Consider the following 72,089-nt stretch of genomic DNA (forward strand, 5'->3'; position numbering starts at 1 on the left):
AAAAAAATGTAATTATAAGTATTGAATGCTTCTTTTTGTAACTTCATAGGGTTGTAAAAGCGTTGACCGTGCGCACATTTTTAGAATGAAGCGCGGTACTCCGGTCAACGCTTTTACACCCCAATGAAGTTTATACAATACGAAGCAGTCAATTCTTAAATAAATACATTGTATGTTTGTTTCATTATGATACGCTATTTTGATTGGCTTATAACAATCTCGCTTCCTTTTGAAATCAACATTCATTACACAATGAAATGTAACATTATATGCTGACACCAGGTCCTACAATAAAGTGCACAGGTGAATTATTAAAGAAAAACTTGATATAGGAATCGCGTTTTCATAATCCTAGCTAAATGATGTTATTATAAGTATTGAATGCTTCTTTTTGTAATAACAAGACTACCAGCAGTTAACTGACATGCCAGCACCAGACCTCAATTAAACTGAAAGATTATTTCTTCATCATATGAATATTAGGCAAAATCCCTCCTCTGATTTCGTTATACTACATATGTGTACATATGTGCGACGAAAGCACGCCTAGAATTCGAGATATAACGGGATGAGAGTAGGAATGTCTTATTCAAGTGACCTTCGGTTGCCAAACAGTCAATTTAGGCTGCCGTTAGCGTCAAATTGGTTGAAATTTTACCGTGATTCGTCAAAATATCCCGTGAATCGTTAAAGGTCCACCAAAAAAATATCATTTATTATTGTTATTTATGGGGGACATAATTTTACAGTTTTCGGATTAGTCAAATCTGTCGACTTTTTTATTGTCTTAAAAAAAGTGTACATTTGTCATGCCGATCAAAATTACCGTTAACGTCATTTCGAAACAAAATACCGTTATGAACCGTGGTTGTGAAGGTCTGTGGACGGATGGTAATGGTCAGTAATGATTTCAGTATTTTGTGACTGTCTTTTACCAGACTCGGCCTGACCAAAAGGAAGTTATATGATCTTGTATAACCTCGCGGTGACCTGACATATAATACAATACTTTCTCACTGATTACTCTTGTATCATATGTTTTTGTTGTCTTTCATGAAATTTTTAGATCATTAAATCTCATCTAACAAGATCTTAGCTCATGACATATTTATTCAAACAAGAGAAAACAACCTATGGACAAGTAATATGAAGAAATGTATCAAAGATCTGGGTTTCTCGTATTTAACATCTTTTAATGTACCTATGAATGCTCAAATAAAACAACGAATTCATGACCAAATATTACAAGAACAGAATTCATATATTACAGAATCATCAAAATTATCTTTTTTTTTTTTACATTTTTGCTTTTCAAATAAACGTGCACAACATGTTGACAAATTGAATGTGTTGAAAAATAGGGCACCTTTGGCAAAACTAAGGCTAAGTGCACACAATCTTGAAATTGAAAGAGGCAGATACATGGCGATGTAAGTTAACAGAGAAGAAAGGTTGTGCAAATTATGTCTTAATTAAAATACAGAAGACGAAAAACATGTGATCTTGCACTGTACAAAATATGAATCACAAAGAAATGTTCTTGTATCAAAATTGTCCAATTCTAAAAATTATGACAAACAATCCAAAACTGAGGATGAATATAAAATCAAACTACTACTTAATAGCAAGTGTAGAAAAACACTTAGATTAATATCATCTTTTATTAATCAATCATTTGAATTAAGGAAAAATGTCCTTATAAATGAGTAATATGAACAATTTAAAGCTACAACATGATATAATATACTTATGTCACTCAGTAGCCTATTCTAAATTAACCTATATATATTGATATATTTATAACTGCACATTTCATTATGCCTGTGTACCTGCCAGTTGTGTCACAGGGGCTTGTTTAGTGGGTCAGACGAGGTTTTACTGAACAAGCCCCTGTGGTTGTGTAGTGTCGGATGATAATCGGTACAATGCCTGAGGTGCAGGGATTTAGATGAGGTATTAGATGAAAGGCGAACCAGTTCATGATTGAAAATACTGTATTTGTCCCAGATATCAAGTTAATTATGCCATAGATCTGGGAACCGTATATATCTCCTGCATAGATGTAATACCCATCTATGATTTTGCCTTACCTAACAATTTTATAATTTCCCGGGGTTATAGTAACAAAAATAATGACCAATCAAAAATGTACTTTTGACATTTCCGGTTAAAATAACACGTGATAAAATTCCCGCAAATTCAAAAACCCAAAACAAAACAGTCGCTGTCAGAGCTACATTGCAAGGATTTTAATAGTATTTCTATTAAAATCCTTGATGGATTTTAGAGAGAAAATATTCAAGAGAACTTTATGACACAGAATACAAGTGAAACTTAATTCTTAATGCAATAAGCAGGTAATTACTTTCCATAGGTGGAGACAAGACACTTTTTTTGCCCTCAACTTTTTTCTAAATTATAATTTTAATATATCAGTGACCGCTGTGGATAATAAACTCATAGCTAGTTGTTGTGAAACTGAAATGGTATTTGGTTAAACCTCGATATTTAATAATGATTTCTCATGAAATCTCATCCCTTAAGTATTATTTCTGTTTGCCCAATTTGTGTAAAGGTATGACAGACCTAGTAAAGCACATTTTAGTCTTGTTTAATTTATTAATCAACGTTTTCGGTAGAGTTTACTGTGTTGACACATTTTCCGCCAAACCGTAGTTCCATGTTTAGTGCAAGAGTTGTCGTTCTTTTCACAACAAAGAAGTTATTTCTGAAATACGGGATTTATTTCCGGGTGTGCTTATTGAAATATTGTTATTATGGAATAAAACTATTTATTGTATATAATTAATGGTCATGCATATTTGTCAGTGTAACGATCGCGTAAACGAGATCCGCGAAATGTAAGTAATTACGGGAAATAGTCCAAGATAATGACATCTTGGTTACAAACGTAAACAACTTGGTAAGTTGAAATTTAACTGTCCCAGAGATCGGATGTTTTTCGTTCTCCTAACCTATTTATTTCACGTTTGGCATTGTGAATTGATTTAAGAAGTAAAGTTAAGCTATTTTAGCATTTATTTACACATCTTCAGATATTAATTGTGTAAAGAGACGGTGAATTCCGTTACACATTTTATTTGACGGTGACGTTTTTGCCGTGAAGCAATTTTAGCCCAACCCTGGCCTAAGTTTGGAATTATTCATTTTATATTATTGAAACGTATATTTATTGCTATTGTTATTTTTGTCTAAACACTGATATTATGCAGGTTCTTTGACTTGGTTTAAATTGTGTGAATTATATATTGACTTTGAAGAATTGAAATTAATATTCTGCATAATAAATTATTTTATTTAGAACTCTTTGTTAATTTGCAGCCTTGTCTACTATTCCGCTCGGTAGGTACATTTTTACAACATAGTTTTAAACTAGCTAATGAATTGATAGTAAATTGCATATTCAAGCTTTATGTTGAATATAATGTTCGTATAATACAGAAAAAAGAGAAAATTAAATTTCAGAAGACAAAAAATAACGGATTTCGGGTAAAAACGGTGGAGGGCATGAAAAATAAATTGTCCTGCACCAAGGTGATTGTGCTGCTTTCTTGTTGAACAGTATTAGTAATGTTCTGTTAACAAATGTAATCAAAAAGGTATGGCTTGATAAGCTGTGGATAGGCCATAAGATCTGCCTTTTAGTTTATACAAGGATTTGTAAGACTACTATACAAATCCTAGGTTTATCTTGTTGGAAACAAGCTCCCTTTATGGTGATAGTGTCAATGTATATATTTATTCCACCTAAAAAAAGTTCTAGTTGAAGCTTTGTTATAAACATTGTCATAATACCAGAGACATACATGACATATATGTATATGAGACAATATCTGAAAAAGTCGATTTTTTGGCAATGAGAAAAAACAAAAATTTTAGACCCGGTATTTTAATAGCACGAATCGAAGAACACACATTGTAGATCTAGGAACTGTTGTCTGTAATTCAAACAATTGTTTAATAAGAAAACAATGGCTATTTTAAAAATGGTAAAAAAAAAATCCAGTTCTTTCCTGTTACCAAAGTGAACCAATTTTAAAAAGTTTCTAATGGGAATAAGGAATAAGTTTAAGACATTATTTGTGGTTTACTAGTATATCCTGCAATAGTTTATCAAATGCCAATTATTGATTTTAGCATTTGCAATACAAAAGGTTTAGAAATATACTTAAATATAGTCAAATATGTCGGTAACATGAAAGAGTCTTGCGTAACAGGACAACGGTAACAGGATAGAGTTGGTAACAGAAAGGATTTTTCTGCTTTATTTTAAAGTTTAAGAAAAATACATCATTATAGATTGGTCACAATTGGAAGATAACAGCAAACAATGTCACTTATCCTTTGAAACTGTATTTGCAAGATGAAAAATCTGCCTAGGTAATGAAAAATTCTAAAATAAATTCCTTGCTGTTACTATCTACTATACTAGAATTGCACAATGTTCTCTGCTGTTATCAAAGGGAAAAACCCTGTTTATTTATTCAATATACTGTGTATTATTTTGAAATTTATTTGATAAGGTGGTGATAACATAAATTAAATGAAATGGTTGGCATATAGTAGATAAACTTTTTGATTCTTTAGTGAAATTGTCATTAGCATCCTTCCTGTTACTGATGATGGTTATGCTGTTACTTTTTATCTGGTAACATGACAGAACGTAACAGAAAGGAATTACGCGATAGTTTTTGTCCTTTTTATCACATTAAATGTAAGTGTATTTCCTGTAACATATAACATTTAAAAAGATGACATAAAAACACACCTAATGTTGTGGTGCACACTTAAAATTATTCTCAGAAAGTGTAAAAAAAGGCTATAACAGGATAGAACACCATAAAGTATTTTCTATAAATTCGTACCTTGGATGGGCTTGAATTTTCAAACCTGGCCGCCTTTCCATCTATTTCTTTGTACTAATGCATTCAGAAAATGATGCTCTTCAAAATACATAATGGGAAAATAACTCTTGGTCTTGTAAACGTTTCCACGGGTAAAAAAGACCTAGTGGTAACAGGAGGGAAATCACCCCTGGGGACAAATTTGTTTTCTCTTAAAATTTGCAAAATTTTATTACATGCTCTAGTTATAATATAAAAAGACAAATTAGGGGCAAGTTTATTATATAATTTATCATATATGTGAGAATCGGACGCCTGTTTAATAAATTTGGATATTATTTGAATGATTTAGTTTTCCAAAAAACACAGGGGACAACATGATTTTAGGGGGGGTTGAACATTTAAATTACAATATTTTATTGGAAGAAATATAAGAATGAGTGTTTAATTGTCAGGGGTTGGTGCATTATATAATTTAGTTTATACTGAAACTTGAAATTTTCAAAAAAGATGGTTGAATAAAAAAATTATTGCTGGTGAAGTTGGGAACATGGAAAATCGACTTTTTCAGATATTGTCTCATATAAGATGTCTCTGATAATACCTATACCTGTTGGAAAAATATTATATGCACTTATAATTATAATATAAATATATACTGTAATATTTATTCCTGTGGAAATAATATTTCTGATATTTTTTCCATTTCAAACTTTTATTATGAAGAAACTTCTATTGCGTGACAATGGGGTAATTTTATTCCTCTATAGAAGTGTTATCAATCTAATACAGTTGTTATCATCATAGTGTGTCTGGAAAGTAATTTATCTTCATTTATCTTATCATTTGTTATCAATATAAAAACCTTTTGAACCAGTCTCATTAAAAATGAGGGGGGAAATGACAAAAAAAAAAGATTAAAAGAATGTAAAACAAACTGAAACTATACAGTCCCAGTGATTTCTGTTTTGAATTCTTTTCAAAAGATATTATATATATATATGCATATAGTTTTTTGTATGTTAAATCCTGTTAATAAAAATGCTAAAACTTTTAAAATTATTTCTTGATTTTATTGCCCTGTTGGATTTACAATCTTCAATTAACATACAATCTAAAATTACTGAAGAAAAACTATTTTAACTTGGTTGAAAATTGACCAAAAAATTTAGTTTGTGCTCATTTATTTTGAATTCACTCATACATTGTAAGCAAATGATACTGCTAAAAAGAAGAACCATTTAAAATGTTTTTTTCCTTTGTAAAATGTAAATTCAGATAAAAAAAAAAGAAATATTTACAGAAACATATTTATTCATAAAGTGTAATTACTTGTAGCAAAACTTCACCACAAAACATAAATTTAAACATGTAATCATGGTAATCATGGAACTTAATCTCTGTTTAGATCTAATTCATTGTACATGTACATGTAGATATGTTATCTGAAGCGCTTTCCTTTAAATACATGTACATTTAACCGACCATCATTAGGAATGCTCAAAATCAAGCATAAACATGTACATGTATAAGTTCAGAACCACACAAAGACCTATATGAACAATAAGAAATCTATGTACCCATGGCACTTTACTTGTTGACTCTAGGATGGTCTCTAGGCTAATGAACTACATTTGTACATGTGCATGTATGTGCCACACTTATGTCCTGTATACAGTGTATACAAGGCAGATTTTACAGTATTGTGTTCTGTCTCCTACTTTCATGTTGCTAACGTGACGGAGACAAAAATAAGTAACGTTAGCGACATTTGGACATGTAACATGAGCAACAACATCTTTAAAAGTTCAAATGTATGCACACAGTGATGTTTAATATATGCCTGAAGTAATAAAATTGTACAGTCTGGTTTAGAATTTCTAAATATACAGAATGTCATTTGCAGGTGTACTTTATATCAAATGAATACACATGAAACCAATTCGTAATAGTAACATTAGCAACATCTACTATCATGACATTACGTTTTGTTGCGAACGTCTTTTTGATGGACGGAATACATTTAAGGTCCTCTTGTAACGATATTACATACAACTAACCTTCTTTGCTACCCCATCATGTGAAGGAACTGACTCCAAATCTAATCCTGCAAAGGGCGATATCGTAACTCCTATACAGGAGAGTTACAGATCTAAATATATGTTGCTCACGTGACACTGATTTGGACGGAAACCTCAAGTAGTAACGTTCGCAAAAAATAAAACAGCCAATGATATTGATTCCTCAAGTCCTTTGACCCCCTTACGTCATCCAAATTTAATATGATTGCTATTTTCAATTATTTATAAAACCCGGGATAAAAATAACTACAATTGCCTGTCTGAGAACCAACAAGAAAATTGCGATCGTGACATACCACAATGGACGGAAAAGACGTGACGTTAGCAACAATATTATTAAATTACCTTTTTTAGCCTTTACCAATAAAAATCTGCCTTAAAGTTATGATTAAAACACAAAAGAAGACTTTTTATTAAAATATAAGTCCATGTGATAAGGCTCAACTTATAAATAATACTTCAAAATTCCACTCCAAATAAGCTGGATGTCAGTAAAGTAGGTCATGATGTCTATTCCATGTCCAATATTTTGAAATTGAAAACCCTCTAATTCTAACAAAAAACACAATCACAGAGTAATTTTTATTTTTATTTACTCAGAAAGACACATTTTATTCAATAACATAATGCATTACTCCATTACACAGTCTGTTTCACAGTTTCAGCAATTGCTTTTTTGATGGATACAAAAAACAATAATTCCTTCTTATTGTAAAATCTGCCACAAGTATTCCATTTCTTGAATTTATTATTTTTAGCAATGGCACAATTCAGCTTTGAAAACATGGTGACAGAACTGACAAAATTAGATGGCCCTATACAGAATGGTCCACTCATGAGGTGGCAGAGAAAGGCAGCAGAATCAGGACTCAAGTTATCTGTACCCCTTGATAAAGGTAAATTATAGTAAGAGTTGTGTCCTCCTGAGGTGTGATGATGTATGAATGTTTTGAAATGGGATAACATTAACTTCATGTAAACTGGTTTTAGTGGGTACTAGACAAATTGGCCTATTTTTAAAGTCCTAGGATTCTCTATTCAGACTACTGAAAAGAAAAGTGATAATGATCAGAAAAAAAAGGTTTTCTTTTTATTAACTAAATATCAGTAAATCAGATAGACTTTAAGGCTCTCAGGATAATTTCCATTAAATTATAAATAATTTCAGAGCATTTAAGAAGTTTTATGTTTGTAGATTTTTATGGTCAAGTAGTGTATAATATTGAGTTACTGATGATCTAGTTTTATTTCTGACCACAAACTTTTCTTAGAATTTCTGTTATTCTGCTGGAGGGACCATTGGTGTCATCCTGACACATATGATTTTAAAGGTCTTTAATTTAATAAGTTCAAAATTGGAAATACATGTAAAATTGTTAAATTATTATTTACTGTAGGTGGACAATCACCAAGACGACCAAAATCAGCACGAACTCCAGGAAAGACTCCAAAAACACCAAGTACAGCAAAAACACCACACAAAACGCCTGGAAAACAGGGAAAAGCTCCATCAAAAACACCAAGCAAAACCCCAGGAAAGACGCAAGCTCCACAAAATGATAGGTTATTTTAAACCATTTTCTAACAAATTGAAAATAGCTCTACAACAAATATTTATTGTTAATTGTTTAGAAATAAGACATTAAAACCTTGAAATCTGGTAGCATCACAGGAAAACATGAAATATATTTGCTTACTTACCAACTCTTACACTTTTCAATGGTTCAATTAATACAAGCTTTTGCTGTCAACTGTTTGTCTAAGATGCTAAAAGGCTGGGGAAATGATTTTCAATATGTAAGTGGATGAACAACTCGTACCAGACAAACTGGTTGAGTCTTTGACAGAATATACAGACTCAAGACACTCAACAGATATTGTAATATTATAATTGATAGATAAAATTAAGCTACAGTTTTGTGTGAGATACTCAAGAATCCTAGCCATTTACTGAAAGTCCAATAAGGATGACAGCTGTCCATTGACATTGTTCAGAATTGTATTTTACCTCTAATATGTCCTTTTTGGTTAATTTGTAATTTATGTTGTATTTGTTGCATTCTTGCCAATGTTCAATCCACATCTATTGTTTTTGACTCAAGGTTCTTTCAAAGACTCGACAGATATTGTGACATTATATTTTAAAGTGATAAATAAAATTCAGCTATAGTTTTGACTTATTGCTTCCAACAGATTTATTCCCAGTAGATCAACAACAGATATAGATCTTGGCCACTTTGCTTTGATGAATGAAAATTCTGAAAATGCAGATCCTGAGCCTAATAATGCTCAATACCAACAGCATCTGAATGAAGCTCTTAACAAGGGACAGAACCCACACAACACTAAGATTTTATCTTTCAAGAACAAAGCTCCAGATGCACCAGAAGGTTTGTAAATGTAAAAAAGAAGATGTGGCATGATTGCCAATGAGACAACTCTTCACAAGAAACCAATTCAAATGACAAGAATTTAACAATTTAAAGTTCTATAGGTCACCGTACGACCTTCAACAATGTGCAAAGCCCATACAGCATAGTCAGCTATAAAAGGCCCTGAAAAGACAATGTAAAACAATTCAAAAGAGAAAACTAACAGCCTAATTTATGTACCAAAAATGAACAAAAACAAATATGTAACACATAAACAAATGACAACCACTGAATTACAGGCTCCTGACTTGGGACAGGCACATACATACAGAATGAATTGAACATGTCAGTGGGACACCAACCTTCACCTTAACCTGGTACAGTTGTGAAACAGTACAATACAAGAAAGAACATTTCTCACCAGATGGCCAAAAATACAAATACTACAAACACAAGTGGATATGGCTGGGCACTTGCACATAACTTGAAATTTTAGATATTAAGCTGGTATTGTTTTTTAGGTCATAACTAACAGAATATTTCAGTTCTGTTCTTGATTACAACCAGTTGTCACAATACTATGTACATGATGTAATAAAAACATTTTTTTTTTTTTTTATCATTCCTAGTAAAAATTTCTCTTTTATTATCTTCCTGAAAACTTGTCCGTAGTATGCCAACAATTTTGGGAAAAGCAATTACTCCAGTTGTATATGTAGGAAGTGGATGAATACATGTTGTATTTCTTGTAATATATTAACATGAAATTTGTTTTATTTGAATATTACTTCTATTAATGATAATTTTTGTTTTACTTATTTTTAAGGATATTGTAACAATCTCAAAGTGTTATACAGTTGTGCTGGTAAATCTACAGCTCCCAAAGGAACTACACAGAGACAAATTCCTCAGCAACCAGAGAGAATCCTTGATGCCCCTGAACTCTTTGATGATTACTGTAAGTACTATTTGAAAGGAGAAAAAAACTACAAAAATACAAAAGAAAAGATTTACATTGAGTATTCTTTACATTTTTAAAACAAACATATTATAGGGGCTTTAGGCTAAGTAAAAATAATGTGTTATTCCAGTTACCTGACATACCCTAGAATTATTTTTTTTCATTTCTGAAAAAATAATTTTCAAACACAGAGTTTTGAGGAGTGTGAATCAAAATAATTAAATTCATAGATTTATGTCTGAATCAGAATTTCCATCAGAAGTATATGTTATGGCTAAAATGCAACAAAATTAACAAAAAACGTAAATGATCGCTTTTATTTGCAACTAAACACTTGTAAAATGGAGGACTTCCGGTAGAACATGTATAACACCATAAACAATTTTGGTAAACACACAATTTTTTCCTGATTTTGACAATCCAAAATAAAAATTTAGAAAAAAAATATTATAAAATTTGCCAACCTACCGACCCAATTTTTAAAAAAAAGTATGTAACTGGAACCACACATATATTTTTATTTGGCCTAAGATTGAAGTTTATTCTCAATAAACTAGTTATCAGTCTTATACTGTAAGCCGAGTGACTTTCCCCTCTAAAAGATAAAAGTGATATGAAATTAAAATCTTTATGAATATTTTGGATATTCTTGTAAATAAGAAAGAATAGAAAGTGAGTTTATCCATCTACCAAATATCCACAGCAATGAATGCACTCTTTTCACATCTTATATTATCTGTGTACATTGTAGATTTGAATCTTTTGGATTGGTCCTGTTGTAACTTATTATCTGTTGCTCTGGGCGGAGGTGTTTATATCTGGAATTCTGCTGATGGATCGATTATACAGTTGATGGAATTACAGACCCCTGATGACTATGTATCTTCTGTAAACTGGGTGAAGGAAGGAGGAAATTTTCTAGGTATTGGAACCAGTAACGGCTCTGTACAGGTGAGGCACTAATATTTTATCCAGTTATTATCTATTAAATAATAATTTCTAAATATTTAGTGATATTTGAATAGTTCTTTAGTCCTAATTTAATTGGTCAAACATTTTTTCATTAATTATATTATGTTATAAAACATACTTCAATTCAATTCTTTATTACTTTAAGCACATTATGCTTATCAGTGCAATAAATATAAATACATTTCTATAACACAACATGACATAATACATCAGAGAAGCAAATAAATATTAAGTATTGACCAATAACAGTTTGGTCCTATAGTACGGTGACAATTAAGGGCAAATTTAAAAATTTAATGCACCGAAATACCTCATGGCTAATTTTGGTCTTATTTTGAAGATAAATATAATACCCTTCTATTAAGGCATGTCGTAGAATGCCAAAGTGGTGCAGTTTTTTGATAATCGCGATTAAAGGTAAAAAGGGGGGATTTTAAAAATTCGAAATATTTGGACATTTCATGCATTTTGGACAATTTCTCGGTAGTCGCTCATGATAACTGAAAAAAAATTTCAATGGAAGCAAGCTCTAGGAGTGTTGCACAAATTCAGCTTCTAATATTTATGACAGATTGACATAGATCAGTGATGTTCACCCCGGCAGCCAACATGGAAGAAAATAATAAAGATTGTCTTTATTTACAAAAATTATCGATAAAAAATATTTATATTTAATATTTAGCTTTGCAATAATAAAGAACAATATATAAAGATATTTTTGGGAAAGTATTGTTAAGATAACATAAAGAATAAAGGAGAAGTTAGTACTGTAAAGTTTGCACCCGGTCCATGATTCAATGAAAAAATGATCAAATTCATTATTCCTATTTTAAATAAAAAATAATGATGAAATTGTAAAAAAAGTCTTGATGCATAAATGTCAGCATGAACACGATAGTATATTAAGTTTTATTGATGACAATAGGTCAACCAGTGCAGGAGTAATATAATTTGAAAATGCATGACGATGTGCATCCCCCTTTTTTATAAAACAACGCAAACAACAAAAAACAAGAGTAGACTTTTGACTTTTATCGTTTTAAAGCACTATATATATCACACAAACACGATTTACAGAAATTTTGATACAAATGAATATATTTGTGTATATTTCAATAACATTTGACATTATTATGCACGTCCGATGATTTGAAGTGGTTACGAAAAACTAACACAAAAAGTACATGTTATACTTCTAAAATATTCGATAAAGTCTCCAGTTGGTTTACAAGCCTACCAGGTGTCCACCTAGTATAATTTGTCTTGTTTGCAATGAAGAAATATGGCAACAATAGAAGACACGGATTGGAGGTGTAAAGTCCAATCTCCATCACGTTCTGCTTTGACATGCAGAAGCATAACATTAACGGCTCATAAAAACATTTCCCAAAATTTAAAAGTTGGAGATGCTTTATAAGAAAACTCTCTGAACTCTGAAATCAACGGGGATAGCTGTTCCCGGAAAAGAATTAAAAATTCAGAGAGATCTAATACCCTTGTATTAATATATAAAAAAGATGTGGTATGATTGCCAATGAGACAACTATCCACAAAAGACCAAAACGACACAAACATTAACAACTTTAGATCACCTTAAGGTCACTAAATGCATCATAACAAGAAAGCATTGTTTGCCAGAACTTGTCGTCTATATTAGCAATTTTTCGTTGGTTTGAACACCATTGAAAAAAAATCTTGAACCATAGTACCATCACAGTTTTATATGCTGATGCGTAAGCTCTAACACCGCGATTAAACTGCTTGCCTTGGAGAATCTGATCTACATTACATCCTGCATATGCATCCGAATCGACCAATAAATCCCGAAGCCCAGCTGATGCCCATATTTTGCCTATTGCTGAAATGTAACACGAAACCCATATTTTGCCTATTGCTGAAATGTAACACGAAACCATGTGAAATCCACCTAATCTAACAACGTGTTGGTGAAAAATCTGAGGCATAGACCACTGTACTTGTTGAGCTATGGCATAAAGCTGTTGGTCGAAGGTTTGTACTGCGTTATTCTGACCTGCAGCCTTTGATATTTCTAGACATGTCACCATTGTTGTATACACTGTCGCCATGTCAGCAGGTTTTGCGTCTATGATTGGAGGATATGCAACGACGAAATGAATGTTTTTCAGTCGGAAATTCTTTTGTGGAAGCCTGTCCAAAAAGGTATTATTTGTTTTTTATCATTCTGAAACCAAGGTAGTTCAACAATGTCGTGTGTAAGTGATCGGAGCAATAACCAAGCCATATCAGACACGTCAGATTTATTGGTTGTACATGATTCGATTTGACCGTATGGCTAGGTACATCTAGGTGAGCCGAATCTTTCTTTAGGCTTAAAGAAAGGCAAACATGACATAAGACTAGAAGTGTTTTCATCCAGAGCGAGGGACCTTTCTTGGTCCCGTTTTATTTTGAAGTTAGCTTATAAAATTGAGAATGGAAATGGGGAATGTGTCAAAGAGACAACAACCCAACCCAATAAAAAAACAACAGTAGAAGGTCACCAACAGGTATCAACGTTGTCAGACTCTTCTTGAATGAATTCTCCACCGGAAATTTTAGGACATATGCCATTGGGGATGTATGTTTCATTTTGGGAACTTATAATTTCATGGTTTGCTGAACTAGTCAGAAATTGTCTAACCTCAGTGTAAGACGCACAAAAGCCATGTGAATGTAAAGTTTCAATAAGATTTTTAGAACCATATTCACGATGCAACTGAAGAGCCAATGATAAACTAAAAGGGGTGAACTGTTTTTTTATGCAGAGATATCAATCACTAGGTTAAAGCAATACATTTCCGTACTGTATCACCTGAGAGTGAATTGAAATCATTCTCCATATGAAAATAGTTATCATCTATTAATCTGGCAAGAAAGTTTATCAAAGAGGTAGGTATGAATTGCCAAGCCGTAGGGATAGAAATTTCCGAAGGAGATGGATAAATTCAGCCGAAATTTTGAAGGATTGTAAACTTCTCAAAATTTTGCCGCATCATGTAGGGTCTGATCTTCTTGATGTATGGAATCATTAACAAAACTGGTTTTCATCTCAGAATTTTTTCCCCCGCTTTTAAACTACTGGCAGCGCGAATAGCCTCAGAAACACTGATAGAGCTACTGAAAATTATATTTGATTTACCCTGTCCTCTGAACAACAATGCGATCACCGTAGTGATTTTGCAGTTTGTGTTGCAGTTTATAAGTTTCTTATTAAAAATACAGATCATCGTGTAGAACTTCCGTCAGGTTCTTGAAAGCAATATCATGCTCCGACTCATTTGAAACATCATCAGAAGGTTCCCTTTTCCAGTTCAACATATCGTTAGCAATGCATGTTGAATGATCATGATACAGTGCCTTGTCCGTGAAGTTCTCCATAGAGAGTAAACTTACCATTTGATAGTCAAACTTGTCTTTTGCTGCATTTAATATATTATCTGCACGTTCAACAGACTCGACTCGCCGTAATTGCTTATCTCGCTTGTAGGACTTGTGTTTACAGAATAATCATTTAGACCAGTCTTATTGTAATACCGTTGAGCATGTTTTAACATAAGTTGGTTCAAACACAGAATGGTTTGCACTTGATGTTGAGCATACTTCTTTCCCTATTTGAAATGTTTCCAAGTTTTTTTACTTGTATAGGCTTTATAACAAGACCTATGATATTTTATTTGTTCTAATTAAATCACTTTCGTTGACTCAAATTCATCATAAAGGCGACGATAAACAATACCCTGTCTGACATCTATTGCGTCTGAAAGAGTAGTCTTCCCTTTTCTGTTGCATTTGACAAATATTTATTAGTAGATATTTGGCAAATAACGCATAATTCCCAATTGCTCTTAAGCCTACTCTTTTTTGGAAATGAGTGAGCAAACTTAACAGGACTCGTGTCTATTATTTTCCTGGTTATTTCGGGGTTGTACCAATGTGGTTTAAAATTAGTTTATTCGACAACATCAACAAGAAATAAAACAACTAAAAAACACGAACACATAAAATCTGTATACTCAGTCAAAAACTAGACTTTGACAATGATACAAACTTGTCTTACTATAGATGAAAATGAAGAAAATACAGTTTTACTTTCTGGGGAAAAACAGCAAATCATAAGTCAGGGGAAAATAGGAAAAGGGAAAGCAACCAGACTTAAAGAGGTGAAAATCAAATAGTAAAACTGCTAAATGATAAGTATTGTAAAACGGCACGAAAAACTTAATTTGCATGCTTTTTCGAAATTTTAGATATTAAAACTTCTTGCATATTGATTATTTTACTGTTTTTTCTGAAAATGTACCACTGAAGATATATATAAGAAATGTTATATACTTTGTCAGACGGTGACATTGTAAAAAAATGACATAAACATTTGATAATCGTCCAATTCACGTAATTCATATGTTCATATGATAAGAAAGTTGGATATCAAATTAAAGCTGATACATTACTCTTTCATCTGATAACAACTTTTATGATGATATCATTATTCGGGAATTAGTAATAACCGTTCCTGTTTTTGAAAATGAAAAAGAAAAAAATCGGAAAGTCACTCTTTTATCACAATTTTACAAAAAAAACTGCACCGCGGGAAAACTCTACGACAGGGCTAAAATGAAAGTATAATGTTAACTCTATCTTCATGTGCATTTTTAGCCGTGAGGTATTTCGGTGCATTAAACTCCTTAACTAAGCGACTTTTCCTGATTTGTCACTCCACTACTATCACTGACTATGATAAAGTGCATTAAACAAGAATTTACACAAATTACGCAAATCTTTTACATTTTCATTTTACTTGATAGTAACATTTCCATTCTTTTGTAAGTGTCTTCCTCATGGTTCTGTAATAAAATAACTGATCAATTAATTTAAATTATTATGTATTATTTTAGTTGTGGGATGTAACCCAGAATAAGATGATTAGAAACATGTCTGGTCACGCTGCTCGTGTTGGATCATTGTCGTGGAATGCTCATGTTTTAAGCAGGTATATATGCAAAAAATGTAACATTTCTGTGCAATATTGCAAGGAATTTGTATAATTGTGAAAACATCATGTGCTTGTGAAATTCTCTAAATATTGCATTCATGCATTCATTTGTCCACTTTGCTGTCCTGTTGAATTGTACTGATTTCATAAGATTTTCTGTAAGTACTAATTTTTATGGATTGAGGATTAAATGGTATCATAGTGTAATAGATACCCTTCTCATAAGAAATATTTTTGTGAGATTTTATATTCTGATGTATAATATTTAGATAAATGTATCACTGCTATTTATTGAAGACTTTGTTTTGATAAAACTATAATAAAAACAGCAAATTAAAAGTAATGATAGATATTGGAAGTGTACATACAACATTGAAAAGATCTAAGGAATTGATAACATGTGTTCTATATTTATTTTGATGAAAAGCATTCCCCAGATAAAAAGAACACATGAAGAATGAAAATTAACTTTGTAATTTAATGAACATCATGACTTTTCAGTGGTTCTAGGAGTGGAGCTATATATCATCATGATGTGAGAGTAGCCAATCATCATGTGTCTACCTTAAATAATCACAGCCAGGAAGTATGTGGTTTAGCCTGGTCCCCTGATGGGAGGTACTTAGCCAGTGGAGGTAATGACAACCTCCTCAACATATGGGATGCTACTTTGAGTGAGGAAGTTTCACCATTACATACATTTTCTCATCATCAAGCAGCAGTAAAGGTATAAATAATATGAGTCAGGTATTACCTTTAAATGGGAAGTCTGCATGATTTTTTTTTTAAAATCAAACATGTTTTTAAAAGAAACTGAAATATCGTAACGTTTCCGATTTTGTTTCTGTTGTTAGGGATTTTACTTGTGACGTTATTTCAAAGAAACCGGACAAAGGAAGTAGATATCTATGTTCTGCTCAAATGTGAGAATTAAAAAAAGCGACAAAAAAGTATGAATGATTTTGAGTTCATTTTTTATGTGATTTAAAAAAAGAAAATCTACCGTACCCTGTAATTGTGGACTTGACCCCATATAACACACATTTTGAAGTATTTAGTAGTTTTAAAAATATGAAATGTTCTTTAATTGATTTTGTGTGCTCTCTTCACATATGTTCACCTTTTTCAAAAGATACAATCAGTTATATTTAAGAAAATCAGATATATATGCACTATTTTTCTGATTTCAAGTTGTAGTTTAAGAGTTAAAGTAGATACAATATATGTGAAATTGATTTACCTAAGTTGTGGCAACATATTTATAATACTTTCTAAAAGAAAATTCAGAAATATAGTGTCATGGTATGAAACAATGTACGTCCCTTAGGGCTTGCAAATTCCATGCAATGCTATTGTCAAGTGTATTAGAATTAAAATCACATTAAAATGTTTAATTTTAGGCCTTAGCCTGGTGTCCTTGGAACCCACAGCTGTTAGCCAGTGGAGGAGGGACAGCAGACAGACATATCAGATTTTGGAGTGTACCTACAGGATCATGTTTGAATGCTGTTGATACTGATTCACAGGTGACCTAACTATACATTACAATGGGTTGTTAAATAATAAACATTTTATGTCAATGTCAGTGAAGGCATTGAATTAAAGTATATCTGTTTCAAAGTCAGGTTATTATTTTTCCTCCTTCCTAGATGTAGAGACATGTTGGAAGTGTTAGAATTTTTCTTAGTTCAACATTATAGCTTGAAAATATTTTGTATTTGTCATCGCATGTATTTGAAGATTTGCATCTGTCCCTATCTATAGTATGAAAATAAAATCTTTTAAAGTTGATGTGCCTAAAAATGCTTTATCTGGATTTACAGTTTGTACATTCATAAGGAATGTTCAACCAAAACATTTGAAGGCCAGTGATACATGTACATACTTGAGGATCTGTGTAAACAAAAGTTAACCATATAATCTGGCTATTCTTTTGGTTGTTGTCCCTGTCACATTCCCTGTTTCCAATCTCAATTTTATTAATCATATCAATTTTCTATTCCTACAGGTTTGTTCTATTCTATGGTCCCAAGAGTACAAGGAACTGATATCAGGTCATGGCTACTCTCAGAATCAGTTGACAATATGGAAATATCCCATTATGAACAGAATAATGGATTTAACAGGTAATTTTTTCAAGCAACATTGTATACTGATCCTTTAAAACATCCTCACATTGAGACTATCGGGTATTCAGAGTTTTGTTTGATTTCAGGTGTCTATTGGTTTAGTTTGTAGAGATATTGACAAAATAATCTGAATAATAAGACTGATAGTTTGGACAGTTGGTTTCTTCTTGATCATTCCATAAGCTAATTTCTGCATTGATTAGAAACAAATAAAAAGGAAAACGTAAAATTGTACTGTTGAGAATTAGTACTGTGAATTAACAGAATAGAAGTCAATTTGAAACAACCACCTACTGAATTTGAATTATGCAAGGACCAACATCTATGGATTTTTGATTTTTTTTTACTCAGTCTCCATAGGTTCATAAAGGCCATACAAATTTCTACCTACCAAAGCTACAGATGTAAAGACACACATAAAACACAGAAATATGTTTCAGATGTTTAGTTTGATAAATAAATCATGTTTATTTGCTCAATATTTGTTATTTTTATTCAATAAGGTTCTTGTCAAGACAAAATTTTAAAAAAATATTGCAGACCTGCCAACTTTTGAAAATCTCCATGGGGGATTTAGCGCGCGACAAGATTTTAAAGGGTTACAATTTTAGTGACTTTTCTGTGAGCATTGTTTCTTACTCCTAAAATAGTCTAAGTTTTCTTCTTTTTTCTTTTGATATACTAATGATGACCTTATAGGCCTTGATTTCTTTTATTTGCATGATTCTTGTACTTTTAAATTATAAAATTGACAAAATAACTAAAGAATAGAAAAAATGATTCAAGTAGAGACCCCCCCCTTTTCCCCCTCCAATGACCTTCTCATCTATGAACCTTGAATCAAAACACCTTAAACTAACTGTCCTAAAGTAAGAAGGATGAAGACAGATTTTGATTTAGTCTTACTCATGGCCTTATCAGTATCAATGAGAAAATGGATAAAAATTTGAGTTATCTTTCTTTGTATTCAGAGGTGCTCTTACCGGCGGAGGCTTATACAGTAACACAGTAGAGGTGTATACAAAATGGCGTCGATTTTAAATCAAGGTTACAATGTACCAAATAAAATAACATGGGCGCAGCCATTTTATGAAGGGAACATGACATAGAGATAAAAATAGATGGCTCTCTGTGATTGGTTGTTATATCTTTTATACATTTTTCTTCTGGAAAGCATTATGAATGAAGTTTCATGCAAGCACAAATTTGTCCTAAAATGTATAGTATGAAATGCCGAAAATAAATTTTTTATGTTGCTCAAAATTAGGGAAAATTTTCTGCGAAATCGTCAGGTATCGTGAAAAACCCCAAAATTCACCAAGAAAAGCCATGGGACCATATATATTTGAGTGCGGTAAAATCACAAATAGATATAGAGCTTCAATTAGACAACAACAGGTTTCCCATAATTAGTTTAATGAAAACGCCTTATTAGGAGATTATTGCTAAAAATAGCATTGCCGGCAACGGGGCCACCATTTAGTTCTTTATATCCTCAACAGACACACGATGTTTGGTTTCACAAATTAAACAGATTTCAAGATAAAAGATGTTTTCTTGAGAGTTCATTACAGTTCTCATCTTTTAATTAATTATGATTTTGCTGTTGAACTACGGAAAATGTTGCAAATTGTACTTGTATTATGAATTGATTAAAATTGAAAGGTTGTTTGACCAAAATTATTTGTGTATACAAATTAATTTTGAGGACTGTTACGACCCATTAGGTAATCTGATTACATACAACCACTAATTATGACACCTGTTGTGACTATTGATTAGCGTCGGGTCATTAACTTGTCATAATATGTCCCCAGGCAAAATGATTGATTTTTTAAAATTGATCAGAAAAACTTCAAAATCGGTAAACAATATTTTTTTCGGGTATATTTGTTGAAAATCAGGATTTTGACTAATTTTACGATCCCGATATCGGGATTTGGGTTGAGTGGAAAAAATCGGGATGATACCGCGAAAATCGGGATAGTTGGCAGGTCTGATATTGATACTATACATGCAGACTAGTATTACTGGAATTAACATGCTTGCTTTGATGAAAAAGGAATGAGGTACATCCAACAAATATTGTAGTAGACTTATCAGAATGGGTCGAGACTCAAAGAATTGTTGAAGTTCAGCTAAGCTTTTGAAGAGCCCCACCTACCCCCAGGTCTAAGTTGTAAAACTTGTGTCTGATCCTTTTGTCATTTTGAACAATAAAATATGTTTAAACTACCTACCCCCACTCTTACATCCACACATATATTGTTCAATTTTTAAAGGCCATGCCAGAATATGCTCCTGAATGGGGTCAGAAAATAAAACATATTTGTGCTAATTACAGAAAAAAAATAGTTTTCATTGAGGGCTGGGAACAAGAGTATTTTCTGGAACAGTCATTAGAAAGCAAAATATAATTCAGTACTATTGATTAATTATTATTCGTTGGATACCAATTTTCGTGGGTAGAGTCTAACCACGAAATTAAATGTTTAACGAATAACAAATTTTCAATAGGCTTGTATGCAGACTTCGGCAAAACCACAAAATTAAATATCCACTAACATGCGAGTTTTCTTTAATCCACGAAAATTGGTACCCAAGAAAATAAATGAATCCACAGTAATTAGAAAAGCCATGTTGTTTTGAATGATTTTATAAAGCAGTAGGTGACAAAAATTTTAACTGTGCAAGTATAAAATTGAAAAAGAAAATGTATGTAGCCAGTTGAAATTTATTGAATACAGAATGGTTTTAATATATAATTTATTAGATAAAAACTTATAACAATGAATATTTCAGGACATACTGCACGTGTGTTGTGTTTGACAATGTCACCTGATGGCACCACTGTAGCCAGTGCAGCAGCAGATGAGACAATCAGATTATGGAAATGTTTTGCAGTCGACAAAGGAAAAAAAGAAACTACCAGCAAACCAGTAAAAGAAACATCAAAATTGGGAAAAATTTCGAACTTTGGTAGCATCCGATGAGTTTTTGCAAATTAAAAGAAAAGTGATTTGCTCAAATTTCAATTACTTAATCCAGATCAAAACTAAAAGCTAGCAGTATTGATAAACAATTTGTGTGTACTCTAAACATTTTAATTTCGAAATGTTTCAGTTATTTCAGTTACCGGTATATAAAATGTGGGAAATCCTGTCTGAAATGCTAAGTTACAATTTTATAAAAATCCAGTGTTCCTTCATATCTAGTGTTAATTTTTTCCTTATGTCAACTCACTGTGATATATTCCATTGTGCTTTCAATGTGTAAATGTATTGTGTGTTAGAAGGTTATGCAAAAGTGATCGTATGAAAATTTATAGTCTAGTTGAACTAGATAAGCAACAATGATACTGTTTTACCTTTTTACCAGGAGTATGTTTGAATGCATGTGTTCTCTTACAACTTTTTGTTTCTTGTTTGAGTGAAATGACGCTGAATATCATCTGTTGTGAATACTCATTTTGATTTATCATACATTATCATACAGTCATGACATGTCTAATAACATTCCATGTGATCTATACTTGTATATATTATCATAAATAAACAGTTTTGTTCATTTGATAATTCTTTATTTCAATATCTCAGTTAAGAGGGTACAGAAAATTAAAGGGAATTAACTCTTTAAAAATCATCTGAATATTTTAATCACATATTTATAGTTGGGAGAAATTAAGTTTCTCAAATGTTCATAATTAATAGATAAAGGAAGATGTGGTGTGAGTGCCAATGAGACAACTCTCCATCCAAATAACAATTTAAAAAGTAAACCATTATAGGTTAAAGTACGGCCTTCAACACGGAGCTTTGGCTCACACCGAACAACAAGCTATAAAGGGCCCCAAAATTACTAGTGTAAAACCATTCAAACGGGAAAACCAACGGTCTAATCTATATAAACAAAACGAGAAACATGTATATATTACATAAACAAACGACAACTACTGTACATCAGATTCCTGTCTTAGGACAGGTGTAGTGTTTGTTAAACTGCTTTATATCCAATGAAATTATTCCTGTAAATTACGTAGTTATAATTTCTTCAACAGTAAATACTTTTTTTAGTTTGATGAAAATTAAATGAGGCATGTCTATTTAGTCATAGTGATGTCCCCTTAGGTATGATCATAACAGGAGAGAATGGTTGATCTTATTGGTTTGAAAACATTGCTTCTTTGATTGTTTAAGAAAGATGAGTGGTGGGGAAAAAGCAGGCCATACATCTTCTAAGAACTTGCTCATTCAGATGTATGTTTTCATCTTGAGTGGAAAAAGTGTTACAGCTTTCACACATCTTAATGAACCTTAAAGGGGCACAAGCTACAAGATATATAAAAAATCGAAAGTAAGATGTTTTTTTGTTAAATTAATAATGTAAGTGAAATAGTGAAATAATAATTCGCTTTTAGCATCCAAAATGGTTCAATTTTGTCAAATTAAGCGAAGAAGCATTGATAATTACTCATTCACTTCCAAGTGAACCACTTGACCTCATTAAATCCGTATTCATGTGAACTTCAATTTAACCCCTAGCTTGAGATTGACAATGCATGCAATGTACCTGTACTGGTTATTTAAAAAAAAGAATGTCAACAATGAAATGAAAGTACTTTAAATCATTTGATTACTGATTCGATCTCATACGGCATAAAAACAATGAGAAGCATATTTTTTTAATCTATAAAATAAAATCGAACAGATCTATAATAATCCAATTGCACGTGTTGGTTTAATCTATTCCTATCTTTATTTATGTTTACATCGCTTATATGATCTTATATGGTCATCTGAGGTCAAATCGATAGTAAATTAGATGGCATCTGGACTGAAATACACACGAAACCAACCTACATATTATCTAACCCATGCTCTGTAAACTTTATTTTAGACTTCTGGTAGTTTGGACAAATGCTTTACGTTGTTATCAATCAAATATGAGAATTTTAGTCAAATCGGTGACCATGGATTTGTCACCTAGTGTCCTTTAAAGTGAAAAAGAACAATTTTCTAAATGTTCTATTTATCTCATTCTGATTGAGAAAAACTGTGACTTTATAAACAGTTCATAATGATTTTGAGAAAGTTCTTTTATAGAGCTGAAACCACACAAAAAGTTGACTTTAATTTGATGTGATGACAACAAAGGCAGACTTGTTTTGGAGGTTATTTGAAATTTAAGAGGCGTTTAAGGCCACATGCCATCTATTTCAATAGATTTAAAAGTGTTATAAGCTTGCTTTTAGCTTGGAAAACATTTATAGAAGGCTTTTATACTGATTTAATTGCTGGCCCTGTAAGAATAGTATTTGTGGCATTAAAAACTTAACATGCATAGCCTTATATTTAAGAATGTAGAAGACTTGGATGCCTCCTACCTTATATATAGATGCCTTATGCCAGAAGTTTCTTCCATTTGTCCTTTGAATTTGACCTGATGTTCATTGTTTAGAAGCAGCTTAAAATTTGTACATTTTTAAAGCTCCCCATATATCCTAGGATATTCTTGTATTATCATATTTCTTGCTCTACAGCGTCTATCAAATTTACTAAAAAACTTTTCAATTAAAACATAACTTGGCCACTTTTATTGGGGTATTCAGTTTAGAAAGTGTGTTTCTGATGGTCCAGTCTACCAACTAATACGGCCAACTTAGAAATAATTAGAAAATAGGGGTAAAACACAAGAAAATCATTACGGATGAGGAAAAGCTGACAGGAGTAGAAAGGTTCACAACGATTTGATATACCTACTGTTTATTTACAATCAAACTGTCGGGAGACTTCTTTTGATAACAGCTCTTGCTCATTTAAGCCTGTTGTAGTTAAACCTATAACAGAAAAAAGAAACTTTCAAAACTCCAAATTATCAGTATATAAGTCAATACTGCCTAAATCATTAGACAATTTAATATAGGAGTAAATGCCTGTAAATGATGATTTGTACAATTGTTTGCGTGTTTGGTGAGCCTACAACTTCTGCCACAGAAAGCAAGACGGGCATTAAGTTTTCTGATCTGTCCCTTTGTTCCTTTGTCCTTTGGTTCGTCCGTCTGTCTGTCCAGCTTCTGGTTAAAGTGTTTGGTTGAGGTAGTTTTTGATGAAGTTGAAGTTTAATTAACTTGAAACTTAGTACAAATGTTCCCTATAATTTGATCTTTCTAATTTTAATGCCAAATTGGAGTATGTAACCCAATTTCACAGTCCACTGAACATAGATAATGGTAGTGTGGTTGGGGCATCCATGTGCTATGGACACATTCTTGTTATGTAGGGTTTATGTTAATAAGATTCTGTCTGTCATAATTATGTCCATTGTCCTTGACCTCATTTTCAAGGTTCAGTGACTACTTGAAATAAAGTTCAGGTTTTTGTCGAGCCTGCGACTTTTGTCGCAGAAAGCTCTACATGGGGATAGTTATCTGGCGGCGGCGGCTTTAGCTAGCTTCTTAAAAGCTTTATATTTTAGTGGGTGGAAGACCTGGATGCTTCATGCTTTGTATATAGATACCTCATAATACAAAGTTTCCGTCAGTGACATGTCAAATGTACCTGACCTCATTTCCTGGCATGATCAGTGAACAAGGTAAAGTTTTCATGGTCAAGTCCATATCTCCCATACTATGAGCAAAAGGTCTAGTATATTCGGTGTATGGATGGACTGTAAGGTGTACCATGTACATGTCCACCTTGCAGGTGTCATCTGAACTTGACCTCACTTTCATGGTTCATTGGTTATAGTTAAGTTTTTATGTTTTTGTCTTTCTTATACTGTATGCAATAGGTCTACTATATTTGATGTATGGAATAATTGTTAGCTGTACATGTCTCGCTGGCAGGTGTCATGGTTCTGAAATATGTCAGTCATGGAGGTTTTATATGACCATGACCTCATTTTCACAGTTCATTGCTCAGTGTTAATTTTGTGTTTTGGTCTGTTTTTCCTAAACTATTAGCAATAGATCAACTATATGTGTTGTATGGAAGAATTGTTAGCTGTACATGTCTATGTCTGGCATGGTTCATTTGACCTTGACCTCATTTTCATGGTTCATTGCAATGTTTAGTTTTCTTGGTTAATGCTAGGTTTATCTGACAGTTGTAATAAAGTTTTATATTTAGGACTGTCAACATAGTATCAAGGATTAGTAAGGAAGGCGTGACATTTCAGCTTGTGCATTCTTGTTGATATTCTTTATTTCTCTTATAATTTATACACTATATTCGGTATGTGTGTACCTTGCAAGGTCCTCATGCCTGTCGGACAGTTTTCACTTTACCTCAACCCCATTTCCTGGCTCAGTGAACAAGGTAAAGTTTTCATGGTCAAGTCCATATCTCAGATACTTTATACCATTGGTCGGTATTTGGTGTATGGAATGATTGTAAAATGTTCATATCAAACTGTTTGGTGTCAGCTTACCTTGACCCAGTTTTCATGGTTCAGTGGTTAAAGTTAAAGTGTTTGTGTCTTGGTCTGTTTTTTTCGCGTAATATGTACAATAGGTCAACTATATGTGGCACATACAAAAATGTTTCACGATGTACATGTCAGTCCTGCATGTTTTATTTGATGTCTGTTTTTCTAATACGATAAGCAATAGGTCAAATATATTTGGAGTAGAGAAAAATTGCAAAGAGTATATCTTTGTCTGGCAATTATCATTTGACCGTGGCCTCATTTCTATGATTCATCAATGTTGAGTTTTCCTGGTTAAGTTCGTTTCTTAAATGTACAAAGATCAACTATATTTAGATAAAAAATGTGGGTGTATGGAATGAGTGTAAGGTGTATATTTATTTCCAGTTTGGTTTACCTGACCGTGACCTCTTAGATCATGTTAAGTTAATGTTATAGTTGTAGTTGTAGAAAAGGTTTATATTTAGGACTATCAACATAATATCATTGGCATTAAGAAGGCGTGACATTTGATTGTATGCACTCCTGTGTTTTGTTCTGTTTTTTTCTGAAACTGTGAACAATAGGCTTGGTCACGTATATATGGCGAATGGAATGACAGTAATGTGTATATGTCAGTCTGGCAGTTATGATATGACCTTGACCTCATTTTCATGGTTCATTTGTCAATGTTAAGATTTTCTGGTTAAGTTTGTTTCTTATATAATTAATGCAGTATGTCAACTATTTAAAGCATGTAATGATTGAAAGATGTACATGTCCGTCTTGTAGGGATCATATGACCTTGACCCCATTTTCATGGTTCATTGATCAATGTTAAGTTTTCCTTGTTAAGTTTGTTTCTTAAATACCACCTAATCACTATAAAACAGTGTAAGATATGATTTATCTTTGAAGTAGGAAATACAGGTATTAGTAATAAGATTCCACTGATATATGGAGAACATTTGTACTGATTGATTCATTTCAGTATTGATTTCTAACATTCAGTGCATATCAAAGACGGGAACACATGAATAATTTATACAATAGGTAAGGTTAGCTTTTTTTTAAGATGAAGGACGAACAATGTTAACTCACTTGAATGGTTCAACAAGTGTGCCTATCTGCGAGCTGTCTATGGTCAAACCAGTGAGTTGTTGCAATGTTTCTTGAACGTGCAGAGAGCGTGGTACACATCTTTCACATGGCATGGTATTTAACATTCCCATTTTGACCGGACATGCCTGCAAATGTATACACCCCGCATAGAAAAACGGGAATCCCAATTATATACTTAAGCAATGTTTTACTTCAGGAACGGGAGAGATCCAGGGATGACCTTATTTCTTTTCCAAAATCATGCATCCCTTTGGATCTTTAAAATTGAGAATGGAAATGGGGAATGTGTCAAAGAGACAACAACTCGACCATAGAAAAAACAACAGCAGAAGGTCACCAACAGGTCTTCAATGTAGCGAGAAATTCACGCACCCGGAGGCGTCCTTCAGCTGGAACCTAAACAAATATACACTAATTAATTGATAATGAACGCCATACTAATTTCCAAATTGTACACAAGAAACTAAAATTAAAATAATACAAGACTAACAAAGGCCAGAGGCTCCTGACTTGGGACAGGCGCAAAAATACGGAGGGGTTAAACATGTTGTATTGATTGGATTTGACTTTTTTAACGTGGACAATTGTGACCGGGTTTTGAAAAAAATTATGTGTAAAAAAAAAGTTTTGGAATAAGAAGTAAATATAGCAGATGTGATGCATTCCAAAGGGTCTTTTGTACAAGGGTAGGTGTCATCTACAGAAGAGGATTTATAATGACGATGACTAAGCTGCATCTACGCAAAGGGGTTTACTTAAAATACACTTTTAGTGAGCTGCAGAAGGGATAAGATACAATACGTATATCATGAGTTTTGTCAAGTTAAGTATGTGGTGCAGTACTGATTCAAGGATTCAGCTGTCTTCTTTTTGTCTGCGGGGAGATGTTTCAAAGTGATCAGAAGGCCTGTGGAATATGTTTTGCTGGTTCAAACTGCTAAGAAAGGATTAAGGGATACGACTAAATTAAATGTTGTTAAGCAAAGTCAATGTCTTGTTGCTTATGTATTCTCTAATAATAGGACCGCACATTCATTTTTTTTTTCTTTTTTTTTTTCATTTTACCAATAGTTAGCAACCAGCTAAGACTGCACTCAAATCTTGAAATCATAAACGGCATATAGCTCCTCCAAGTCTTAATGATCTTTTCCCTATAAAATTAAACAGAACGCATTAGTTCAGATGTATATTTTTCGTTTGGAAATTTCATTAATAAGAAACAACTATATTCAGAAAAATATTTTTTCCTTCGCAGTACTGATATTTGCAATAAACTGTCTTGCCAATATGACTGTTGTCGGCGCAAATATAAAATAAAAATACTCTCAGTCTATTTCTATATTACAATTGTAATGCGATAAAATTGTTGTCACTTACTTTGCATGACATTGTTTATTATTGACGCAAATGTTTAATTTTTAGAAACTTTTGAGAGTCCGTTGTTTTAAAGGTTGTAAAAATTCAGACTAAGATGGTATGGGTGTCTTTCGCCATCTTGGATTGTAAAAATCAGAGTACCTAAGGTCCAGATTTTCTATCAAGTTTGCAAAATTTGATGCAGGAATGCAGATATCTAAGGTGAACTTTCATTTAAAAGAACCAATTGATGAGAATATAACTTATAAATATTATTTTTTTACAATGTTTTTAAAAAAAAAATTGTCATTTCAAAGGGAAGTTACTCTAAAACAGTGAATTTTCTGAAGGAATCAACATGGAATTTTGCTAATTTGTATTTTAACCGGAAAAAAACGTACGGTGACCCTATCTTTTCTTTTTGATATTCTCAACGCATTGTCTGAAAACTATCTTTTCCTAATTTATTTTACAATTCCATCATTTTGTTTAGTTTCTAATAAAAAAAAAATGGTTATTTTTCCTGTTCAATCCATACAAAATGTGTCATTTTGTCACAAACTGTAGATTGAGAAAATGCATGGTGACCTATCAATTTTATTATATTTTTGACCATATACCAATAGATACTAGGTTTTGTCAAAGTATGAACAAATTCTATCATTTTTATTTTAGACTCCCTTAAGATAAAATTCATTTTATAATATCTCGACAACATATTTTTTTTAAATTTATAATTCAGTTCAACGGATTCTTTTTAATATAATTATATTTCATTTATTGATATCAATACATGTGGAATAATTCCCTAAACGAATTGGAAAAGGGACCGGTTTTGTCCGACCTTAATCCACTTTTTGCAGTCTGGCGACCACTCATACTATCGGTATTTCAATTTTGCTTTAATGAGGCGAGACATTTTTACATTTGTATATTACCGTGAACATATTAAAGTATTTCTAAAACATGTCATTCTTAATACAAGTAACGCAGACACGAACTCATTCACAGCAATTCGGCTGTTGATAAACAATAAAATGGATTTCTAAGTTGGACCATTAAAATATCTACCCTATATTTACTTACTATAAACGTTTAAAATTATTTGAACGAGCCGGAAAAATAAAAAGGATAGGAAATCAAAATATAATTAATAAAATCCAATAAAGTTGAACACCTTAAACTATTCTTACAAATTTAAATCACCTGTTCGGCTTTAACATGTACGTTCAAATACATTTCTTCCTTTACGATATAGGTAAAATAGAACCCGATTACATATACAATTGACCTATTATATCAAATCTTGTATTTGAAGGTTTGGATAGATTATTTCAATGTGCAAATATACAAGGGCTCCGATCTACCGTGGTTTTGGACGATTGCACATTGAATAAAGACAGAATAATTTGATTCAAGTATATCTGGAATGCATCAGCCATTGAAATGTAATATCACAAATACTATGGACAGTTATAATGTATCCATGTTGATTTTGAAAGGTTATTTTTAACAGGTAGGTGTTTAAAATCTATTAAATTTCAATACATAGCATGTGAAGTGTTTTAAAATTCACACATTAATAAAACCAATTATGTTTACACTATATACTATTTTTTTCTAAAATGATTCGTTGCAGTCTGAAGCACATCAGACCTCTTCTGCTTAAAAAGGTTAATCTATAATATATGACACTACTGTAGACCATTTTAAGATTTGTTCTGTCATGTTTAATGTGTTGTTGTTTCCCCGATTTCTAAGTTGTTATCAGCGTCCCGTGGACAATTTTTCAAATGTAGCTTTCCTTAACCAAGTGCATTGTTATAATAAAGATGTCCTTATTGTTGCATGTTAAACTAAACGCAAACGAATGCATATAGTGAGTTGGTATGATCCATTACACATACAACAGACATATTCATATCACAGCTAACTTTGACTAAATTTTATTACAAACATAGGAGTTATTGTTGCTATATAAATCAACCCTGCATGGATTGTCCCTTGTTTAATGACTGTAAATTTAGTCATATTTGCATGCATAATACTGATGACAGATCCAGTATATATGGGAATAACTGTTATCATGTAGTACAAATCATGTGCTGATACAGAAACGATGTTCACTAGGTGCAAACAATGCTGGTAAATGAGAAGATCTGAATCGTCAGTTATCTGTGACTTTAGTTGTACGTAAACTGATGCAAGTTATTTATATCAAAGGTCTAATCAGAATGCCTTTTTTTCTATGAAGTATGGGTACTTGTATATCCTTTTCGAACTGCCTCTCTAAATAGAACAATAGAAACCAGATTAAATTATAAACTATCCATGTTTCCCTTCGGCAGGACCAAGGAACGCAACTTAATCGCGATAAAAAGTCAATTTAAAAATAATATACAGCAATAACAATCCTAGTATCATCATCTAAGAGAATATTTTTGTACAATATAGGTTAAAAAAATATGAGGAGTAAACTACTGCAACGATTCAAATCTATTCTTTGTTTTGTTGATTATCTTAGTATGGATTGATTAATTGTAGTTATCTTAACGTGAATATGAAATTTGGAAATGAAGACTACACTGTGAAAAGAAGTTAAAATAGACATGGGATTAATTGTTCTTAAAACCGACCATCTACGAACAAAGTTGTTCCGTTGCAAGGGTTCATGATTTAGCGAGTATTCTCCCCGTTAAAGGCATCGGATTTAAAATTAACCTCCACACCCGAACGTCTTTTTATGTCATAGCCCAAATGAAGCCCAATGAACATCACTCTTAATTGCATTGAAACTATTGTCGGCCATGCAGTAGTAGTCTGTATGTCGATATACTCTGTTCAACCCTTTGGATGGTTAACTATGCTGTAAGACACAAATAATTTGCCTACTTATGAATTATAGAAATATTTGCAATGCATTTTAACAATTCATAGACAAGAACAGATTAACATCTACAACTTAGGCACAAATGTTAAAAACCCGACAATTAAATCACATTGTTTAAATGCATATTATTGAGACGACTTATCTTTGATACACAATTGCCTAATTACAACAACAAATAATTGTATCAAATACTTATGAGTCCTTTTGTCAATCAAATAAGACCCATTGTCCTTCATTTCAATAGTGACCACAAAGATGTCAGTTAAAAACTTCAACTTAATTGTAATTACACTGAAGAAGTAACACGGGTACTAACCAGGCTGGTCGAATTAATGACAGGGCGAACGTATTGCACTACAAAAAGAATGTAAAATCTAACTGTTTTTAAGTCTTTAAGAAGATTAATCTTACGAAAATCGTTAGCTTTAAGACTAATAGAATTTTTAACATTCAATATTTGATTAAGAAATTCGGAGATAACCCGATTAATCGAACAACAAATATCAAATGCATTCTGGGATTAAATGCTGACCTACGCGCTTGAGTTGTTGACAAGATTTAATTAATACGCAAATTACTATAATCCCCTTTTTTACATTTAAAAGTTGAAGGAACTTTAAACAGTATTAAGAACTATTTTTTTATAGTTGTGTTATTGCGCTAACAATCCTTAGTAATCCTCAAAACGGTTGATGGTAATCCGTATTTAAATTAAAAGAATCAAAACTTTTTAAGAAAAATTAAAAATATAAGAATTAAGTCACCTTTACTTCCCCCATCTGCATGTCCATCCTCTTGGCGCGTAACATTGACAGTTAAGGATGTATAACTATGCAGTTACCTTTGGTCGGAATAAAGACGTTAAATCTGATGTTTCTAGTATAGAGTATGACGCTCTCAGCATTTCAATTGGGGAAAAATACTTTTGGAAGAGTGCTTTGATGACCCACTGCAATGGTAGGCGAAATTTCTTCAAACGTTCCATCATTATCTTTTCCCAGGGGTATTCCAAGACTTGTCCGACGTTTTGTCTTCTTCTTCATTTGCATAAATCATTTGCATTTGAATAACGAAACAATCCAGTAATCAATCATTGGAAAACATCACCGGCAAATTTACGTTGAAAATGATTGAGGATGCTTGATTTTCGTCCAGTGGTAAAAATCATGCATGTTAAGGACGATAGCAAATTAACAATTTTGCCCGTGTAAAGGGAGAACAATTTGGACTGCCACTGGTAAAATCTTGTGTATTGGATATGGATAGACATTTTGCATCCCTCAACGTACAGAGAGCGTAGACGTCTCTTTCAATTAAAAAGCAATAAACGTAACGTTTCATTCCAACCGGACATAGCTGCATAATTATACATTCCACACAGCCCCAAAGACAACCCAATTTGTCTAGGGTTTTACTTCCGGAACGAGAGAAGTCCAGGGATTAAAATGTATCTCTCTTCCCCAGTCAATTGTTGGTTTTGTTTAAAGACTCTGATTACACTTTGTAATACATGGTATACGTAAGTGATTGGACTCCTTAATAATACTGATGACGATAAGATGTTAGACACGAATTAAATAACCAAGAACGAATGGACAAAACCTTCCAAAGTATCTGAAATCGCCCCAAGTTTCTGACGGGGTTTGTGCTTTTCAATATTCAGTTTTCTATGCAGTCTTTCGTCGTTGTGTGTATTTAGCCATTGTATTGTTTCATTGTTTTCTTCGAATTGTGTTTGTTTTTATAGTCCTTTTAATGTGTCCATCTCTTTTTCAAACATAGAAAATACTCAATTGACAAACTTTATGTATAGTATCTTAGCCATTAAGTATTTAAATTTTTTGGCTGGTGTTCAATTTACTCACATTTTGATGAAATATAAACAGTATATTCAAACCAATAAAAGTTATTTGGTTGTTGCATTTTACTGTTTATTTGCATTTAAATGTAGGTATTTACCATTTACAGAATTTTGGATGCCAAATACTTGATAAATGGTCTAAGGACCCAGCAACGGATAAAGTCTATTGAACTTATTGTAATGGATCGGAATTCTAGAGGGTCTTTGTATCTTATTGTATTGACTAAAATCAATAAGCAATCCAAACGATCTTGAGATATCAGAGTACATATATTTGCAAGTCACATAACTTGTTAAATAATTTGGCTAAGATTTTACTTGTCAAATTGCTGGGGCTATCCATTTTGACTTTTATTTATAAGTATTTAGATTAAGACAGACGAACTATACACACACACCATAACCTATTAAGTATATACTATTAATGTTTTGCATTGATTTCGAATCTCTCTCTCTCCCTTTGAACTTAAATTTAAGCCCAAGTATAAAAAAAAAATAATATAGTATTGAAGTTCGTCCTAAATAAAGTTGTTGATCAACTCATTGTACTTATAACCTTGCTGGCTTATTAAAGGCGTTTATGTAGAAACAAATAGGCTCTTAAATAAATAATTCGACTTGCCAGTACAAACCACATACACATATTAATGATTGTCATACGATTTCTGCAACACCTATTAGAATGCTTTTTTTGAACTAAACAGATAAAACTCTGTTTACGGTTTCACTTTCAAAATATATTTTTTTTCCTCTCTAAAATTTCTGATTTAGTAATGTTTTTTCTTTGCAGACAACTATCATGAATATAAACCAGAACGCCTTCCTCTTGTGCCCGATTTGTGAAAAGGAGTATGATGACAGACGCGGTGCTCCACGTGTACTACCATGCCTACACACGTGCTGCTCAACGTGCTTACAAGATCTGTTAAACGACAACGAACTATGTTGTCAAGAATGCCAAACTCGTTTTGACAAAACTTTTGATGGAGTTGAGGCCTTTCCATTAGACACTGCCATAAGAAACTATTTAGATTTTATTAGGGTACAGCTTCGACCTACAGAGGTTCCTTGTACTGACTGTCCAGATGAAGCAAATGCGCATGCATTTTGTCGGGACTGTTTCCTATTTATATGCCATGAATGTACACGTGCTCATAAAAGAACGCACGTAACAAAGAAACATATTTTAGTATCTATAGAAGATATGCGAGAATGTGACCTTCGTGATTTTCACCGAAAAGACACATGTCAAACAAAGGGACACGAAGAACAGATATTTACATTCTACTGTGATAAACGAGGCTGCGATGTACCAATTTGTACCCTCTGCGCAGTCTCAGACCATAACCAACAGCACGGTCATATCATTCGTAACTTGAGCGAGGTTTATGAAGATAGCAAATCAACCGTTCATAACGTTATCCGAGAAATAAACAACAGGGGAAATCCAATGTCTGAAGCTGTATCACAATTCGAATCTGTAGTGGACGATTTGACCGAAAAGGAATCGGAAATAAACCATGAAATTGATTCCATATTTGATCGATTTCAAAAACTGTTAGAAGAGCGAAGAGAAAGGCTTCACAGAGAAGTAGAACACCATTGCCAATCTAGAAAACGTGAACTAACGGAAAAAGTCTCGGAACTAAAAAGTTACTCAACTAATGTTAAAACTGCCGTAGAATTTGCTACCAGAGTCATGTCGTATACCACTGCGTCAGAATTCCTCGTGTTACGTGATGTGTTACTAAAGAGAATTTTAGAGTTAAAAAACCACAAGGTCTCCATTCCAGCAAAAGATGATGTGGCACTGAGATTTTATCGTGGTGCCTCCGACGAATCATTTGCAGATTTGGTCAATGCTATCGGAAAGGTTGTAACAAAGGACTCGTCCAATTCTCCAGAAACTGTTAACTCAAGCTTCCAAAGTGAAAGCTATAGAAACTCTAAACGAAGTAGTTTTAGTGATTTTCAGATCGAATTGCAGAAAGATTTCAACACTTTGAACAGTTTGAATAATTCTCCTTCTTTAAATGAACAACAGGGATCAAAATCATCTGATTATCGAATGCAAAAAACAAGTTACCAGTCAACTAAACAAAGCATGTCTAATGGCCCTCAGTTGATAAAACCTAATTCACGAAGTGATGATTACGATACCATTAAACCAAGCATCCAAACCCAGTATTACACTCCAAAACAAAACAAACAATCGGAATACCGATACCCAGCTGAGAACGAGAGCGGCGTCGTGCAAGTCGAGTTTAACGGCCAATCTTTAGAACCAAGAGATATACAAACTCCTGACTCGGAATTTGAGACAGCTCGAAGTGAATTAAGAGATGTTGCTAAAAGCATTAATGAATCAAAGTTCAAACCTATCGTAAATGGAACGACGGAATCAACTTCTCCAAGCCAGGATAAACCCAGCTTTTTCAGTCGGCATTTATCAAGTCGTAAGTTATCTAGTGTAAAACTTTTCTGGGCACTTTTTCGAATCGATTTCAAATTTTCACAATTGTATATCAAAATATTTACGACACAGCTTGGGTTTAGTATATACTAACTTCATGGTATAGGCGCATGTTGCTTAACTCTTTGATTTCGATAGATAGTCATTCTTACATTTGACCTTGCAGTTTCAGAACTGTATTATTTCATATTAAAAAGTAAATTATATACCGGATGATGTAGACCTGTAACCATTACAGTCTACTTAAAAAAAACAATCATGTTAACAACTGAATATTGCTATGTTAAAAATAGGAAATATTATATAAATAACGAGAAGACGTTATCAGAAATTGTTTAAGGGATTTCTTCACCTTTAGGTCAGCTTCAATATCGTAAAATTAATGGAAAGTATCTGAACTATTTGTGACTAACATTTAAGGAGATGATTTCCAATAAAAAAAAAACACGACTTATTCCTTGACTGTTTGTTTTCTTTTATTAAATCAGGAAATAAAAATGGCAATATATTTGTTTCCGACATTATAACCATGTCCTATTGCTATTGTCAAATTGACTGGCTCAACTGTGGCATTTTTTATATTTCTTTCTTTCACATTTTGCAGTACTTGCAATGTATTTGCTTACTCTTGTTTGTTTGTGTTACTTTATTTGAACACACAATGACGGCAACAGATTTATACTTTATTTAAATTTGTCATCTGGTATATAAATTGGCTTTTAATAGTTTCGAGGGTATGTATAGTAACATCTTACTATACAAATCCTTAGTTTTAAGGATCTCATGTAGAACATATTAAATGAATCTAGTGCATATCATTGATAAAAAAAGTTTCGCAAGTCACTATCATCTTTTATATGTAGAAACTAATGATTTATGTTCATCACACTAAATGTTTTCATTTGATGTTCTAACAAGCATGCATTTTCTAACTTACTTTCATGCATTTTGTATTAGCTCCGGAAAACTTGCATGTCATTTCATCTGAAACTGCCGAACAAGACACATTAGCAGACGATACACAGAGCGAGTCAATCGTTCACCAGGCGGGACTTACCGACTGTCTTCGTAAGTATCTCTCGGGCTTTTATATCAGCTAATGGAACGTTTGATGTAAAAATCACATTGATCTGGCTTTGGACTCATTTTCAAATGACAGATGACCAAACAGTAGGTCTTTTTAGGTCATAGTAATATGGCGACCGGTTAAGACATTCTCGCCTTTCGCCTTTCATATAATAGTAGGGCTAAAACGCGAAGTCGAAAACACGAAATGGTTTCCCTTTTTCGATTTCGCGACTTGGCGTGTTCGACTTCGCATTTTGCCCCATGGAAAATGAAAGGCGAAAACGCAAAATGGCCTTAAACCGCAACCATGCAATGAACAGTTACATCTTTAGGCTGAAATAGTAGGCTACAAACTCAAATTGCTTTTTGTTCAATTCAAACAGTTGTAGTCATGCAATCACATTTCAAACATCAATTTAATATGCGTTTCTTTGTATTATATGTTGCATCAAATTTACAATATTTTCTAGTAACGAATTAAAAAACCAAAAGTTAAAACTAAAAATCTGATCAATTAATTTCTTGTTCTATCCAGAAAGTCTGGAAAATAAAGGCGAATTACCGAGACTAATCTTTCCTGGTATGTCAGTTGTTTTCTGTAATTTGCTTTCAAACACTTTAGACAAAACGCAACAGAATATTTTTTAATACTTTATTTATAATTTGAATACAGTGTCACACTCAAAACATTATTTTATATTGATAAAATTAATAATAACTTGAAATGAAAGCGACATACAGTTTTCAAAGTGTTTGAACTCAAATTACACTTTTTGTCTTTTTTTAATTGATTTTCATAATGCTAGCATTTACTTTCATTAAATCTTGATTTCATATTTAGTAATATAATAGTAGTTTAGTAGCTTTTGTTAGATAACAGTTTCTTCTAAGTATACTTGATTTAATAGATGACATATTTTTGTGGTGAAGTGAAAATAGAAGGCTTATGATAATAATAGTGATAGTAATATTAGTACTATAGGGTTATTGCATGAATATTGGGGAATATTGTCCCGAGTAGAATTTTATATTGCACGAGCTTGCGAGTGCAATATATGTTCTACGAGGGACAATATTCCCCAATATTCATGCAATAACCCTTTTATTGTATAGCAATATTAAATTTGAGAATACAAATTAGTTTAAACTAAGATTTTGTCGTTGATGACGTCCTGAATTTTGAAGATTTATTACACTAGTGCAATATTAGAATTTATTGCACGCTAACTTTTGGTTACTTTCTGTGGGAAATATTATATTGCTATACAATAATAATGATTACATTTGTATAACGTGGGTTTATTTGTTTTAAAAGATATTGTACAGCTTGATGGATATGTATCTTGAACGAATTTGTATATGTAAAAAAATGACAATACTACATGTAATGTAGTTTTATAAAAAAGACTCTTCATGTAAATGAATACACTTATGACATAGTTTTATATTTTTTTTAATCCCTTCCCTTCAAAATAAGAAACATTGAAAACGTATTCAAATACATCCATTTCAAATATATACTTTAGTGAAGACGAAAGTTGAAAATGAAAGAAGGCAAACTGCAAGAGAAAGGCGCTCTAACTCTTGTCCCCCTACACGTAGTACCAACATTCTTAATATGCTTAAAACATGGAAGCTTTGTTTAAAACTCAAAAAGGGTAAGAAAAATGATGACCCGAGTGAATTCCCAATGTTATTTATAAAAATCTCTGTTTGAACTTATTAGTGCATGATTGGTTTGTGTTCTGAGAGAGTTTATGATGAAGTTAAGGGTGCGAATTTTCGTGGAAAGAAAAGGATATAAACATTTAAATTTTCATTGCATGACATTCTGGCTGCATGCTGTTTGTATATCAAGCTCATTTGATTCGCATTGCAACTCTTTTTGACATTTGAGGCTTCATCATTTCTTTCATTGTGTGTCCTGTCTTGTCCAGTAGTGTACATTCACGGTATCTCTGAGTCGTATACACGAATTCCTTTCCAATATAACATTCCATCAATAACAATTGTAATAATACATATTCTTCTGTACAAATGCTGTGATATTTGATTTATTGTTTTTGGATAATCTGGAAATTTTGTTTAAAGGAAAATATGCAGTGTCATATAACTGAGTTTTTTTGTGATTATTTTTAACTGCATATATAGTATTTAAGAAAATTTGAAGCATTTTGATATAAATATTATATCTTTAAAAGATCATACATTCATTTAAAAACTGTAACGATATGCTATTCGTTTTTTTTAAAACTGTAACGATATGCTTTTCGTTTTATTTTTTTATTTTTGCAACTTACTAAATAAACATTACCTCACTGCCTTTATACTTTTATTTTATTTTTATTTTTTGGTAAACAGAGCGAAGCCTTAGTGCCAGGTCAAAAGAGGAAAGTCCGCGTGCTGAAGAGACGAGTTCTGTACAAACCACGGAAACAGCTTTTGTTCCCCAACGTGCTCACAGACCTCCATCTCGTAAGTCAATTTATCGGTGTATATTTCATATCTACAACTAGTTTCAAAAAGTTTTTCCTAATATTTATGTTCACCATAGTTGTAATATAGTAAGGACTCATTTACACTAATTATCAACCGCATATGGTTTTTGTTAGTTTTCTAAGTTGTAGTAATTTAAAATAGCTTATTTGAATATTAATTTGATGTAAGAATTATCCATTTGATTCTAATAAGTGTAAATCAATTCATGTATTCAATAAATTTTACCATATTGTATATAGTACAAGCAGAGACATATATTATATGTCTCTGGTACAAGTCATGAAATTTCAATTTCATAGTTCAGCATTTTGGTGTTTTATTCTTAAAGCTTAACTTGCAAACATAACGGTAACATTTGATTCGTAGTTATTACCATTTGCATTTAATATTTGGAATTAATAACACGTCGATTAATGTGCATCGTATTTTCTGTGGTCACTATCAATTTTCTGTTATGTTATTAAAACATCATTATTAACTTTGTCATGAGCCATTTTATTTTTTATCATATTCATATACCATTTACTTTTATAGAAGACCAAAGTGAAGACGTCGGAGGTAACTATATGAGCACACTGCAAAAATATGTATTTCTGTATTATACATTTATTAATTCATATTTTTATGTACTGATTTACAAATACAGAAACTGCAACAAATCAATAGAGCATGCTTTTCCCAGCACTTAATTTTTCACACCATTCTATACTGTTGTTTTTTATCCTCAAAAGTCGTCTTCAAAACAAACTAAATCTGTGAGTTATTTGTTTCTATCGAAAATTAGATATCACACTTATTTGTCCCTTCTTTCAAAAGGACACATTTGTTCATAATCATTTAGATGTTAACAATAATTTGTATTTGCATACAAGTTAAAAATTGTGTTGAAAAAAGGTAAAATCAGAAAAATACTGAACTCAAAGGAAAATCAATTCGGAAAGTCCATAATCACATGGAAACAATTCAAATATGAAAAACTCAATACACATTTCTTGTCCTGATCACATACTTCCATTGTCATTTGAGGCATACTGGTTATTGTACTCTCATTCTATATCTGAATATGGATGCAAGTTATGCCAATTGATGTTAAACGATACTATGCCAAAATTCGTCATGTCAAAACAGTTATATTTCATAATATTTCATCTTTTAACTTTTATCACTTCATTCTTCAACAAAAGTTTGTTATCTATCAAAACTTTCCACTATATATTTTCGGAACTCTAGCACTCCTGGAAAGAGCAAAAGTTAATTCAATATAATAGATTTTCGCAAAATGTAATCATAATGAGATACTTGATACGTGTCTGTAAATTTTTCAAGTATTTAAGGGATCGTTTTGTAAAATAGAATTCAATATCATTTTACTCCGATAAACAAGCGAGGAAGGGTAAATAAGTATAATTAGTCCATAACGTTTTGCTTTACACATAAAATTGCTTTATTACGTAACCACCAGCCAGACAAACATGCTTGTATTTAATAGTAGATTAGCCAGAATATTTTGATCTTTGCATTCTTTACTAGAAAGTCGTACTTAGAATTATAACATTAATACAGGTGCACTCAGATTTAACTATACTATATATTTGATAACTTTTACTTTATGTTTACATTTGGAAAGATTTAAAGACAAATATGTTTTCAACTCTTGTGAAGTATAACATGAAAATACATTAAGACTTGTCCAAAAAAAAAGGATAATATTGTAAAACTTTAGTTTTGATATTTCTTGTGAAATTTTTCAGAATTGTCAAAATGCAATCGTAAACCATAAGGAGATTTTAGACTTTCATAATGTTATGTTTTGTTAACATGTACTGTTGGAACAGTGTCTGGAAGATATACTTTATATTTCACTTTTATATACTTCTGCAAACATTCCTGGTCGTAATGTTGTCTTCATTATTCGATTGAAGACCAAATGTTTTTCACAATGACTTTGGTTTTAGTAGAAAAAAAAACTGAAACATAATTTGAAACGTTGAAATCAGCTTCCTTTTTAGTTTCTAAAAAATGCCAAAAGGGTCACATCAATTTCCATTTGTACAACTTTTACCTGGTTTGAATTGGCTTATAGATGTTTCTTGATCTTATAGAACTATTTTGTTTCTGTATTAAAGTGTCATTTAGATTTAGCCTTTACTATGATAATTCTGAAATTTCCATATTGAGATTCCTTTTCTGTGAATTAATCATGAAATACACTCTATCCTTTTTAGTTTAAACAATATTTTATTTCAAGAAGTGTACAAAATATAACCCCCTACTTCAATTTATCAATCATATAACACTCATACGTTCAGAGTATGAGAATTTCACTTTCACTTGATTCACTTTTCATTTGAATTTTAAAACAAAACCACAAGTTACAAAGACTTATTAAACCGAAAACAACTCATTTATCATGAAAAAAAGATTCATGATTTATTACATTACTGTTTGAAAATAAATGCTCCTTGGTCGGGTTGTTTTCTCTTCGACACATTGACCATTTTCATTCTCAATTTTAAATAACAATTTATGATAAAGTGAACATTGAATTATTCTGTTTGATTATATGAGAGTTTGTTTTTAAATTAAAAAAAAATAAAAAAATCATACTTCGCTGACTTTTTTCACAATATTAGTGTTTCAAACAGTTCTTTCATTTATCATTTTGAATATTTTACATTTCATATCAAAGGGATAACATTGTATGGTAAAATTTTACTCTGTTTATAATTTTTTTGAAACATGTTTATTATTGTGTGTTTCAGTTTTTGTTCGTAATGGTATCGCGGATGGCCAACCAAGATCAGGACCCGCCATTTTCAACGACGTCACAAGTAAACCATTAATTTTGTTTGTTTCTTTTTGTTATCAAATTTAAAATGGATCCAATACTTATATGTTTTTCCTCTAAAACTAATTATGAATTCAGATAGAAGCAGACGTATAATAGTGTTTTCATTTTGCATTATTATTCAAAGTAAACATGCATAATATGAAATGTTTAAATTATTGAACGAAAAATATAACATCTTTCCTCCGATTTCTCGAACAGCAAAGTTGTCAATAAAACCATAAAAATGTTTAAAACTAGAATGCATAGTACGCGAAGCCTGTTCACAATTATCAATGTTCGACATGTTAAGTTCTATAATTGGCCAGCTGGTGGACTGAACTGTGATTGGAATCAGTTGTTTGAAAGAACTTTTTGAATATGCTTTCTTTCAATATTAATTGAACTTATTTAAATCAATAATGAGTTCAAAAGATATTTACATAAATATGTACACAATTTATATAAAAGAACGTCTTCTTACAGGTCCAGATTTTTCATTTGATGTTTTGACTGTTCACGAAGAGAGAGAAGTTTCCATTGACGGAAAGACATTGCGTAACAGGAAAACTGGAAATCCGTCCAGTAGCACAGTAGTTGGACCAACTCAACTGAAACAGTACAAAGGAATTATTGGGAATTATTCCTTCCAGCAACCAGGAAAGTACTACTACGAGGTTGATGTCACTTTTAATATCATCCAACCACTAGAACAGACTTGGTTAGTTTTTGAGCTGGGCCTTAGCAGAAAAGAGGACATCGATAAACATCACACCGTTGAAAGACACGAGTTTGCACGATCATTTTACGTTGCTCGTTATCCAGAGGATGGAAAACTGTCACAGGAATTTTGGCACAACCGTGATCTAAAGGCTATCATTCCTTTGTGTGATAACAGTCCTGGTCTTACCGTAGAGATGACATATGGTATGCTTATAAACACAGCAACTGGAAAAATTACAATAGCTGATGTCAAGAGGGAAAAGAAGTTATACACGTTTACTGACGTCGATTTTTCTAAGCCATTGTTCCCTGTTTTTGGAACTTACAATTCTGATCTTGTGAACGTCATTATGAGGATTCGAGCTGGAGCTTCGCTGGTACAGTTTCCTCCGTTTCTTAAAGGTAAGTAAATTTGAATAAAGCTGTTATAATAAATGAAAATAATGATATACAGTATTATAAGTGAAGCATGTAAAATGAAAGATTTTAGATAAGACGGGTACCACATGCGGAGCAGGATCTGAGTACCCTTCCGGAGCACCTGAGATCATCCCTAGTTTTTAGTGTGAGTTCGTGTTGCTTATTCTTTAGTTTTCTATGTTGTGTCATATGTACTATTGTTTGTCTGTTTGCCTTTTTTCATTTTTAACAATGGCGTTGTTAGTTCCATTTATGAGGTTGACTGTCCGTCTGGTATCTTTATTCCCTCTTTTAGTTAAGTTATTTATTACAAAGCCTTTTTTTGCAACTACCGGTACTTGAAGTTTTTAAATGTTACTTTATTTTTATGCCTATATCACTTTTGAATTACTAAAATACGTATTTAAAGCTACTTATTAGAAAATAATTATTTCTGTACAGGTAATGAAGCATTAGATAGTCCAAGAAAGTCGGATCCATTTGACTCTGATCAACGAATACCTGCAGAGAACGAGAAAGGCATGATACAACGTCAGATCAGCATGCCAACTAGAATGGCGGGTGGTCAACATAATATGTTATCACCTAGAAATAATATGTCAAGGAGCTCTGAAAATATAAATGAAACTTCATTCGATAGCGCCCGCAGTGGACTGAGAACAACCACTGCGAAACCTGTCAAATCTAAATTTGGATCTGTGACTAATGGAAACTGTTCACCAAAAGAAAAACCACCACAAAGTTTCTTCAACAGAACTAGAAGTCGTAAGTCTCATGATGAATAATTTTGTTTCAGAATAGTTACTGCTTAAAAAATGAAAATACCATCTTTTATTTCAATATCAATAATGTGTTCATCAGATATCATTATGTAATAGATTGTTTGCTCTCGTCTCGACTCTGATTGTTTTGATATAAAACCGTTTTGTTGCATTCATCGATCAGTGCTTCTGTGAAAAAACATTTCATTTGCTCCATTGCTTATTCATACATTCGTAAACTATAACGCCGAGGTAGTATAGAAATTTTAAAGTCTGTAGATTTTACCTTTTAAATGCTGCAATTTATAGATAGATGTCTAATATGTCTAACATTAATAACAAGGTTGATTTTTTTTTGTGAAGTAATGGTCTTTAACTTATAGTCTATGTTTTGTAAAATAAAATTATATAAGTTGTTACCACTTGCACACATTATCAACCGAATTTTATTTTTGACTATTATACCTTACATGTGAAATAAAGGCAACAGTATTATACCCTTGTTCAAAAGTCATAAATCGATTGAGAGAAAACAAATCCGGATTACAAACTTAGAACAAGGGAAACACATCAACTATACTGAACGACTTTAGAAACGCAACACTCATTTTGTTGATTTCTTTTACTAAATCTTTTTTGATTCTCTTACAACTACTTTTCATGCTTATCATGCTTCTTTCTCCTTACAAAAAATCAAAATCTGACTTACCTGTGGTTATTGAACATACCGTGTTTTGAAGTCGCACGAATTTCTTAACGCGAAATTTTGTTCCCATGAAAGATTGTTTCAGTGTTTTTGCTTTGTGAAACAGTTCTTTCAATCCTTACTTACTTTTTTTTTAAATGTTGCATCTCCATTTTGCCAAGTCTGAGAAATAAAAAAAAACCAAAGACCTGAACTAACCCTTAAGAATACTGCAAACATGAAAACATAAATATGCTGCAACCATACCGTATGACTTCAGAAACTTGTTCTTCTGTCCTTCTGACAACGAAACAAGTAGACAAGATTTGTTGCTGGCCATCAACGAACAGATCAACGCGTAGTGACAATGAAACATCAACATAATTTGATTATGCAACGTCATTTGTCAATTATGTTTACGGCCGCAACGTCATTTGTCAATCATGTTTACGGCCGCAACGTCAACTGCTAACCAAATTAATGGGTTGAACAAATGCAAAATCAGAAGGTGTAAAACAGAACCCGAACAATGTCAGACAGAACTTGTTGACCTCTCTGACAATCATTTTGGCGTTAGTAACAGGCAGTCATTGTTTTGACGTTGACACATTCATTCAAAAATAACACAAAAATAATTTAGTGTTGCGTTTCTACAGTCGTTCAGTATATGATAGGAAAACAGCGATGTTAACGATTTAACTCACACGACCCATTGGTTAATTGTATTCCATAGACTTTGTTTTGGTGCTTCTTATAAAAAGAACGCACCTGTGGAATAAAAAACCAACTTACCCATAATATATAGTATGTGTTTTTATGTGTTTACGTCAGATATCATTGTCTACCATTTCCGCTCTCTCCTGAATGTGTTCATATAATAATGTTTTGATGAATCTATTGATCTTTCCTTCGATCAGAAATGACAGTTATATTTGCTCAATTGCTTTATCAAAAATTCGTTAATGATGATGTTAATATTTCTTTCTTGCTTTCTTAATTTATGTTGATTATGTTTTAGATAATCAACCAACAAAATTTGTCTTTCCTTAACTAGATCAGAACTTGTAATATATTAGTATCTTCTGAAAATTGAATGTTATATGAAATTAAGCGTATGGCTACACAATAACTCGTTTGAAGGATGCAAGCTTTTTTTGACAATAAAGTGTATGATCTTTGTTTCACGTTACCTTGCCATGATTTCACTTGACCGTGGTAACTGGTAATGTTCAGCATCAAACAATACGTTAGATAATAGGTTAAAGATGCGTGTATAAATGTATCAGTGTTTTTCCCCTAGTTTCATCAACTGCATAAAATTAAGAAATACGAAATGTATTTCCTGCTAAGACACGTCAGAGTTGTGCCTGACATTACAATTGATTTTCATAGCTTAAAAAACTAATATTGTTTGTAACTTGACAATTCTGGTTTTTGTTAACCATTTAATACAAATGGTGTCGGCTTTAAATATTACTTAACATAGAATTGTTTTTTTGAGTTACTCACAAATTCATTTAGACATTCTTAAATAACATTTCTAACAGCTCCTACAGTAAAGACGCAACCCGTTCCTGGTAAACTCCGAACATCAGCTTCAACATCACAGTTAGATACCTTGTCTAGACCATTAGGCCTTGGAGACTTTATGAGTAAGTAAAGCATGTTATAAAAAAGAAATGATTTACGAAAGTTTATGCCTTAACTCAGAAACATATAGGGCGTAAATTGTGCATGCTTATAATTAAAACGTGTTTTATAATGGTTTACGTTTATAAATTGTGACTAAGATGGAGAGTTGTCTCATTGGCAATCATGCCACATCTTCTAATAACTAGAGAAGCGATTTTTTTATATTGTAAATTTAAATCCACATAACAAAGCAAATGATATTCTCTAAAATGAATAACAGAAGAATTGGGTGTGATGGATACAAAATTGCAGCCCATTAACACTAAATAGAAACAAGAGAAATTAATTTCATGTTGAAATTTTAATGTGGAAGAAAAAGACCAGAAAATTAATTAATCTAATCCTTTACACATGCATTTCTATTAATCCAAAATATTTCATTTAGTACATTTTAAAACGTCATTTTGTCATTATCATAACAGAGGAACTCGAAAAGAGAGGAAATTTACCTAAACAGGTTCAAACTGGTAGGGACACTAACATTAGTCGCCAATTGGTATCATATATTACTCTTAGCCAGTCATTGCTGTTCATATATATGCTTAATTACTAAAAGCTTATTGTTTTCAATGTATTTAGTATGTAAATAATTGTTTTAGTTAATAGTGTAATGAATTAGTGCCACATATGTCAGTATGTAGATGTTTCTTTTCTTCTGGTATTCTGTTCCTTTGAGGCTTTTTTTCTTCAATTGATCTTGATACATTTTTACTGCTGATAAACTGAAAACATGTTATGAAAAGAAAATGTTGTGACTTTACATGTGGATCTCATTGGGGACTAAGCGTGACGCGGAATTGGCCGATCTTTTTTAAGCGTGACACGTGAAAGACGAATAATTAAGCGAGAAAACGGGAAACGAAGTCCTGCTGGACACGGGGCCTTACATGTACTATTATGACAACGATACGCGGGATACGGGATTCTCACTAAACCATACGCGGCATCTTGGATAAGGTACCCCAAATATGACCCTTACATATGTTTTTTTTTAAACATACAATGAAAAACAAAGTAACTAGAAAAACATTAAATAAATCTTCACCGCATGACTTGCATGATGCTTGTAAAACTGTAACTGTATGATGCATGTGAATTTATAAAATATATTTGGATATGTTATATAGCCTTTTCAAACCACGGAGTCTTGTGTCGTAACCACAGTCACTTATCTATAAATGTTTTAGTCGTTATTCCATAAGAAAGAATTGCGCTTTTGCAAATTTGACTACTTGACATGTCAGCCGATGCTTATTTTAAACTTTTAATATGTCTTCCTTTGCTAGTAAAATTGTTTATTATAACGAGAAAATAGTTTCCTGTTTAACAGATAAAATAAGCATTTTTAGTTAGTTCTTTTATCAGAATGTAGCTTTTCCCATTGTTTCCTTTTAAATTAAAAGTGCTCTATATTTTATGAAAATTTATTTGTGTTGAAAAGGCTATACTATATGTTTATTAATATTTCAAGTTACCTCTTTTCCTTTCCAAAACCCAAATTAATTCCATAAAGTATTTAGGATTTATATCTTTTAAGATGTATTTAGAAGATAATTAATTCGAAAAATATATAATTATTATACAACAACTGCTTTATTGCTTACTAGCACCACTTACTGTAGATGTGTCCTTACCTCTGCACATTATATTATTTTTCCACAGAGAGAAGTCTGAGTCAGACTGGGGAAAAATCATTTCAGCCAACTTCTGAAAGATCATTTAAACCAATTACTTCTCCTCTGAACCAAAGACGTTCTTGTAAGTATTTCTTATTTTAAAGAAAACATAGAAGTCCGATTGTTTTCTTAACTCGGTTAACTTTCTCATTTATCACCCTTTTTGGTATTCTAACTTCTCTTTACTTTTTAGATGACACTGATACGGACGACGATGAAGGTAACATTAGGCCAATGTTTGGTCGTGATTGCATTCAGTGTATTATCAAAGTCGTGTTAATTGTCGATGAAAATCTTACCCATTTACATATTGAAAACCTTTGCCTGTAGACCACCGGTGTTAATATTCATAAAGAATACTTGATCATACTTTTCTGAGTTATATCCGTTCTGTATAGTGATGTTGTGATAAAATGCATAAACCATTTCTTTTGAGATAAGAGAAAAATTGAGAAAAAGGATGAAAGAATTTCGCAAAATCTTGAAAAAGTATAGCAATATCAATGTTTGAAACGTTATGAATATTACAGTTTTGTCATTTTTTCGTATTTATATATGGATCATAATACCTAATTTCAAATCACGGATAAATAGCTCGAAACAAAAACGTAATGATTTGTTAATAGACGTACATTTTGTACATGACCTTCAAAGAATTGAGTAAATGCAGACATATAAACTCATCTTAGATACCTGGATTCACATTTTCGATCAACAATGAAACATCAGCAGAATGGATATAACTGGAAAATCCCAAATTATTTTAAGACATCCGAACCGGTGTGTTACTGTTATTGTTTTTATTCTTGCACTAGTTTGATCTTCCTCACGAATATTTACGTCTTTCTTTTTCTTGTTCATAGCCTATCCTCTTTCCAATTTTAAACCCTCCCGATACATATATAAGAATTCAGTGCCCTTTGAAAAATTTAAAGTTTTAAATAACTTGTTATATAAAAGGATAAGTGTTATGAAGTTATGTATGAATTTTCTCAGTTGCGCCAGAATAGACATGCTTGTTTAGTTTAGCTTATGAATGCAATGAAATAAATATATAACTAATAATGATATTCATGCCTTCATCAGTACATGTTATAATATATAAATGTAAACAACTTTATAAATATCATTTCAGCTGCTTTGAAACTGTTGAAATGAATACTATAGAAATCATTAAATCACAACAATAATGCAGCTTTTTAAAAGTGATGACACAAAAATCATGCAATATGTTTCAACTTACTTGTTTCAATGTATCTACTCAAAATTCATTTTAGCAGTGAATGTGTAAGATTTAGAGCTTAGCTCCTGAATGTTCCTGAGCACATTTAAGATTGATAACAGATTAAAAATTTAAAAATAACAATGCCACAAAAACCTTGCAATAAGTTTCAACTTAAATGTTTTGATTATCTACTCAAAATTCAGTTTTGTAGTAACTGTGCTTGTATTTAAGCTGTTAAGCGTTTAAGATTGGCTACTGATTTTATTTGATGTGTTATAATTAGGTTTTGCCAGATTATTATCATGTTATGCTCCTCGGTACCACTCTCAGATGTTTAGATTTCTTTTTAAATGGATTTGTTCGTTGCTTGTGTTTAATGCCTTATTTGTGTTTTAGTTGATTACTTGCTACGAGTTTCTTTTTAGAATGTGGTCGAAATGACCGTGGTTTGCCTAGGATTTTTTCCCAATAAGCATTTATGAATGAGAGAAGTCTCTACAAAATATTATCAGTCGAACAGTATAGATATGAATTAATGTTCTTTTTTATTTTGTGATAATTTTCCATGCAAACGAATTTGTTTTGGGGTCAGTTTTTAAAGGTACATTAAGTTAGCAAAAAGTTTTTTATTAATTATTTTAGGAAAAAAAATTGTTTTGTTTATGTCGATCATTCATCTGTTCGTTGTGGTAAAAAAATGTCAAGATCACTTATTTTAGGTGCTGCGTAGTGAAAATTTATTTTGCGGTGTAGTCCTTTAAGGGCATACGATACAGTTCAAGGGAGGTAATGACGTTGTTACGTAAAATGTTATTTTCGCGACGTCAAACTGTGACAAATTGGGAAAAGATGCATTTTTCGTCTGATTTCATCATTCAAACTGATTTAACTTTAAAACGAGTTCATTGACCCCTCTTTTTTAAAACGACATATTGTTTCATTTTGCAAAGAGATTTTGTGGTCCAATTTGATAAAACTGTAAATAGTGCAATTTTTTTAATTTTGATAAATATACAGCAAAAATTACGTTTTTTCTCAAATCATGACCTTTTTATAAATATGAGTTATTTCTGGATAAAAAAAATGCATAAATTGTTATGATACTTATTAAGAACAGAAAATACAAATTATTTAGCAAAACAAAAAAGTTATGGCTTTCTTTCGAAAGGAAAAATACGGCCGCAAATCCGAATTTTGAGCAAATATACAAAATTTCGACCTCATTTAACTCAAAAAGTAGCACATGAAGGTAGATTTTATGTAACATATTTGATTTAATTAGTAAAAAAATAGCCTATATGGAAATTTTCATCAAACTGTAAATAGAGGATCAAAACTGTATCGTATGCACATTAGTTTGAAGAACTGATGCAAACATCTTCCGATGACGCTAAAAAACAATAATTGTTATGGATGGTGAATTTCAATATCAAATTCCAGGGGAACATCATGAAAATTCAAGCATATACTTATGTATTTGTATCCTCTATAATTGTAGTATTTGCGAAAAGTTCCAGCTCGGAGGAGTTGAAATCAGGACCAGCAACATTCAATGACGTGCAATGTGAGTACCGTTATATCGTTGGATAAAAATCAATATAAATTTCACCAGTTTCCATCATTTCAAATTGAAATGGAAAGACTTACCTGACATATATCGTTGCAATCACAACTATGACAACACATATATCTTTAAAATGTTATTTGGATAAAATCATCTTTTGGGAATCTAGTTTCAAAGTTCACTTATTGTTTCTACTGATCAATCAGCATGACCTTCGTTGGTGCGTCGACACTGACCATTTCCTCTTCACTAAAAGAGCACAATGAAGCAAAATATAACCTCATAATTCGCGATTTATTTATAAAAATTGCCTTTAAGAAAAGCTTGATTATTTGTTTCCTCAATTCTAAAATATCTAAGAACAAGTAACTATTTTGATTAGTCAGTTTCTGGGAAAGAATTTCAGAGCGCTTTCAATTTCATCTCTTATGAACCCGCTTGAATGTCAAGAGACCAGAATGTCAAAACAGTATGAATAATATTTCGAAAATTGTCTTATAGTACTGTTTCTTGTACACAAACTCTATATATATGTACTTTTCTTTTCTTATAGTCTTTCAGAAGTTAAAAATGAACATAAAATTGTGTAGGCCTAAAACAATTCATTATTCGGATGTCATTTCGTTACAATGTTTACACATTTTGCCTCTGTTTAACAATTTTGTTATATGAATGCAGGTATATCTGCTTGAAAATTGTATTTGTTACATACTATTTTTTTGTATTTTAAAGGTCCAGATTTTGCCCTTGACGTAGACACTTGTCATGAAGAAAGGGAGGCTTCTGTAGACGGAAAAATATTCAAGAATCGCAAAACTGGTAAACCATCATCTGGCAACCCGAAGAAACAATTACAACAATACAAGGGAATTCTTGGTAATTTTTCCTTCAAAGAACCCGGCAAATATTATTTTGAAGTGGTTGTTACGTTCAATATTATCCAACCACTCGAGCAAACATGGCTCGTGTTTGAAATTGGTCTATGTAGACGAGAAGATGTTGATAAACACCACACTGTAGAACGTCACGAGCATGCACGATCTTTTTACGTCGCAAGGTACCCAGAAGATGGAAAACTAGCGCAAGAATTTTGGCACAACCGTGATCTCCTTGCCTATGTACCCCTAAGCGAAAATAAAGCAGGATTGAACGTGGAGGTCACCTATGGAATGGTAGTGGACACGAAGAGGAAGAAATGGATCATAGCCGACGTGAAGAAAGAGAAGAAACTGCATACTTTTTCGGGATTAAACTTCACCAAACCACTTTTGCCGGTATTTGGAGCGTACAATCCAGATCTCATCAGTGTTGAAATGAAGGTTAAGACTGGTGCACAAATTTCTTCATATCCTGCATTTCTCAAAGGTCTTTAAGATCGAATTGAAGAATAGTCTTGCCAAGTATTAGTGCCATTTAAAAATAGATTACAATAAACATATACGTATGTTAAGGTTTTTAGTTGGAATTTGTCAATAGAAATCTATAAAATGTAAATAATTGTTTTTGTTTTACAATTTCCAAATTTTTAATGCATCGAAAATTATCCAATACAGTTTTTCCAATGTATAAATATCTCATTCTGAGTAATTAAATTTAACAATGGTGTACTTAATAATTTGAGTTGGAAATTGACTGTGTATATATATATATAGAGAAATTGGCTGTTATATTTGCATTTACTTGTGTTTGTTACTCTTATATATGCATTTATTTTTTATATAAATTCATTGTAATTTTAGAATTGCTTAAGTTTGTTTTCCGTCCATAATTTTTATATACTAGTAGCAAACGATAATTTCCTGCTCTGATAAAAAGACTTTTTTTAATATTATTCAAAGTAGTAGTATAAAAATTAGCTTTGCACGGTGAATACACGCCTTTCAATCAGACTTAACATGAGACAAGGGTAAAACATTATGATTTTGAAGTAAAAACACACTTTTTAGTTCATAAATCAGCCAAAAGATAAAGATTAATCATAACAAAAATTCAAGTAAGAGACTAATGGGCCTCGGTTCAAAACGAAACGATTGATTTTGTTAAACTATTATGGTACATTTTCCTTCTCGAAATGATTTTACTTTTATACGTGTAAAGGAATTAACTTTTATACGTGTAAAGGAATATATATATATATATATTTTTCTCTAATTCTTACACGATTTTTGCTTTTCCTGACCTGTTGATTATTTTTATCTAATCAACGTGTGATTCGTTTGATCTCAGTCCTTCATTGGTAAAATTCAATTACAACATCTACTTTTTTTGCCTTTCTCTGACGTTTCTTTTGTGACTTAAAAAAAGGTGACCATAGAAAGAATACATATTTTGCAGATCATTGTAAAAGAAGGATTGCATGTGTCTGCATATCATTTAAAAATCCTAAGAGAAACAGACTCGTCACCAAATCTTGTACGATACCATATGTATCAATTCTCGACAGTTAAATTTGAATATATAAAATGCTCGGCAAGCCGGGCGTTTTCAGTTTTAACTGTCTCTGGTGGATGAATATAGTATTACACTCGATACAGTGGTAGAGTCTATATATATATATATATATATATATACCAAATTGTGAAATCATAAGGAATAAGTTAATTCTGTTATATATTGATGGTTATAAAGAAATGTGTATTACTTTTTGCTTTTGCTCAAAGTTAAATGTATGTGATGGACATTTTCCATAAATTATTGTGCATGTATTGAACTGTGAAAATGCATTTTTTTGTAAATTAAGAGATTTGTTTTGATTAACTGTTGTTTTAAAGTATGTTTTTTTCTGACAACTTCTTAACGGCTACATGTTTTTTTTTATTATAACCTTCAAATGTTTTTAAACGCTACATTTGGTTAGGCTAATTTTAGAATATGAATTGCATGATAAGTTATACATGTTGTCTTCTGTGATATATAGTTATGATCTGTGATACTAATTATACATTTTAAATCAATTTTTAGAGTGATATATTTATAAATTATTCATTAAACATAGACAGAACTCTTGTGTTTTCCTTCCTCTCTCTTATAAAGACATCATTTGAAGTCATTTGTCGACACATTTTTGAATGATCTATTAAAAACTTTTACATATTGAATTGTGAAAAAATCTGCTTCTTATGAATTAAACAAGATATCGGAGGGAACGACAACATCAAAACAAATCCAACCAGATGCTCCGCAGGACGCATCTTTATACGACCGCAGAGGTCGAACCCTGAACAGTTGGGCAAGTATGGACACAACATTCAAGCTTGATACTGTCTGATTTTGGATTGTGGTCAAATTTTGACAAAATTAAGGTTTCTGACACAAAATAAATGTGGTAAAAAATCTTGCAAATCTATTGCTCTTTACTGTCAGTGTGAAATTGAAGATTTCATCTTGAAAACTTTTCAAAAATTTGAAATTTGAAAAATTAAAAAAAAATAAAAATTATGAATCCCCTTAAAAAATTTGTAAACAAAAAATCCCCCCTAAAATTATTGAAACCCTCCTTGAAGCAAAAACCCCAAAACTCAATTCCAGCCCTTTCTTTGTAGTATCGAACCTTGTAGTACAATTTCAGCGAGATCCATTACACTTAAAAACAAGTTATTGTCTGAAACTAGAAAAATGCTTCTTTTTGGCCCTTTTTTGGCCCCTAATTCCTACATGTTTGAGGCAACAAACCCCAAACTCAATCCCATTATTCCCTTTGTTATATGGAATATTGTGGAACAATTTCAGAGAGATCCATGCTGGTTTTGGGCCCCTTTTTTGCCCTTAATTCCTCAATTTTTTGCCCCATAACCCATAGAAAGAATCCCAACCTTCTACTTGTGGTATTTAACATTGTGGTACAATTTCAGAGCAATAGGAATATCTATACACAAATATTTATCCTGAAACTAGAAAAATGCGTGTTTTTGGTCCCTTTTTGGCCCCTAGTTCCTAAACGGTTGGGACAATCATCCCCACAATTAATTCCAGGCTTCCTTTTGTGGTATTGAACCTTCTGTAAAAAAATTATAAAGATCTTTCGACTTAAACTAAAGTTATTGTCTGGAAACCAATGGGTCTTCGGACACAGACGACGCAGACGACAACATCATACCATTATACGATCTAAACAAACAAAAATTTTTGCGGTCGTATCAAAAGATAAAAAAAATGTGTAGATGTTACCTTTATTAATCCCAGGTTTTTGACACGTTTTGAATAAATCAATAGATATAAAGATGTTGTATAATAACCAATCAGAGACCAAATTACATAGAAATTAACAATTTTAGGTCATGGTACAGCCTTTTAACAATGTCCAAAACCCATATTGCACAGTCAGCTATAAAAGGTCCCGAAATAACCAGTTCAAACAAGAAAACTTACAGCCTTTGGCTACTAACATTTGCCATCTAAGCAAACGGGTTTTTTTTCTGTGCAAAATATTTTTATATGTGTAACTCTTTCTAACTGAATATTACCTCAGATCAATTTGGCAAAAATTTTAGAATGGTTTTTCCTCAATGTTCTTCAACTCCGTACTTTATTTTGCCCTTTTAAGTATTTTTTATCCGAGCGTCACCGCTGAGTGTTTTCTAGCCGAACCGCGCGTCTGGCGCAAATTGAAAGTTCCAATCCTGGTATCTATGATGAGTTCATTTACAGCTTTTGAACCATTGCTGTAAGACCAAGTACATTGTTTGAATTGTATACCAAAGAATCACAAATTTTCGTACACACAACGGTAATTGCCAGCTCATTTTCATGTTCTGCAGAGGAATTGTGCATAATTGGCAAAAAATGTTGTTTGCATGAAATGAAGGTATTCCCAATATGTGGATTCTTAAAATAACATATCATCTTAGATTATTTCAAACCAGGTTCAATCCACCATTTTAATATAAGAAAATGCCATATTTGATTTTTTTTCAATTTTTTTGTCATTAACTAGTAAGTTTTCTCAATTGAATTCTTCAGAGTAATGAAATAGTCAATCCGCATGCAATGAGTAAAGCTTACTTTTGTTGGTGTACTAGAAATACTTGCAGTTTCTTCAAACTAGTTCAAGACCAATTGAATATTTTGTCATTAGCCAAACACTAAACTTTTGAATCTAGTTTTGAATCGATGTGATAAGATAAAATACATGTATGTATTTCACAATTTTTTCAGAAAAATGACTAAAAAGAATTTTACGATATTAAATATTTTATATATATGAGAAACTTGAAAACATGTTTTTTTCTTGAACGTCGAGCATATCAATTGAATTTATTTCACGCATGTTTTAAACGCCGACGTATCTTTACAGAAATAACATGTTTGCAATTTTGCTATATATTGTTATTTTTTAATTCAACCTTAACGAAAGTAGCGAGTAAACCGTGTTTTTGGCTATTACAAGACCAACTGATCGTTTTAAAATCGAATTGTCTACATAACAAAATCAAGTTAATCACTATAAAATATTCTCTTAGTTTCTTTATTGTAATGACAACATGTTTTTCTTGGGACTAAAACAAGATGGCATTCGTATATGGTGATCATTCCCTGGCTGTTTGAATTCCACTCAGGTGTATCATACGACATAATAGTGTAAACAAGGTATGGTTCCTTTATCATCAATTTTTAGCACTTCATGCGTTATTTCAGTAGTGGTGAACATGTATAATGCTTGTAAGGTTGAGTTGAGTGCTTTTTTTGAAATTGTTTTATTCACGTTCTATCATGTTTTTTGCCTACAGATTATATCCGTTATAACGTTTCTTAAATATTATAATAAGAAAAGTTTAAATATTTTCTTTCAATGGATTTATTTAGTATGGATTGTTTTCTTTTTGAGTTACCTTCCCTAGTCTACAGTTTGGACGTCAGGATGTTTCAAAGGCATTAACTACAGTTATAACATGGGAAATTATAGTGCGAGTGGGGCATCTGTGTACTATGGACACATTCTTGTTTTTCAATCGATTTATGAATTTCGAACAGCGGTATACTACTGTTAACTTTATTTGAATAAACAAATATATTTCGGTTTTGATAATCCATCAATGAGATTTGTTTGAATGTTGACAATATTTATATGAAGCGGTTTTAACCTGCAAAAATCGCAATTATTTTTTAATGTTATTTTTTTTTTTATAGAAACGCTATTTGTAACAATCACAGTCGTAGGTTTCCATAAAAATTACAATGAACGTGATTTCAACCCTCTATATTTCATGCTTTTATTTGATAAAGGGCTTTCCGTTTTGAGAATTTTCGTTGAGGTTCGGTGTTTTTTTGCTATCTTACTTTTTTCAATACCGTTAATTATATTCCTCAGATAAATTTCTCCACAGTTTCTTCAATTTTGTATTGCAGAGTTCGTCAGCTGATTTTTTTTTTCATTGTAATCAAAACATATTGGTTGTAGTTTTCCTAAGCTTTATAAAACATAATTTGTATACGTAGAATCTTAAAAGTATTTCCAATGCCAAATTTCCTTTACCCCAGAAGCCTGACGGGCTCTGCGATGGTCTAAATGCTGTGTGTTTTACCCCAAATCTTGATTGAGCTGTGTGCAAGTTTTCTAGTATTATGTTGAAAGTAAGAACATTGAAGTATATATAGGCTAGTAATTAGTGATATTTAAAGCTCATTGACCCTAAAGAATATTTTTGAAGATAAATATGGAGACAAATCTTTAAGTAACTATTGTAAGTGTTTCGATTCATCTTTATCGTTATGAATCGAACAAAAGCGAACCAATTGAAGGTTGATTTTGTTTCTCTTCTATTTTATGGTTACCCCTTTGCTATTTGCTTTTACATTTGATAAGGATGTGATCTTGAAATCACTATTCTGCATGGCCTCATTCAACATGATTCCATTGAGCAGCAAATCAGATGACTTACCTTGTTTGTAATGGGTTTAAATTATGTACAAACTACGATTCATTGCCGGCTAATCTGCATATACACCAAAGAATTGATCTTAAGATTTACCACATTTGTGTCCACTGGGAAAGAGGGAATTCAGAAATACTATGATATTGCTATATCGCACAGGGGCATTAAACCTATGTGGATTCTTTAAAACTCTTGAAAATGTCAAACCTTAGACCTTATCAGATATTTGTTTGTGCCCCACCTACGATAGTAGAGGGGCATTATGTTTTCTGGTCTGTGCGCCCGTCCGTCTGTTCGTTGTACCGTCCGTTCGTCCGTCCGTTCGTACCGCTTCATGTTAAAGTTTGTGGTCAAGGTAGTTTTTGATGAAGCTGAAGTCCAATCAATTTGAAACTTAGTAAACTTGTTTCTAATGATATGATCTTTCTAATTTTAAAGCCAAATTAGACTTTTGACCCAAATTTCACGGTCCACTGAAAATAGAAAATGAAAGTGGGAGTTTCAGGTTAAAGTTTTTGGTCAAGGTAGTTTTTGATGAAGTTTAAGTCCAATCAACTTGAAACTTAGTACACATGTTCCCTATGGTATACTCTTTCTAATTGTAATGCCAAATTATACCCCCCCAATTTCACGATCCATTGAACATAGAAAATGATAGTGCGAATGGGGCATCCGTATACTTTTGACACATTCTTGTTTATATATAACCTTGCACCTTTTACACTGCAATACCACAGAAAAGTTGAAAACACGTCTGACGTTTGCTTTTCTTCAATCTACAAATTTATTGCGTTGGGATACAAGTCGGCACAGTTTGCTAATAATGAACCAGAGAATTAAACATTCTACGCCGAAGAATAAATAGTCAACATGCTGAAGTTATTGATTACATTTATTGATGAAACTAAGAGGTACGATTTACCTTAAAATTGACGGCATTCCTTTGGGAACCAACTGTGCGCCTCTCCTTGTTGACTTTTTCTTACTTTTATATATGAGTCGGAGTTTCTTCAGATGCTTTAAAAAAGAAGATCAAATATCATAGATCATATAATTTCGCATAACGGTATATTGAGGCATTTTGTACTCTTCGTTATCAATACAAACTTTTTTTTATATTTGAGTCCCATTGATATATTCTTCTGAACTATAGATTACAGAAACTATAGACACAACTTCGTTCGTCTCCTTTTTTTCGAATTTGATGACAGGGGTCATCTAAATACAAGATTCCATGACAACCGAGATGATTTCAACTTTAAATTTTATTTTATTTTCACCGTAGCTGTAATCTAACAACCTCACCCTCGTATGGAGTAAACATTTCTTTACTCATATAATATTCAATAGTTTGTTGCTGCTACTCATACTTTTAATACGTCATCGACGTCTGAGCAAAACATTGATGAGCCACGAGTTTGTCAAAGAACGTTTCGTCTTTTCTCTCAAAGGGTTCCTCGGAAAGAATGGCGTCGTAATACATACATATTTAGTGTCAACTTCAAAAATAATACAGGATGGTTTGAAGCTGTAGTTTGAGCTGACGTAAATATGTTTAAACTTTAGGAGCTGCCCTTGTTTGTAATTTTATTTAATTTACGTTTTTCTTGTATTTGTATTGCTTCTATTGTCTTCCTTTTTGTAGTATGATTTTTGAAGTCTCAGTTTTTGTTAACCCAGTTTTCTGGGTTTTTTTTTGTTTTCTTATGGCATTTTTGTTGTGAATGTGTTCAGATGTGCAATTCATACGCTTGGTATTTTTATAGTGTTCTTTTCATTTTATTCATCCTCTTCTTTTCAACTATTAATATTTTACTGGTTGACTTGATTAAAGTCGATTGTGCTGTGTATTTATTATGAATGTTTACACAATTATGGCTGTTGGGTCGCAATTATTGTTACCAATTATGTCTGTTTGTGTTTCTACCCACAACGTTTTCAATATGACGGAACTATTAGCAACTGTCATATAAGTGGAAGGCTAAGGTAGTTATGAAACCAGGTATAACCTACTATTTCCGACGAAAACTGAATGTACCGAGTCCAAAAATAGGATATTTTTTTTTCCTTTTCGTTCCGTTGTTTGATATGGTAGAGCATAATTTGGTTTTTATCAGGTTTAATGACTTTCCCTTTTTGAGTTTACATTGGAGCTCTGTATTTTTGTAAATTTGTATTTATTAGTGAAATGTCTGCTACTCGCTCCATATATTTCTTTAAAAAAGAAATCCATTAGAAGTATAAAGAAGAGTGGACAATAGTTATTTTTCTTTAATACCGGTTCGTAGTCTGTAAATAGATAACAAATTTTGGACTTTCCGTTCGAATCCATTATAATTGCCGTTTTATCTTTTCGGTTATTTACAATTTCACATCTTTTTCTGTGAAACAAGTATTTAATAGTTTTCTACTATCACGAAAACAACAATTAAGTTTTATGACCGAAAAAAATAACACTCCATAAAATATATTTAAGAGTTAATTGGTCGTTTTATTCTTTTTAATAACAGATGGGACTTTGATAACTTGAATTAATAGATTAACAAACATCCAGACAATCAAGTTCGCGCCTTTCTTAAGGATAGCAGACGGTCTTTAATGTCGTAAATGTAATGTTATTGTTTTAAGGTGTGGTGTGTAGTATCCGTAAAGTGTTGTCTGTTCGCACTTTCGAAAACAATCTTCAATTGAAGTATAAAATAAAAATTAAATTTAGACATTTGTCTTTTGTTAAAGAACAAAATATTGACCCAAAGATGTCTTTTTCTTAGATGCCATTGAAATGCTTTCTCCATGTCGTTTTCTCTGCACCTCCTGTATTAACTGAAGATATGTTGCTAGTATTTTTTTTACACAAAAATACAAAACAAAATAATCTTTAGTCTTTTGTTGACGTAACAAAAGTCTCACAAATTTATTAGCCTGGTATCTTTGATGAGTTTTTTTTTTCAACCACTTGTTTCGATACCAATGCTGTTCAGGAGGTTCCAAGCAGTCATCACGTCATTGTTGACATGATTTATCATTGATATTGTCTTGTTTATAAACCAAAGTTTTACAAAACTTTGCATATTTCGAAATAAAAAGGATGTCCTTCCCTAGGAAGCGTAGCTGGATTCGGGAAAACCTTTCGAAATATTTGGCTTCAGTGTTCTTCAACTAAAACTTTATTTGTCCTTTTTACTTTTTCATTCGAGCGTCATTATTGTGTCTTTTGTAGACGAAACGCGCGTTTGGTGTACAAATAAGTCTGGTATCTTTGGTGAGATTCATTTTTATTGTTAACTTTTCTTTTATATGAAAAAAATCAGTGTTTTGAGGGAAAACATGTTCAAAATCGTTTGTATTTAAAAGAAAAAGATGCACAACTGATATAAGATAAACTCTGCTGGAAGTTTAATTCATCGAGCTTCAGACCCTTATTAATGTAGAGAGTAATCAAGTTGGGACAAACCTATCAAAGGAGAAAGTGATCACTATATATACCCGTTTAAGCAAGTTGATAAATGAGGGGTCTCGGAGTCTTGATCATAATGAAATTAATAAAATTATTAACTAATAATTTGATGCTTCTAAAGCGTTACGTCTTGATTTATCTACACATGGAACACCCAAACTATTTTAAAATGTAAACGCCAAGGGTATCAAACAACAAGCGGAGAATTAATGTGAAGAAAATGGATTTTCGAATGAATAACCAAATTCGTCTAGGATCACTTTTTCCTGAGGAATTAAGAATCTTAGTTTCCTAATTTAGAACTAATTCTTTAATGGAGAGTTCGTGACGTATTTGAATGTTACAGGAGGGTATGATTCACGTAGGCAATCGTAATTTACTAACGTTCCCACTCATAAAACAGTATATTTCTAGATGAAAACCGGTCTGACTTCTGCTTTGTATCTAACAATGTAAGTGGGAGAACGTGAAAACATGTCAATATTGGGTTGAGACATCGAAACATCGTACAGGTCAACCGATGCCTGAAGTTGACCGTAAAAGTTATGTGTTATAACAATAACGAGAAATATCGACTGGACACAATCGATAACAGATCAGACGCGACTGTGTTGAAGACTTCTAACACGTTGAAGTCTGTTTCGAAATGTCCATCGGAAGTAAATACGACAAACAACATAACGGTAAACAATCCCATGTCAGACCCCAACTCAGATTAAACTATTAATAAATAAATGAGGTAAATTAATGTCGACATTTCTCCGAGTTGTAGCAACAAGACTAGATGCATTATAATGTTTTCTTTGTCGAGGAAGACGTTTACCCATCATTTTATCTAAAACAACATAACTCTATCATACTGTTAATCCCCAGTAACAATATGAATACTATCTTATGATGAAGAATTTTGTTGTCTTAAGGTTTATTTTGTGTGAAATTGTAATCCTCGACCCGGGCTTTCGCCAAAAATACAAACTGCAGAATGTCTGGCCGACCTTTGTTTTGACTATAATTATGAAAAAGTAAGTTATGTTTTCTGTATATATAATATCAAACAATCTATTTATGACTGAACAATATATGTATAATAAGAATTTCTATATAGTTTTTGTTACTTTACAACCATACTAAAGTACACGAAATGTACTTATGCATCTCGTTTAGTATCTAGTCTGCTTCTGTATTATATTTATATGTTATATTTACACACCATAGTGCACTATGAAAATAGTGTAGCACACTCTCAGCGTGTGTCATCTTGACGTTATAAACGTCATAGATCATAAGAGTCTCGACATTATACAAGACTTAGGAAAGGGAAACAATGCTGTCATATTTTACATACCGCATTTACATTTGAAGTGATTTAGTATCAAACATTTGATTAAAACACAAAGTATTTCTTAATGAAACTTGAAAGATTTTTAAACAGCGTGATTCTAGAAATGTTTGTAAGATCACACTGTTACAAATTCTTGAGTACTTTACTTTTAAGATAATTACAAGTTAATTTGTTTATGTTACATGTAAACCCATAACCTTTGTCATATTAGCATGGCGGGGAATCTTATCAATGTACAAAAATGTATCTACTCACTCAGAGTTAAGAAGTTCGTGTGATCCCTTGTAGTTACAATGATGTTTCGGGGGGTTGTTTTGGGGCGGGAGTTGAGAGATGGCTAATTAGTTCGTTTTGCTTTAATTTGTCTATCAAAGATAGAAATATGTTTGATTTTTAGGCATTTTCCTCGAATTTGATATGACTGTGCAACTTTATCAGATTCTAAAGTTTCCAAAATTAAAAATGGTAGTATTAATGCTAGTCGTTTATGTGTTCCTTTAAGAGATTGCAATCAGTGACTTTTAACTTTATAAAAGAGAATAATATCATGCTAGAATCCCTACAGATATAACACTGATGCTTAACCTTGATTATTTTTATTGCGTGGTTAGGAATTCCCAGACTAACACAGTTGTTAAAATGCATTCTAATACTATTTTCAACAGTAAAAAAGGGGTCGCTCGGTGTATGAAATGATGTTCATGTATAGTTGTATATAGTTTGAAAGAAACTCAGAAAACCCTGACGTCATTGCTATTTTCTATTTGATGTCATGTCAATGAACTGTCATCCTCAAGCAAATAAATGTTAGAACATCTTAAGTGATAACAATACAAGGTTTAGGCGAACATGACATTTAGTGAGGTATTCACATATTTGAACCCCGAAGAGTAAGGTGAACTTCCTATAAAATATCTTCATCAAACGGATGTTTATTCTCTCTATGCGCATATTGAATTTAACACAAATGTAACATGACGACTATATTTAACATGAACATTTAGTTACAGTGAAGACTATCTGTCATTATTTAGAATACTCGCCATTTCCAGGAGCAAAATCTGAATTTTGATTTTTGTGGAAGTGGCGGCTTTTGACTAAAATTGCTTAAAATATCAGAATTTCGTACTTGTTTTTGTAATGCTGATAAGATATTTGTATCATAATTGGTAGTTTTCATAATCCGTATATAATAAGTTAGTTACATCATCTTCCAATGGTCTCTGGTAGATAGTTGACTAATTACATTGACAATCATACAATTTCAATTATTAAACACACCATGTTTTTTTAAATGATTGGTACCAAGTCAGGTCTATGGCAGTTGTTATCAAATAGTCCGTTTCTATGTATGTTGGCGTTTGTTTTGTTGCACTTTTAAGTGTTCTTGTTGTTCATTTTGGTTCCTCTTATGGTTGATGTGTTCTATCGATTTTAGTTGTTTAGTCGGATTTGTTTTCTCTCAATCGGTTAATGACTTTTGAACAGTGATATACTACTATTGCCTTTATATACGAAAGTAAACCTATAGTTATGAGATAGTAATTGTTATAGAAAACCAATCACCCGTAAAGATAGAACATAGTGATGTTTGCAGAATTTGTGGGCTTTTGACATGGAACATTGCTAGACATTAAAGATATTTTCAATTTTCCTAACTGTAGGGGGCATGGTATTGCTTGTTATAAGTATTAAACAGGTTCAAATTAAATAATAGAAATGAGAGAGCTAAGGAATTTACATTATAAAGGGTGAGAAATGTTGTTCAGAACATAATTATTCGACTAAATGGTTAGTTATGAAAACTTAAGGGATCTGCCTTTGTTTACTTTTCAGTGCAAATGTAGTCTGCTCTGAGTATTGAAATGTTAATGCGGCATTTTAATACCAAATAATACGGAATTATTTCCAGATTGATATAGATTAGTTTTCAAATATAATTTGTAGCCAATACACAGGTGCATTTTTGCATCGTGTCTGCACCAAAAGCGTTGATTGCCATTCTAACTAGATATTTATTGCAAATTTCAATCATGGTTTTACCAATTTATGTTTATTTATCACCTAATAAACTTAAAATATCTACCACAAATGTCTATAAGCACAGGTTATTGGAATCAAATGCCTCTACTTCACACTGGTTTTGACTTATCTTTGATGCACTCACGCTGTTTCTCTGTCATTTTGATAATAAATATGCCGTAGATATTACTGACTGACAAAAGTCAGTGTCGTATTTACCTCAGCGATGTACATCTTGTTTTCTTATTCTTTATGCTTTTACCTGATATATCTGTACAAAAGGAGATATGGGCAAACGCCAATAAACCAGCAAATCAAAAGCCAACTCAAAATAACCACACAAAACAAAAACAAATTTAAAATAAACCAAGACATTCTATATTTATGTAAAATTTATATAAATCAATATATCTGTATTCCTGCTAATGAGAGACAGTTATTTTGACCAAACTAAAAAACTACTATGTTTTAACTTTTTTTTCAAATTTTAGAAATTTGTTATATAAAAATAAATTCGTCTACAGACTATTTTTTTAATCTGAATTTTCAGTAAAGATAGGACAAGTCGACTACTTTATGTGTCAGATCATGAACTAACACATTAAGCTAAAACAACAGTTTGAAGAAATGAAACTTTTGATGAAAAAGAAATATATTCAGACTATTTTATTCTAAAACTTACTTTTCCATGAGTTTGCAAAATCCAGGATAAATACGCTCCAAAAAGTTTTAGGTTAAGAATTTCTAAAAAAAAACCCAACAGTAGTACTTGCCTTCTGAATGGTAGCTCTTCGTAAGAAGACGGGCCTTTTACATCTGACTATGCGGTATGGGCTTTGGTCATTGTTTAAAGCCTTATGGTAACCTATAATTGTTATTTTTGTGTCATTTGACCTCTTGTGGAGAGTTGTTTTATTGTGGAGCAGGATCTGCTTACCCTTCCGGAGCACCTGAGACCACCCTTAGTTTTTGGTGAGGTTCGTGTTGTTTATTCTTTAGTTTTCTATGTTGTGTCATGTATACTATTGTTTTTCTGTTTGTCTTTTTCATTTTAGCCATGGCGTTGTCCGTTTGTTTTAGATTTATGAGTTTGACTGTCCCTTTGGTATCTTTCGTCCCTCTTTTATTGGCAATTATACCACTTGCTCTTTTTTTATATTTAAATATTGGTTTTAAAACGTTTGTATGTAGAAACGTGATACATGTATATTCATGACATACACGGTTTCTATGAAGTTAGACATACGATTAAATGTTGAGAAAGCTGCAAAAGGAGTAGGTCCGGTAAGGGCCGATTTTGGCCTCAAATTTCAAGTTCATCTAACGAAAGTTTTTGGACTCTTTTTAAACACTTAAGTGTCTATTTTAATTGATTCGATTAGTTTATGTTCAAGATTTTAACTGATTTAGTCATTAAAATCGTCCTGATTCAAGCTTAAATATGAAAAATCTATCAAATATGCCAAAAACCGTAACTGTTCAGATGTTTTTTTTGTCAAAAATGAAAGTGGCCACATCCGTGTTCATCCTCAACCTTTATATATAGTTTGTATTATAATCAAATACAACTTACATTTCAATATAATTAATGAACACGAATGCGGCCACTTTCATTTTTGACAAAAAACATCTGAACAGTTACGATTTTTCATATTAAAGCTTGAATCAGGACGATTTTAATGACTAAATGTACCGTGTTTTGTCATACACGTACCCTCGTTTGAAATAAAATGCGTCATGGTACCGCGGAGTATTAAACGTACCCTACTCTCGTCTTAACTTGAACCACGTGATTGCTATCGGAACATCTCTCAGCAACAGAATCTTTATCCAAACCAGCTTTGATTAACCTTTGTTTTTCTTTCCCTTCTTCAGTTAAAATAAACATGTCGGAATATCTATTCCGTGTTGCAACGATTTCATGGTTGTTTCGATTGATCTTAAATGAAGAACGTTCAACATCAATATCACGTTTGTACCTGACCAAGTCAATTTCCTCCAACAACTGATGACTTGTCAAACTGTTTTCTAACTCATTGCCACCAACAGCAACATGGAAGGTTCGGAGAAATTGATCATGTTCGTTCTCATCTGATTCTGTTTCTGAATCATTGTAACCCCGAATCAAACCCATCGTCCATTTGTTGTTAAGTGTCGAATATAATTAAAAATCAACCCACGGGCTAACCACCAACATCCGACTAATCGGAACTCCTAAGAAATCTCGCGATAAATTTCAAGACTCAAATCGGTACGAAGCTGGGTACGATTATCGACGGAAACGTACCCTATTGGAACACGGTACCCAGGGTACCATCATTGAAAGTAAAAGTACCCAGGGTACGTTGATGGAGTACCCAGGTCGACAACGACCCGTTCAGCCTAAATCAGTTAAAATCTTTAACATAAACCGTCTAAAAATTAACCAAACTGCTAAAATTTTGAAGATTTCAGTAGTTTAGCATGACTTAATGATGCTAGAACGTGATATTTGTGCATTGTATTGTTAAAAACAGCTCATATTTATGTAGAAAAAGCATTTTACTTTCCAAAATATAGCTTATAGAGATTACATTTTCACAATTTTCTCAAACTGACACATTTTGGGGCTTAAAAGGGATCCTACTCCTCTGGTTGAATAGATATGATTTGAATTGGTATTCTGACACTTTTAAAGTTTCTTCATTGCCACAACCAGCTATAATTTGTGTCTTTTAGGTTACTTTGATTGTCCTAAAATGATACCACTTCTTATCGAAGATTTCACAGGAAATATCGATTTGTCCTTTTTTTCTTCTTCTGAATTCTGATAGTATCAAAATGTTTCACTGGTTTATTTTTAAAACTAGTGTTTAATTTTCAGTATTTTAAAATTACGATTCTGTATGTTGTAAGTTCACTTTCGTCTTGAAGGAAAAGCTTAGGAAGCAGCCAACTATTCAATTTATCAATACAAAATTCGAATTAAAGTATGAATTGTTTATTCATGAGAGAATATTTGTTTTTCGCACGTATAACACGAATAACGGTCTCGGTCGCTCGTGTTAATTTATAGATAAAGACAAGACAGTTTCATCATATTATCCAACAGTATCTAAATAAAAAAAATATCTTTATGCTTTTAAATAATAGAACTGAAAACTAATTTACTAAATTTCCCCAATAAGGCTTACAATTTAAATCAATCTGCGTAGTATGTTGTACATCAGACCGAAATTATCAAACAGAAGTGTTTATTCATATATTTCATTTATTTAAATTGCGTATTTAAAATTTTTCTGTTGTAAATTTGTAAATTTATTTCGTCCTGTGTATATATAAAGATAGTAATTTGTCACTTGTTATCATTTCCTACTGTAAACAGGTAAAACATTAATTTCATTGCTATCATATCCTTCCTTTGAAAATGGCCTACCACACATCGTGTTCGTACTTCAAGCTGTAGAGGAATTGGAACCATTAGTCCACCTTCTTCATAACTCCTTCTTTTTAACCTTTCAAAATCAAATCTTATTTCAGTATTATATTTCAACAAATTAAAATTTAAAAAAACGTATGAAAATATTAAAAAGCATCACACATCAAAACATTTTTTTTTTAATTTATCGCTCCTTCAAATAAACTTATTCTAAAGATAACCAATTCAACATTGTAATTCGTTTAATGAATATTGTTTTTATTGATATAAATATTGATTATAATATCAGTAAATTAAAGGCAAATTAAATATTACTAGTATGTTATATACATATACACTCATGTATCTACAATCTGTCGATACCTGTATCTTGGCATTACACAAGGTCATGTTTTTTGCTCTAACTGTTTATTATGTCTTCTCCTAAATACATTGGATGTGTACAGATTGATTATTTAGTCTTAGATGCATGATTTTTTATTAGTTGTTAGTGGCTTTCAACTAGCTGACAGTTAATTGCGAGTACTCTCAGATCTGTTCCTAGTGTCTTTTTATGGTTGAGATGTACAAGTACCCGGCCACGTCCACTTATATGTTTGTCTATCTGATGAGTTTAGCCTTTCAACTGACTTTTATAGTTCGTTCTTATGTTGCACTGTTATACCACTGTCCCATGTTAGGGGAGGATTGTATGAACCTGTCCCAAATCAGGAGCCTGTAATTCAGTGGTTGTCGGTTTTTTTATGTGTTACATATTTATTTTCGTTCATTTTTTATATAAATCAGGTCGTTAGTTTTTCTCGTTTGAATTGTTTTACATTGTAATTTTGGGGCCTTTTATAGCTGACTATGCGGTATCGGCTTTGCTTATTGTCGAAGGCCGTACGGTTACCTATAATTGTTAATTGCTGTGTCATTTTGGTCTCTTGTGGAGAGTTGTCTCATTGGCAATCATACCACATCTTCTTTTTTATAAGAATGTATGATGGAAACTTCTAACGCAACGAGTTATCATCTTTAAATTCTGTTCGTTTAATACGATTGCACAATATACTGAATTTGTACTTTAATCTGTTAATTTATAAATATGAGCCATCCGAATCTATCGATGTATGTTGTCATCCTCATTAATTCTTATAATCATTTGATTTTCTATATTTCTGACATATTTCAATTATATCGTTTACCGTCATTCAAAATTGAGTAAAACGTCAATACAGGCCACACCAATATATTGGCTCCGCGTCGCCAGGTAAACTAAATTTGCGACAGTAAAACTACCAATGGACGTCCCTAAAGCTTCAAATACAATACAGTTATCTCTTAATTATCGTTACAAACTAATTGCATTAGAATGTTATTTTCGCGACGTCAAACTGTAAAATATCGGGAAAAGATGCATTTTCGACTGATTTTTATCATTCAAACTGATTTAATTTGAAAACGAGTTCATGGACCCCTATTTTTCAAAACGACAATTTGTTTCATTTTGCAGGGAGATTATGTGACCCAAATTTTATAAAACTGTAAATAGAGGATTTTTTTTAATTTTGACAAACATGCAGTAAAAAATGACGTTTTTTCCTCAATTCATGAACATTTGATAAATATGAGTTATTTCTGAATACAAATTTTCAATTTTTTTAGGATACTTATAAATTACAGAAATTATCGATTATTTAACAAAAAACAATTTGTGTTTATCTTTTATAACAAAAAAGTTATGTCTTTCTTTCGAAAAAGAAATTACGGCCACAAATCTGAATTGTGAGCAAATATACAAAATTTCGACCTCCTTTAACTCGAAAAGTAGCACATGAAGGTATATTGTTTATTACATATTTGTTTTAATCAGGTAAAAAATAGCCTAAATGCAAATGTTCATGAACTTGTAAATACAGGATCAAAACTGTATCGTATGCCCTTAAAAGTGTCCCAAGTCAATCCTAAGTCCATCCTAAATTTAGTCTTATTTATGGCGTAGGACGAATCTTAGGATACTTTCGAGAACACCACCCCTGCTTTATATGTAGTATGTAGTATCTAGTTCTGTTTTATTTTGTTGCACGAACCTTTGACCATAAGATAAATTAGCTGTTTGATGTCAAATTTGTCATGCATATTCAGCATAAATATATATATAACGATCACAATGCAGTTGGTAATTCTGTAAAGTCGAAATGAAAAGATAAATGAAAATAATTTCGACTGGCACTAGAAAATAAAAGTATTTTATTTAAGACCTTGAAAAAAGTTACATATAGACCCCTAAAATAGTTGTTGCATGGGTTGTTTTAACCTGCATAGATTGTGGCTATCGGATTCAGTCGAGGAATCGGATTAAACGTCCACAGAGGTCCAAACTATATACAAAATATTTTAACTTTCATGATATGATTGTTGGTACTCCAGCTAAATAATTTTGAGTGGGCTAAGTTCAACACCAAATAAAAATTGAGATCTGACACTTAATTTGTTGGTTTCACACTGTGTGGCCTCCCAATTTGATTGATTCTGTGTCATGTAAACAAGGATATCAAATGTACAGGGTTTTAACTATTTACTGTTAGGTTAGTTTATGCTTTTGTAATTGTAATTATAGTCTTAAATGTGGGTTTTAATTCAACTGTCATCACAACTTCATTCGTAACACCTGCAGTGAATAGTCTAGATTAAATTATTTTACTATATAAGGCATGTAAAGTAATAATAAGATGCAGATGTGTATTTATGTGCAATTTAGAATGCTTTTACAAAGATAAATAAAGATGGAAATAGACGGTTTAAAAGATCTTCTTTCTGTTACGATGACAGTCTGACCCAATACACTTGAAGCTTTAATAGACATTGACTCAGTATTCAGACAGGAATTCACTTGAAAAAATGGTTGTGGCATATAGAACCTTTATCTATTAGAAAACGTTCATGAGCGTTCATTGCATATCATATTAGGGCAATTGTAAATGACCGCTTGTGCTTACTTAAAAGAGCAATGTGTGTATTTTCCTTGTTTTAGAAGGATATAACATCATCATTGAAATGAAAACGAACTTCTGTTGCAAAATAATTACTCAAGCTCTTGAGTAATCTATAAGTGCAATTTGCTATGTTCGTTGCAAGTCAAGTTAGCTACATGTATGATAGCTTACGATTACTAAAGTATTGCTATCTTTCTGTAGTTTTCAATTGAAAATGTCAATTTAATCTAACTTCTTTTCTTAACTATATGCGCTCTTTTCTCCTACGAATATGCGATATCTCAGAATATCCTTTTTCGGTAAATTGGGAGTCTATTTCAGAAAAAATGATAGTACGTCGTACTACTTCTTTTCAAACTAAGTCAAATATAATTGAAATTGTCCATCGAGTCTGGGTAGGACTTCAAGTATTGCACTGTGTATTTTTTCTTTTTTTTAAAGTCTTGTTTCTAGTTTTAGTATTTTACGTAAATAGTTCAAATATATACGACGCCTTAGCTGTTCTATTCAGTGCATTATTGAAAAAGGCAGGCAAATTTTAACAGATATCTTTTAATCAAACAGACATATAAGATAAAATGCGGGTTTTTTTAATCAATAAAATAGCTTAAGAAATTCGAAAACACGAATTCGAAAGTTTTATAAAAAAAAACCCAATAGTTTTTACAAAAGACGCAAGTGATTTATTGTAAAAAAAAAATAACTCTCTCTCGTGTAGTAAACGTAATGAGAATATAGGTTTGACTTTCTAATACAAAAACATATATTTACGAGATTTCATATTTATTATATTTGCATTAATAAAACATATTGTATATTTATGGATGGTTACACATAGTTAATTTTGAAATTAAAAATGCTAAATAGGTAAAAATATGTTTTATGGAGTATTATGAACTCCTATCTTGGACTTTTATCTCTTAACGGATATAAAAAATGATTATTTTCTTTTCAAAAGATTGCTAGTCGATTTCATTAAAGGTTCTTAAAATTAATTGCTGATTTATTTAAATTACTGATGAAGTCAACTTATCAAACTTTGAAGTTGAAATTGCAAATGTTTTTGATAAATTAAATAAATGTCTTTTCAAATCTACCAACGTGGGAATATTTGTTTTTATTTTTGTTTTCTTCATTTTCATTCACAAACATATTTGTTGGGCGTCGCCGTGTCCGTGCCATTAAACACGTCAGTTATCGTTCAGTGTTCAACATGTAAAACGAACAAGTATTCCGAAGTAGATCTGCGCTGAATCGTGACGATGAAATTGTAATGTTACAAAACATTCAAACATCTATCTATACTCCGGTGCTCGGGAAATATCCAAATAAAATTATGTAAATTTCTCATTAATATGAA

The 72,089-nt window shown here is 32.0% G+C and overlaps 2 protein-coding genes across 14 annotated transcripts; both read left to right on the forward strand.

The window, feature by feature from the left end:
* Positions 1–2,165: 2,165 nt before the first annotated feature.
* LOC134712230 (cell division cycle protein 20 homolog) lies at positions 2,166–21,969 on the forward strand. Of its 2 annotated transcripts, XM_063573575.1 has the most exons (12): positions 2,173–2,357; positions 3,343–3,363; positions 7,705–7,842; positions 8,344–8,509; positions 9,140–9,336; positions 10,145–10,276; positions 11,031–11,230; positions 16,168–16,262; positions 16,767–16,992; positions 17,666–17,791; positions 18,274–18,391; positions 21,197–21,969. In XM_063573575.1, exons 3-12 carry the CDS (start codon positions 7,707–7,709, stop codon positions 21,385–21,387), a joined length of 1,587 nt encoding a protein of 528 aa, XP_063429645.1. In that variant the 5' UTR covers positions 2,173–2,357; positions 3,343–3,363; positions 7,705–7,706; the 3' UTR covers positions 21,388–21,969. The 2 variants fall into 2 exon arrangements, with proteins under 2 accessions (XP_063429643.1, XP_063429645.1); XM_063573573.1 differs by lacking the exon at positions 3,343–3,363 and having other exon boundaries at positions 2,166–2,357.
* Positions 21,970–29,508: 7,539 nt separating this feature from the next.
* On the forward strand, positions 29,509–52,746 carry LOC134712223 (uncharacterized). Of its 12 annotated transcripts, none has more exons than XM_063573557.1 (15): positions 29,510–29,792; positions 33,818–35,483; positions 36,458–36,568; positions 37,104–37,148; positions 38,930–39,043; positions 39,602–39,625; positions 41,830–41,898; positions 42,381–43,019; positions 43,479–43,802; positions 46,031–46,135; positions 46,598–46,642; positions 47,838–47,933; positions 48,045–48,071; positions 50,575–50,640; positions 51,373–52,746. In XM_063573557.1, the coding sequence occupies exons 2-15, from the start codon at positions 33,827–33,829 to the stop codon at positions 52,011–52,013; spliced, it is 3,963 nt and encodes a 1,320-aa protein (XP_063429627.1). In that variant the 5' UTR covers positions 29,510–29,792; positions 33,818–33,826; the 3' UTR covers positions 52,014–52,746. The 12 variants fall into 12 exon arrangements, with proteins under 12 accessions (XP_063429631.1, XP_063429627.1, XP_063429629.1 ...); XM_063573552.1 differs by lacking the exon at positions 37,104–37,148 and adding an exon at positions 38,095–38,226 and having other exon boundaries at positions 29,511–29,792; XM_063573559.1 differs by lacking the exon at positions 37,104–37,148.
* The last annotated feature ends 19,343 nt before the right edge of the window (positions 52,747–72,089 follow it).

Source organism: Mytilus trossulus, chromosome 3 (genome assembly GCF_036588685.1).
Source record: "Mytilus trossulus isolate FHL-02 chromosome 3, PNRI_Mtr1.1.1.hap1, whole genome shotgun sequence".
NCBI lineage: Eukaryota > Metazoa > Mollusca > Bivalvia > Mytilida > Mytilidae > Mytilus > Mytilus trossulus.

Excerpts from the sequence above, each read along its gene's own strand:
- LOC134712223 (XM_063573552.1), top strand. The coding sequence starts at position 33,827 with ATGAATATAAACCAGAACGCCTTCCTCTTGTGCCCGATTTGTGAAAAG. Across the intron at positions 36,569-38,094 it reads GGGACTTACCGACTGTCTTC|TGAAGACGAAAGTTGAAAAT; the intron begins GTAAGTATCTCT and ends TATATACTTTAG. Across the intron at positions 50,641-51,372 it reads AACATTCAATGACGTGCAAT|GTCCAGATTTTGCCCTTGAC; the intron begins GTGAGTACCGTT and ends TGTATTTTAAAG.
- LOC134712230 (XM_063573573.1), top strand. The coding sequence starts at position 7,707 with ATGGCACAATTCAGCTTTGAAAACATGGTGACAGAACTGACAAAATTA. Across the intron at positions 7,843-8,343 it reads ATCTGTACCCCTTGATAAAG|GTGGACAATCACCAAGACGA; the intron begins GTAAATTATAGT and ends TATTTACTGTAG. Across the intron at positions 16,263-16,766 it reads AATGCTCATGTTTTAAGCAG|TGGTTCTAGGAGTGGAGCTA; the intron begins GTATATATGCAA and ends ATGACTTTTCAG.